Genomic DNA, 62,638 nt, shown 5'->3' with positions numbered 1-62,638 from the left:
AAACATTTCAAATGGTAATGAAAACCATTGGGAGATAATGAAAATCTCTTCATCGGTAATGAAAACCGGTGAAAAAAAGTGGTTATGAAAACCATTCAGGAGAATGGTAATGAAAACCATTCGGGAGGTAAGGAAAACCTCCTCATCGGTAATGAAAACCGATGGGAAAAACATTTCGAATGTTAATGAAAACCATTCGGGAGGTAAGGAAAACCTCTTGATCGATAATGAAAACCTTTCAGGAGGTAAGGAAAACCTCTTAATCGGTATTGAAAAACGAAAAAAAGAATAGAAACATTAATAGAAAAAATTAATGAAAACTATACGGGAGGTAAGGAAACCGGTAATGACACATTTAGAACTGTATAGTGAAAACCATACATGCGGCATTAACTCCTTAATCGGGGACGAAGACCTCCTGAACGGTAATGAAAACCGATGAAAAAATATTTTGTATGGTAATAAAAACTATTTGCAAAATATAGAAAACTTTTTGATCGGTAAAGACAAATCACATACATTGCTATGCTTCTGGTTCCAGCATAAAATACGCGATGTTATTTTGCTATAGGCGAAAATTTCTAATACTTTTTTTACCGAAAATTCAATTTGTTTCACACTGTACCAACAGGGTGGTATTGAAAGATGGTTTGAAGATTGGGAATCAAACATATTGTTGTGCCATGAAATACATAATATATAATATGATAAAAGCAATAAATCCGATCAAAACGCTCTATGTACAATAATTACTTCATCCTAGAAAATAAGACCCGGAATGATGTTAACAAACTTTATGTTGTCAGTGAAGCCCCGGGACGCTGAACCCCAGAGATGTTAGCCAACATGCGTTCCCATTGGAAGGATAGGCGATGCCAGTAGGGTGATACAGCCGGTAAAAATAAAAAAAAATAAAAAAAAGTTTTAGTGAAAACCATTCAAAGAAATTCTCTCAATCGGTGATGAAAATCAATGAATAATTTGTATATACATGCAAAAACAAAATGACGAACAATTAGTGTTTTTGTTCTCCGCCAAATTATTACTACCAAGTGTAGCACCAAGCGAAAATAATCCCTTAAAATATGGTAATGTGTAGTTGAAACCTCTTTTGTTAAATGGTAGGAAGAACTATTTTCATTGGTTATGGAAACCCTAGAGAGAGGTGGCTAATTTGTCTATCCATCATTCATTCAAAATAGCGTCCAATGTTTTTGTTCCTATTTCGATAAATTAATTAATTTATCTGAAGCTTCGAAGGCGTCTTGCTATTATTCGACATAAGATATATAAACACAAAAGGCTCGAACAAAATTAGCTGATTGCATGTTTTTGCCTGGAAATGTTAAATGCCGATAAATTAGCACTTACTACATACGAGCCAATGGCCCAAAATGAGCAGTTGAATTAGGGTATACCACCCAGAAAGCTGGTATCAAAAATGATGTTGAGTAGAATGACATTGTTCCGCGGATGTCAGGCGTTTCACCCTCCTGTGGAAACCATTTGTACTCATTCAACTCAAAATCTTATATAATAAAAATGAGTTATCATTTCCTTTGAGGCAACATAACTCACGAATGAATGGACCGATTTGCAAGATTTCATCACTAATCAATTTGTCTTGGGATCAACTGCGTTTGTACATACTAAGAGTTGATCAATCTGACAAGGAAAGTTGGAAAATTGTCAAAATGCAATTTTGAGGCGATTCAGGAGAAAACCCAACACGATCGCACAAAAATGATCTAGAGTACGGCGCTGCATTAAGCTCAACAATTGACAATTTAATGCCAAATTATACCTGAAACCCCGAGCAAGGTCGGGTACGTTCAACTTGTAGTTAATAAGTCCGTTGTGCGCAGAACATCGAAGCTTCAGATATTGTTGAAATTCACTCGTTAATCTCTTGTTAGTTAGGTGTTCTCTGGTTAAGCCGTACCCAACAAGCAATTTGAGTTGAACAAGCTAGTTTTTTAGCTGAAGAAGACTATTTTTGGCTAAGTAAGTGCTTTAGCCGCTTTTAAAGTTAGCTGGGTAGACCGAATACAAAATACTTTCGGACACAAGTTTGTTTCACATTCCAAACATCAACAGATTTTGTTTTCTCACCGGGCATCACGAAAACTTGGAATTAAAGGGCTGATATAAGAAATTCTAGATTTAGAAGTAAGTGCAGCCGCCATCTTGTTTCCAATCGAAATGTCAAAAACGGTTGCAACCCGGCTTGTTGACATTTTAATGCGCAATAAGTAAACTTAAAGTTCAACAGTTTATCACTTTGTTGTTCTCTGGTTATAGGGTTGCTAGCTGATAATTGTTTAAGAGTTTTATACATAAGTTGGGATGAGATTGTCAATCAATTAATGAAATGTGTCTGTACTTGTCATGTTCAGTCAGAAATAAAGTAAATTGGCGAAACATTGGCATTAGATGCCTGGCTAGCATAAAAAGGAATGATGTCTAGACAAAGAATGCTCTGAAATTCAAGTTCAACACATCGCATGGGTCTGAAATAAGAACAGCAATGGAGAACTACGAAAATAAAACATCGATTTCGTTGATTAAAGATTAATTAATGGGTTGCATGTAGAAACGCAAGAAGATCCTCAATAAGCATTTATACACACAAAAAACAAACATGGTTTCACAGAATATTTTGCACTTTCTTCTTGAAAAGTGCTTGATTTTCTTAAAATTAAAAGTGAAATTAGTCTCGTTAAAAATTACTTTTTTATTTAAGAGTTTTTCTTTCTTCGGTTCCCGACGATAAATAAAAGTTCTTCCATTCAACCTGAAAATTATTAAACTGTCATACACAAAACGATATAATAGATGGGTAAGAAGAGGAAAGAAAACATCATGCTATTTATTTCATCTATCTATTCCTTTTCTTCTCAGTGCAAAAACGACAATAAAAACAAAACAGCAACGATTTAAGTCAGCCGCCACTGCCACCGGCAGAAGTTTTTTTTTTCTAATTTGTGCAGTGGAGTTGTTGATCACATCTACGGAATCAAGAGGTGAGTCCCATTTTTACTTATTTTAAACGATGCAGTTCCGGATAACAATATGTATACTAATTCTTATAGAAACATGGTATCAAATTCCGGTGCGTCAATATTTTGAATGGAGTTGGGCAATATGACGATTTTCATACAAGATTTGCTATTATATCTTACAGATTCGGTTCATGACTGGAAAACTATGGCGCGTTTTAAAATCTACAAGAGGGGCTGGGGTCGCTGGATAAGCCGCGCCGGTAGTCTTGGAAGCTGCAAGTCATAACACGACGATTAACACGAATGAGGACATCCTGTTGCATGAGCGCCTATAAACCTGCTCAGTTTAATGAATTTTAGGTTTAAAATAAATACAATATGGAATAAAATTTAAAAAATGAATAAATTTAATTTATAAAGAAAAACATGAATGGAGGAATGAAAAAAAAAACAAGCTTTTTTGGGGAAATTAAAACTTCGTTTCAGATTAAAAATATTAAACTTTTTTTTCTACAGTGTGACTATTTTGATTTGACAATGTTGTTTTGAATGTTTTGTACTTTTATTTTCAGAGTCGCATGCCACTTTTGGAATATGGGTGTAGAAAAGTTTTCGTACTTTTGTTTTGAAGAAACGGAACTCTCTACGAAAAAGAACCAACGCAACTTTTTATTTTAACCAAAGTTTTTTTTAATTTCATGAATGATTTTTCTTTCTGTGTACATCCTAATATTTAATTAATTAATGATTAAAGAATAAAAGTAGCAAGAGATGAGTAAATATGTACTGCACTTCGCGGGATTTTTTCAAACATTTGATAATAGTGTCACATATGTCCATAAATTGCACCTCGGATATTTTTTTTTATAGGGGAGAAGGGGAATGTGAGGTGCATACCAGTCTTATTACATCAGTTTCCTTACCCATTTGGATACAATACAAACTCAGCTTCATTCTGTTGGTATCACTGACTGTCGCATGTCGATCGCGAGCAAGCCGAGGATAACCATGTCGCCGGCCGGCATCGCCCGACCCGGCATCAGCAGTCAGCCAGTGCAAGTGACGCGTTCCGACCAGTCATAGCAATTCGGAGCGCAAATAACGAACTATAATTTTAGCATATTTACAATATATATATATATATATATATATATATATATATATATATATATATATATATATATATATATATATATATATATATATATATATATATATATATATATATATATATATATATATATATATATATATATATATATTTATATAACATAGTTGGCATTTGTACGACCGCAAATCACTCAAGAATAGATAGCTCAACTTTTGTTAATTCATATTCGTTTTCTTCTTCTATTTACGATGAAACTGGAAAAAAATCAAAATCAAAGTGCAATCTCTTCGACGAAATAGTTTTTCATACATTTTGTATAGGAATTTCAAATCTTGATCTTTGTATATATGACACAAAGTTAGCATTATCAACCGACAATGGAAAGATCGATAAGTGCTAATTTTTGTTTGGGTATTTAACTACAGTCAAACCTCCTACAGTCAAACCTCTATGACTCGATATCGACTCATGGAAGCAAATTATGCCATATTAAAAAATATTTTCTGGGTTTGTGATGGCCCCTTAAAACAGCTTCTTAAAGATTTGCTATTACTTATCGCGGTATTTCCATGAGTCGATGGTCCCTTCAATATCGACTCATGGGGGTTTGTCTGTAGGAAACATGTTATTACAAAACTGTAAAAAAATGAAAATCATTCTGAGGAACCAATTTGTTTTCTAGATAAATTATGTACGCAACAAATTGTATCAAAAAAATGATCAATTTTTGGCGAGACAAAGTTTGCCGGGTCAGCTAGTGATTATATAATGTACCTATATAAAAAAATATTAACATTAACTAATCAAGATTTAAATGAATAAGTGAATATTACTCGTTGAAAATGAGCCTTCAGAAACAAACATGAAAAACTTCAAAATATAAAAGTCGTAAGTCAAAATATAAAGATTGGACAAATCAAGCATCCGAAAGATATTCAATTTGCAAAAAAGAGAGCTAACCGCGGTGGAGGTTGGTACTCGGATTCTGATGGCTTTTCCGCAAACGTGACCTTTAAGTGGTCTTGTTGTGTAGGGGTTATCACGCCTATCTAGAGAGTAGGAGGTTGAGGGTTCGAGTCCCTCCAAGACACGTGGATTCTTTTTCGCAAATTTCATATCAATTTGTCCATTTCGAAACATGTGCTGTGCATATGCACAGCCAAGATATTTAACAAAAAATGGTTTTCGTACGGCCGAGTTGCCGAATAATATGCAATTAATTATAAAAGTCGTGTAAAGCAGCAATCTTAATACTTTTTTTTTTTAACTGTCATTTATTTGGAAGGCTCATTTGCCGTAAAGCGTTATGGAGCCGGAGTCATGTTTTTTTTAATTCAGTTTTTTATGATTGTTATACTCTAATATTAGTTTTGGGGAACCGAAAGACTCGCGGTTTGGCGGAGGTTAGGGAATACAATTATACAATAGGAAAGGTAGGGAATATAGGATGCTTAATTAATTACAAAGCTGATGTTCACACAGTTGAAATCCTTGGCAATGTTTCAAATCTGTAACGAGACAAACATTTTTTGGGGGACAGCAACGAGGGGAAGACATACGAATGGGGTTTAGCGGTAGACAACCAGAGGAAGACATTCTTAAGCGATAACGACAGTAAAAGGGGAGAATGGACGACGATTACAGTCTAACACCAGCAACATTCAAAAATTGGTGGACAAGGGACATGTATTCGAGATCAAGACCCACCAACACTTCCCTAATAGGCTTCGGCTGCTTTCCTCGGACCCGAAGATGTTCAGATAGCGTAGATCTGAGGCCACGATGCTCCTCGCACGCCCACACGACATGGTCAATGTCCTGATAATCTGCACGGCAAACACAGAGATTGCTTTCTTAGAGCCCTACTCGAAAAATATGTACATTTAAAGTATAGTGATTCGACGTTAGACGACACATGGTTCGAATGAAGTTTCGCCCCATATTCAATTTTTTGAACCTTGGACGCTTCAACACCTGCGGGCGAATTGAATATAGCCATCTACCCAGCTAATCAAGGTTTCCTGGCGAACTAATGAGAAAAATTCATCGAAGGTGATTTGTCGATCGTAAATATCACCTTCCATAGCGCCCACCTTAGCCAAAGAGTCCGCTTTCTCATTTCCCGGGACCGAGCAATGAGAAGGGACCCAAGCCATAGTGATTGTGAATGACCGTTTTGATAAAGCACTCAAAGCTTTCCGTATCCCGGTTAAAAGATACGCTGAGTGCTTAACAGGTTTCATTGACCGAACCGCCTCCAGGGAACTTAGACTGTCGGTGAAGATAAAGAAGTGGTCAGGAGGTAGAGATGCTATATGCTCATGTGAATAGTGTAGAGCTGCTAGCTCAGCGGTATACAGGGAACTAGGCTCTTTCAGCTTAAAGCAGGCGCTATGAAAATCGTTAAAAACACCAAAACCAGTGGAGTCATCCATTTTTGACCCGTCTGTGAAAAAGCTTCTCTCCTCGCTGGCGTGCCCGTATTTGCTTGCAAATAATGGAGGTATGACCTTCGCACGAAGAAAATCTGGTATTCCATTAACCTCCTGCTTCATGGACAGATCAAAAGTAACAGAGGAACTGTAAGAGTCTAAGAAGTTAGCACGGATGGTGTCAACCGAAGATGGGTTTACCTCCAGAGTCATATACCAGTGGTAAATACTCATGAATCGAGATTGAAGGTTTTGCTCGAGCAGCTTACGAGATACGGAGACAGCGGTACTTAATCCGTTGAAGCTTCAGCATGTGTGTTTTAGCCGCGGACTGGAAGCAGAAGCTGCCGTATTCGAGAACCGACAGGATGGTTGTTCGGTACAACGTGATAAGATCTTCTGGGTGCGCCTCCCACCATGTTCCCGTTATCGTTCGCATGAAGTTGATTCGTTTCTGGCATTTTTGTGTCAGATACACAATATGCTTCCCAATATGCATTTGGAATCGAACCAGACCCCGAGGTATTTAGAAGACATGCTGTGAGTGATTGTCTTACCCATCAGTTCAAACGGGAAATTTGCCGGCTTATATTTTTTTTTGAAAAGACAACCATCTCAGTTTTCTCCGGAGAGAATTCGATACCCAGCTTTAAAGCCCAAGTAGACAAATTGTCCAAAGTATCTTGCAACGGTCCTTGCAAATGGACTGCGGTTGGCCCCGAAACAGATACAACACAATCATCTGCAAGCTGTCTTAACGAGCAATTTGGCATGAGACATTCATCAATGTCTCTGACGTAAAAGTTGTAAAGGAGGGGGCTCAAACATGAGCCCTAAGGGAGACCCATGTAGCTAATTCGTGAAGTTGCCGAGTCACCATGAGAAAAACTTATACGCTTCCCTGACAACAAATTGTACAAATAGTTGTTCAAAATTGGTGAAAGTCCACACGAGTGGAGTTTGTTGGATAAAACTTCGACGCAAACTGAATCAAAAGCCCCCTTAATGTCCAAAAACACTGAGCCCATTTGCTCTTTTTTAGCGAAAGTAATCTGAATTTCTGAAGAAAGTAACGCAAGACAGTCGTTCGTTCCCTTGCCCCTGCGGAAATCAAATTGTGTATCTGACAAGAAACTATTGGATTCAACCCATTTGTCTAGCCGGAAGAGAATCATCTTCTCCAACAGTTTCCGAGGACAGGACAGCATCGCGATGGTACGATACGAGTTACAATTCGACGCGGGTTTTACGGGTTTCAGGATGGCTATCACCCTCACTTCCCTCCAATCATCCGGAACAATGTTGCACTCCAGTAACAGGTTGAACATGCTCAATAAACGCCTCTTCGCGACGTCTGGGAGGTTTTTAAGCAAATTTAACCTGATTCTATCCATCCCCGGAGCAGAGTTGTTACATGAAAGGAGAGCAAGCGAGAATTCAATCATCGAAAAGGGGCGATCCATATCATCGTGTTTCTATCGACTGAACGCCTTCAATAATAGCTTCCGTATATTTGCCCCAATCGATGTGCTTCGTGAGGTCATATGAGAGGTCGACAGAAACAGATTGCTTATGTCCATTGGAAATTAAAACTTCGATCGGCAAATTATCACTTCCATGGGGATCTTGGACCACCTTCCAAGTACAGTCCAACGAACAAATGGAAAGATCTAGACGGCTATCTCTTGCTTGAGGAGCCACTCGTGTAACTTCTCCTTTATTCAAAATTGACATATTAAAGTCGTCGCAGAGGTCGTATATCATTGTTGAACGGTTGTCGTCGTACAGTTCCCCCCAGCCTGTTCCGTGGGAGTTTAAATCTCCCATGAGCAACCGTGGCTCGGGCATAACCGAGAAGATGTGCGAAAGATCTCTACGAGATATCGCGGTGTTTGAAGGAAGATATATCGAGGCGATACTGAGGTCTTTTCCTCGAATAGTCACCTGACATGCGACAGCTTCGGTGCCAGACATCGGGACAAGATCGACTCTATAGAAGGAGTGCTGTTTTTTGATCCCTGAAAGCACACCTCCATATCGATTGGCCCGATCGCGGCGAATGATGTTAAAATCGGGAAAATGAAGGTTCACATCTGGAGTTAGCCATGTTTCACATAGTGCAAAAACATCACATTGTAATTTGTTAATTAAAAATTTAAAAATATCTAATTTAGGAAAAATGCTTCGACAGTTCCACTGTAGAACCGAAATCATTTGAGCCTTATCGACGAAGTTAGTCATTGAAGGATACGAATGACTCAAGGAGGGGCATTTTTGAAGCCAGTTGCTTCAGGAGAGGAGTTACTAAAGGAAGAACTGTTTTGAAAATGTTCTTCACTGAGTCGGAAGCATCAAAGAAATTGAGGATGCCACGAAAGAAATGAAAAATGCCAGATGCCAGAAAGCGTAAACATTGGAGCGCTCGGAGGATGTTCCGTTCGTTCTCTATGCTCTCTTCCTGGCTAAAAATTCGAAAAACTTGGAACATCTGGGATTTTAGAAGGTCCCGGAAGCGGAGGAAACTCTCGTTCATCCTGATGTGAAACCACAAAAGTTGAACGTTTTTGAGTATTTCCACCCGCTTTGCAATTGGCCATGTTGGATTGAGGCTCACTTTGAGGCAGTTTTCTAGGCTTCTTCGAAGGTCGCTGGCTCTGTTTGCTACGTTTCCTCGTTGAGCCTTTGAAAACAAAGGGAACCCCATTTCCAACTTCAGAGTCAGTACTACCTTGATCGTCCAAACGAAGAGAAGCGTAAATGGTGTCAGCAACAATCGGTAAAGTGGCCTTCCTCAGCATCTTAGCGTAGCTTCGACGAGAACGCTGTTGAAGGGACCACTTCTGATGAATTCGCCGCTGTATGTACGTCGGGCAGGCTTCGAGAACATGCGGAGGGCCTTCGTTGCAATAAACACATTTCGGTGCTGTCTTGCACGCGCCATCCACATGCTTCTCTCCGCACGATGCACAGCGAGGTTTATTGCAGCAGTACTGAGCGGTGTGGCCCAGCTGCTTGCAATTAACACAATTCATCACCTTCGGTACATACAGCCGAACCGGTAGACGAAGTTTGCCAATCACTACATCATCATGCAGTGCGGACCCGGAGAAGATCACACAGAAAAAGTCTGAAGGCGAAAAAACTCGTTTCTCCCCCTCCTGCGACACTGAATGCATTTGTTTGCAGTCCAATATCTCAACAGGAGGCAGAGAAGCATTTTTGAAACGGCCGAAACCTTGTTTCAATTCATCGCATGTCACGCTCCCCTCAGTGACCGCCCCGCGATTTCACACACTGCGGATGGGAGATAAACTTTATATTCAAAGCTCGAAGGTCGCAATCTCGTTGGCCTGTTTGCGATCAGAACAAGTGACGCGCAGCTTACTAGACCCAACCATGTGAATGGTTGTGACAGACGAAAATCGATTTTCCAGATCTTTGCTGATCTAACTAATATTCAATCGTTTGTCTTTGGCTCGAAAGAAAACAACATACGGCTCACTAGAGTCGGGAGGGTAGGCCTTGTGGCGGGGGTTCATAGGGGAGGCAAATGTGTTGATGGAGTCCATTTTGTTTTCTCTCGGTACACCAATAGGCAACGAAGTATCAGACAGGGAATACGATGTACCCCCGACATCATCCCCTTCGCGGATTGCGGAAGTTGATCACACAGGTTTCCCGGTGAAGTGAAAAGGAATGAATAAAAAACACACACACTTTATATAACTAATCGAATAAAGTCAGGTTGAAAAGGGGAATCAACGTGGATGGAAGACAGAATATAGGGACTAGGGAGACGGCAGGTATTTTCGTCTGTTCGTCATAGTCTCGAAAACCAATAAAAGAGACGCTTTTTTGTAAAACTCATACGTACCAAATCGTAAGCTCAGGAGAAACGTTCTGCTATAGTGGAATTCTAGCAAATGTACGTTGCTTTCGTTGGTTTTAGCCCCTATGACGATGGACGGAAATACCTGCCGTGTCCCTACTTATCTCTCAGGCTACTGTGCGCACTGCAGCGCACACCGGGCCGACAAAGGTGGACGCACCGGACAGACGGGCTCGATAGAAGCCAACCACTCTAGACGTGTGCGTTGGCTACTCTCCTATTTCACACAGCAGCTGGATGGTATGGACCGCGGGGGGCGATGGTGCGGCGGCGATTGTTGGTAGGATGATTTATGATGGTGTCTGATGTAGAACGGAGTTCACCACCACGAGGAACCGTCTGCGTGGGGTGAAGAAACTTGTTCACGTGTGTCGATGGACGCCAGAAATCTCTCAGAATCACTCAAAACACGAGTATTTTCACAACTTAGGTGAAGGCTACTTAATAGTTCTCCAATAAGCAACTCTTCCCCTGATCTTCGGTAAAAGTCTCTAAAAAATCAAGGAAAACCCGAAAAGGAATTGAGCGTACGCGGACTATCGACTGTCTCGCACGGTTGCTCGACGTGGAATGGATTAATATTTATTATGCATTACTATTCTGAGTTACTGTGCGCTCAACAAGTTAAAAAAAGTTTTCATCAAAGTTGTTTTGGAAACTATTGGCAAAATCGCTGACCTTGTCAAGCTTAGCCAATTATATGATGTTCTCTATTTCAGCAGTATTGAATTACATTCTCGTAATGACGAACGTATTGAAAAGAAGTTGAATTAAAAATAAACACTGATGCGGATTATTATTTTTACACATATTTCCTATGATTGGCAAATCTAGCTTCACTGTAAGGTACACCGGGGCAAGTTGAAATGCGGGGTAAGTTGAAACGGAAGCTGTAATTCAGAAATGAAAAGGCCGAATGCTCTGATCATTTTTTTCAGCAAACTACTCGCCTAAACGCACCTTCTGACTGCCATTTCCGAAAGATCGCAGCTTTCAAAAGCAATCCCTGCTATTGTTTATTTTTCGCCCTTTGCAAAATCCAAACCAACTATTCGACGTGCCAATGAAACAGGTCTCAAAACGATGTTTGGAAGAGTTTTTTCATCAAATTTGCACGGGAGGTAATCATTCAATGTTGAATAAGCATAATGATTATGAAAAATCGATGAAAGACCCGTTTTAATTTTTGTATTTTGGTTGTTTGATATTGCTCTGCATGTTCACTCATCGGGGCAAATAGAAATGAGTGGTGCGGGGCAAGTTGAAACAACAATTCAAAACGTCACCCTTGCAATTAAAAGTAATTTTTTTCCAGAATTCAGCATGTTTTCAAAAAACATACATTCGAAAAACACAAATTTATAAAAATATGCAAACTTCTGAACATAAATTTAATAAATTTCCGCCCATTCCGTCATGAATGCAACCCTCCTACAATCTCCACCAGAATAAAAAGGGGTCATGTTTAAACTGCAGTTTTGAGATTCCTAATCTACGAGCCCTGACTCTCAGAAAAATAAAACATAGAGTATGTAAACATTTCGTTAACTCCACCTTTCACTTCCCCAGCTGCCTACTTCTCCAATCGAAGAGTTTAAGAGAGATATGATGGCTGGTTAGTTAAGGTGCATTTGTGAAGAAGCCACAATCGAATTAATCAATTGCGCAATATACAAGTGAACCAAATAATGAAGCATCCTGACTAGTAATCCGAGTGGTCACCAGTAGTGCGTTCTCCAGAATTTGCTCTCTGAAAATACGTTTGTGGCTTTGTTGTACACTGCCTTTATTCGCATAAGAGTTTCATGTCATTTTCGCCGACTTGAGTAATTTGCAGTTTAATTTATCAAACTTGTTTTACATGGAGAAATACAAAAAAAAAATTAATACATTGAAAAAAAATTGGTATCTTTCCAAAAAATTGACATAATATTCTTTCTCCGTATTTATTGCTGTGGGACAATTAAATGGACCATAAGTTTATTTTTTTGTGTAAAAGAGTACCTATTAAAATCTTGAATCTGATTTTTATGCGAGTAAATATCAAGATGAGACAACAAAAGTGGGATTTGTTTTCAAATTTATAGAACAAAGCCTACTATTTCATCAGCTTTTCTTAAACAGGAGTAAATTTTCAGCTACTTTCTGAAAGAAAATTAAAATCGTCAAAAATTTACATGGGACTCTTATGCGAATCCTGGCAGTTTTATAGTCACCTTTACAACCTCGTGTTTCTTGAGTGTTACTGAGTACATACATTTTGTTATTAATACGGCAAAATTAGCTTACGTCTGAATATTACACAGTGTTTCAACTTGCCCCGATACGCGGGGCAAGTTGAAACGATGCATATAAAAAAATAATTTAAATATAAAAAATATTTATATAAAAATTTGTTAAGGTTGCTTATTTTTTATGTATAATATTTGGCCCGAACTAGCAAACACCGCAAACGGATTTAAAATATACCACATGGTGATTTTTTTACAGCACTTCGAATTTCAACTTTGAAAAAACCGTTTCAACTTGCCCCGGTGTACCTTATTGTATTTTCTAGGCAGTCATTGTGTTTTGACCTCCTAAAGTTCATGAAATATTTTAAATATTTTCATAACATTTTTCATAATTTATAAGTTATAAATATGAAACATTATCTGTACTCATGAAAATGTCAACATTCTTCCACAATTTAAGGAAATTTTGTTCTTTAGCTGTTAACTTAATATGGAGACACGATTTCTTTCATTGGTTACCTACCGAATATTTAACGGATAAAAGAATTCAATTTGTTATTTTTATGTAGGGAAACCTTTGAAGTACCAAATTGATGTGCGTAATCCTATTTGAATTGTCGTTGCCACATAATCAGCCTGGGCCCGCTTTAATTCTCTCGCTACCGCTGATCGCATTGTGAATGTTTTTCAGACCATAATTCGTCTAAAGAATCCTGAATATCTTCACAACACCATTTTGTCCAAAACAAAATCGACATGTTTACCATAATTCACGAATAAATAGAGAAAATTTGAAAGAAATGTTGTATATGGTCTAACAATTAATCGAAACTACTATGACAAAAAGCCAAAATTAATCTACATAGCCGGAATGATGCCTTCTTGTCTTCTATCTATCTATTCTATCTATATCTTCTTCTATATATATATATATATATATATATATATATATATATATATATATATATATATATAGAATAGCATATTATATATATATATATATATATATATATATATATATATATATATAAAACAAAGTTGGCATCTGTACGACCGCGCATGACTCTAGAATAGACAACTCAATTTACGCTAATTTATATCCTTTTCTTTTTGAAAAAAAAAATGACAATCGAAATAAAATCTCTCCGATGAAATGGTTTGTCGTGCATTTTGTATGAAAATTTAAAATCATGTCATCTAAGTTGACATCATCAGATAACGGAAAGATTGATTTTTGTTAATTTTGGTTTGTCTACTAAATTAATTCGAAAAGTGTCATGATAAAATATTGTCAAAAAAAAAGGAAAAATTATTTTGAAAAACCGGTTTGTTTTATAGATAAATAGATCAGTTTTTGGCGAAACAAAGTTGGCCGGGTCAGCTAGTTTATTATAAAATATATTGAGAAAATTGCATTAAAAAAGTAGAAATAGAACCCCCCCCCCCGTGGCTACGCCACTGCTTGTAGCTAAACGTCAACACGGCACGGAAAATGCTATATAATGCGTACCATTAGTACTTCGCGTACCTAAAGGAATAAAATAGACTCCATCTCGCAATATTTCCCGTAGATCCAACCGGTATACGAGCAACTTTAGGGAAGATCGGGTAACCAACCTCGTTGGGAAACTTTGTGGTATGCTGACAGAGAAGGGAGTTTGCTCCTCTCCGGGGGTGAAAATCTGATCGAGTGTCTGTTTTCCATGTTAAGGAGCAGCTCACAACAGCCGACAGGGGACTTCAAGCAAAATTGTGCACTATGGTCCACCGGAAATTCAGGCGGAATGGTCCTCCGGAACTTCAGGGTGTTGGTATCAAGCCCTGCAAGCCAGCTTTAAAAAAACCCAGATTAATCCACTTAGCCATTCTCATGGATCATAACCCGGCAGCGCAGAAACTAAGGGTCGTGGATGGAATGGTGGTTGTTGTACGCAAAGCCAAAAACATGTTCTTTTTCAAGTGGAAATCTCGAACCGTCTTCGAAGAGCTCCACGATGCGCACTAGCAACTCTATGCGCAACTCCTCCTAATAGTCAAAATTGTGGTTGTTACCTTTGTAAACTCGAATAAGTTGATGACCACACTTAACTGGGAACTGGCGAGCAAGTTTTCAGCAAATATGGGTGCAGTCCTTGCGCTCTCTTTACCAAAGGGTGATTATGTTAAATCATACGATACATCGAAACTGTGGTACCTTTCGTCAATGCCCCGCTATTTCAATAGACAGTTCCGACCTAAAATCAATGTTATTACATTTATCTCAAATTTCCAACTATATCCAACAAAACCCCTCCGCCGATCCAGAAAACTGAGCAGCTAAAACAGTTCAGCGCTAGACTGGCTACGCACGTGGTGAAATATTGGTATGAACGAACTTTCTTCATCGCAGCGATCCCAACCTGCAGGTGAATGTGAAGATTGAGCATCGTAAGCTTCTGCACGTGATACGACGGGTGACGGACGAGTATTGCCAACACTGTGATATACAGACGCCTGAAACGTTCCAGCACAAATTCTGTAGCTGCATTCATGTCGCCCAGGTCTGAACGGTCTTATAGCAGAGGCTAGCCCGCTACACGAATGAATGGAGGAGGCTATCGTTAGAGAAACGAGCCCTTTTTTGCCAGAAATTGGAAGAGCTGCGCGACTGGAGATTCTCCGCTTGCTTGTAAAAAACATTGGCTTTGTTAACGAGTGTAACGGTAGAATTGATGTAGATGCAACTGGATTTAAAATAATTATGAACACTTTTGAATTTCCCTATAAATATTTAACCATCAATTGACTAAATAAAACTGAATTTTAAACCACAAAAAAGCATTACAAAACAGTCACGCGATGTATTGTACAATGTATTGTACCCTACAATCATGTAATTGCCACCAGTTTAGTCAATATAGCTTAGTTTGCAAATAAGTCTGAATGTAATTAAGAAAATTGCCTCCAACGAGTAGTGCCGTTCTTCACACTGAGAATAAACCAGATGTGAAGTAAGTTGTGTAACAAGACGCTAGGATTATAAAACTTCCTTATCCCCAGTTAAATTATCTCAGATTTCCTTCTACATTGTAATACCAATCTGACTTCTACTAGTACTTGCTTGAATCATGGCCAATATGGAATCATATTACGGGATTCGTGCTCCTTTGATTACGATTTCAAAAATCATGGGCACGGAAATTTGGACATCTGATAAATATCTTCAACCCGCTTCTTATTTGCTGATATCTCACATGGTGATTTATAACGTTTGCAATGCCTTTACAATCTACGAGCAAAGCAAGGATCCCATTATGATGATGCAGGTCACCATTATCTTTGGGATTGCATCGCAGTTGATATTCAAATTTTTCTACGCAATTTCCAAAAAGTATGCCGTACGGGAAATGTTCGACACTGCGGAGAAAACCGTCCACCAACGATATTCCAATGGCAATAAGGAAGAATGTTTTATACTTGAAAATACTGTGCGATATCTGGGAATCATTTGGAAGCTGCTGGCGGTTGTCTATTCGTCGACCTTGTTCGTTTTCGGCATGTGGCCAATCTACGTATACTATTCGAAAGGACAACTGGTTCCATTGTTTTCGTACCAAATTCCGTTGATTGATTCAGGAAGCTCCTTCGGATATATGTTGAACTTATTCTTACACATAGATATTTACGTATTAGGAATACTGGGATCGATACTAGCCGATTATTTGTTCATTTTCCTAGTGTTTTATGCAGTGGCGAACATTGATTTATTTAGCTTACATGCAAAATATTTGAGTGATATCTTAGTCGACGATAATCCCGAAAAGGACATGGATTCAATAGACAAAATGTGGAAAAACTGTATGTTGGATCATCAAATAACTACTAAGTACATAAACATATATTTGCCTTTTCACTTTAAGGTCTGAAGGCAGTAAATAATCCTTTTTTTTTGTTTTCAAACACCTTGATAATTATTTTTATGTTTTTTGATATTTGAGAATTGATTTTGAACAACTCTTTAGAATTTTTGTTTATTATTTTAAAAAAAATCTCTAATTCAAATTTAATCTCAGCTTATTAAAATGTTTTCTAGGTATCTAAATGACTTGGAAGACATAACCAGTACGATGTGTTTGGTACAGGTTTTCTCGTGTGTTTACACCATCTGTGATGCTATGATATTGGTCGCTGTTGTAATTACAAAATGTGCTTCAAACTATAGAGCTGGAAGGAATTAACCCCCTACTCTTTTTCAGACTGATTGGTATGCAGCTGTATGTTTCTTGGTGGTAGTTTTCGGAGAGATTACGATTTATTTTCTCATTGGAAATCTGGTCGAGTTGAAGGTTGGTATCGATCGGATGCATCAATCAATATGCTGTTTTCAAGAACCTTCTGATTTTAGATTGATCAACTTTACGCGTCTGTAATCGGTTTGCCCTGGAATTTGCTCAATAACGTTCAGAAGAAAGAATATGGCTACTTACTTGCTCGGTCCCAAAGGCCGCTTATTCTAACGTTATATGGGTTCGCTCCGTTGAACTTTGAAAGCTACATGTCGGTAATAATATAATGACGGAAATATATTTCAACAGATATAATTCTCAGAAACATTTTTTGTAGGTATTGAAAGCGTTGTACCAATTTTTCGTAATGATTATGCAATATGTGGAATAATTTGGAGACCAACAGTTAAAGTGTATTCGCTACACTGGGTCATTGATGACATGATTGACATTTTTAAAGTTAATTCAACAGAGCACCGGTCTTAAATTTGTAATTAACGGCATATCTAACGATTTTTTTTTCAAATTATAAAGTATTTTAAGTATTTTAAGTCTGATGAAAATTTCAATATATGTATTCATAACTAGCTCGGTGGTCTGATGGCTACCGCTTCTTTCTTATAAGCAGGAGGTCGTGGGTTCAATTCCAGGTTCATCTCTTTCCTACTTTATATTTCTATCTTTGTTCATTCTGTGTTTCACGTTCTACTGAAAACCAGGGATCTTGTATTCACCTTGCTAAAAACGATTACTACTGTTATAACCTTCCATACTAACAATTCCAAAACCTTCCGTGGCACGTATATGAGGTCTTAGAGTTCATCTAACTATCCATCCCTATCCTCAGTATTCGCAAGTACGTGGCTAGGACGAATCTCGACTATTGGAGATTGTAAAAGAGATTGTGATTAGTCCCAGTTCAATATATGTGGTAACGGTGATGCTACTTTCATACAATAGTCTAGGTTTATACCATCTACGAATTTGTGCAATTTGCTCAATGCTAATGCTAATACTCAGGAATGTATCCAAAAAAAAATTAAAAAATCTCTCACTTATTGTCCTTGTATACATCTACGATCTGAACCATACCGTGAGAGACTTTTTTTGCAAGGTGTCATGATAAAGAACTGATTCTGGGGCTATACCCCATTAAAAGTTCCAAACGTGGGGGCACTGGTTCTGCTGATGTATTTCAACTTGTTCCACACAACTGTGCTACAAAAATGCTCCCCAACACAAAGTGAGCGTTTTATAATCACTTCTCGGTGGGGGCTGCCTATTCGATTCTGTTTTTTTTGCACTTGTATACAAGTTTTATAAACTTTCATCCTGGCTTGTTAAAACTCGAAACATTTTTTTTATTGTCTTTATTAATGAGGTTTTCGGCCCTTGACCGGTTCACCTCAAAACTCGAAACAGTTTTTGCCTCTCTTTCATCGTTATTCGTTTCCAATGAGAGCGATTCCTGCAAACCCTGCATAGATTCACATAGATTCACTCCGTTAGTTTAACCCTTTCGGGACGATCCGTAGTAGCTTGTATGAATAATGATTGAAGTCTTATCAACTCAATGGACTTACTGGGATAAGTTGGTTCATTGGATAGATCACATGATCCGAGCTACAAAAAGGGTCTATACAGTCGATCCTCTATGAATCGCTAATGGACCATTGCCTCAAGCATACATCGAGATATGGAATAGAAGTTCCTTGGAAAGTTGTTCGAAAGAACCATCAGAATAACCGAGGAAATATTTTTAGTATGGCATCATTTGCTTCTATGAGTCGATATCGAGTCGTAGAACATCGAATCATGGAGGCCATGTTTTAGCTTGTGAAAATTGTGAATGAAATAGTATTAGCTCAATGAATCTGCTGTAATGTTTAATGCTAAACGGATACATCGTTCAGGACATGGTTGATCGGGTAGATCGCATGTTTTGAGCTCCATGACGTTTTGGAGAACAAAAAAGGCCTGTAGTAGTTTGTAAAAGTAATGAGTGAAATCTTATCGGCTCAATAGACCTGCTAGGCGCTGCCCGAATACATTCTCTTTTAGAAAAAAAAACTATGTACTTGTACATAGATTGATTCACTTAGCGTTGGTGTTGCCTTTCTCGCCCATCGTAAAAAGAGAAAATCATATGAGATAGGTCAAATGATTACTTCAGGGGGATAGGTCTTACTATTTCCAACAATTTATATCGATTTGCGGTCATTTTAATGCATTGTAGCAGTTTTTGGATTTTTTTTCCATACATTGCCGCATTAGCAGACTTATTTCTTTTTCTGGTTGCCATGGACAAATGCATCCTCAAGAATATCTACAGCTTCATGTACGCGGACTACATCTTGCTTGTGGTCATCGGAGACACTCTGACGCGAACGCGTGTCCGAACTCAATCAGCAGTGGTTTATCGCTGGGCCTCGTAGGTCGGTCGGAAATCTGTCTATGACTCTATGGGAATGTGTGCAACAGGCGGCATCGTCTTTCCAATCCTAGTATCAAGAATAATGGGCAGCCGATCCCGAAACGGAATCGTCAATATCCTCCCTGAGTAGTGCAATTTAGACAGCAACCTAAACACTAGATATGATTCGGTCGAACATAAGTCACAAAAACTCATCAACAACAAGTGTATTGCTTAGGTCGTAGTCACCTTATCCACAGTCACCTACATCCACACGATCTTATCAAGGTTGCTTGAGATATACAATAGGACCACTCGGTATCGTATCGGTCAATCTATGATTGACTACAGACTGCTGTATGGACTGGAGCAGAGTTGTCAAGCACGTCGGATGTTTATTAGCATACACATTAGCCTGCGCCGAAGCAGGTGTCCTCTTATTTTGCCACCTTGTGTAGGCTGCCGAAAATCTGTGACATACGCCACATCTGTAGAACACAGGATCCTATCCCTTGTTCAGGGGGATCGGATTCTACACACGTTAGCAGAAGTCCACTGGCCCGGAGCACATAACATAAGTGTAACTTCGAAGAGAAGTCGTAGCAAAAAGTTGGCCCCCTTTTGCTTCTCGCCAAAGTTGTATAACTGGTACGGGGAACATCGTTCTGTCATCTGAGAAAAGCGACACGGAACTAAAAAGTGGTATAAAAGTTAGGCCCTGCACGGTCTAATAAATTAACCCAAAATTTCAATCACATTAATTGCATATTATTCGGCGATTCGGTCGCACGAAAAAAAAGTCTGTTATTTCACTTTGTATGCAGTACGTAGCCGTGTTTCGTTTTATTTTCTCATTGAATTCAATGAATTATGAGATAAAATATATGGTATTTTTAAGGTATCAAAAATGATTAATTTCACCACATTAGGCATCCATTAGGCAACATAAATGTTGTTGTTGAACGCTTTTGAGATTTATTCAGATCAAGGGCCTATTAAGTTAGTTTATGTTGATAGAAATACAATCTGACCTTGACCTTGACCTGTGCTCTTGAGATTGAGTGAGCATTACGAACACTGGTGAAGTATACAATTTTAATACCAACATTTGAAAAGGATTTTAAAAATAAATTTTTCAAATGAACGAGGATGAACTACACTCTTAAGCGATCACGTATCCAAATAATCAATTGAAATAACTATAATGTTTGATTTGAAAGCACCCGCCACAGTCTGACTAAGCACCTGCCACTAAGTCAGACTGAGCCCTGGTGACTCATTACATTACAGTCCATCGTGGCAGCTGGGCTGTCAACGACGTTTGGTGGTCATCCTATGGAGGAAGTCAGAGTAGACGCGACAAAGAAGTTTGACAGTTTATTGATAATAATTATTATTCCTTTACGTGAGTTCCAGTTGCAACCACAGAAATGCTAATAGATTACTAATTTCCAGTTGGAATAGGTATAGTGATATAAAAGAAGAAGCTTGCGATGCACTTACGAGATCGACGAATTTACCGAAACCGTCTGCTAAACTATTAGCAATTGTTCAATAGCAAATATTATCATACATCAATATTGTATGTAACAGTAGACTGATTCAAATTTCGACTTTTTCGCTCCCCTGTGCTTAAACGATTACATTTGCTATTTTAATAATCATCCTAAATTTTTAGCTGATTGGGTTGTAATTTGAGTGAGCACGCGCAATATGAGGTTTGTATAAAAATCGATATGAAAACAGTAACTTTTGGGTAAACCGTTCCACGACACTTCCCATTAAGCTTCAAAAACGTATGAATACATCGACTACATAGCAAATTTAGCAAGGAAGCAGCTCGTCTTTGTTGCGAATCAATTTGACGCTTACAAGAAAAGTTATTAAGGAAACACTGAATCGTGGGAAATTTAATTTAACACGTAAAAGAATAACATCAATATCAATAATGAGCATTTTTGTTTTCTATATAACTTTGCTTACAAAAGTCAAATCGCTTCGCAACAACAACTGTATTTCAGCTTAGGAACTGTTTAATGCAGTCAACGCGTTTATTATATTCAAATAGTTCATGGGCCACCTCACGGAACGATCTTTTACATCAATAGAGATTTCCATAGTAATTTTCATACAAACTTCAAATGACGCGTGCACAATCAAATTACATCCAAATTAGCTAAAAATTTAGGAGGTTTGATTAAATAGCAAATGCAATCGTTTAAGCATCGGGGTGCAAAAAAGTCAAAATTTGAATCACTCTAGTAACACACTGAAATCGGTTTTAACGCGGAGGATATGGGCCGTGTAAATTAAAACAACGTAAAATCCGCGTAAATCCCAAAATATGTCTGATTCTGGGACGGGACTTGCAAAGAGGAAAAAATATAACTTCAGCTGCGGCCAGTCAACTGCTGTCACGAACTGTCAGGTGCAGCCAGCAGCTTTTTGTTTTACGAAGACTTTTTCACTGCAACGAGTATTCCAAATCATCCGTTTAACTTATTAATACCCGCATAGATCTGGACCATATTTGGAACTTCACTTATATGGTTTACAACCATTTGTAACTGTTTATGTACATCTACACAAAACGTGTATCGAAACCATAAATGGACATTACCTTGAATAGTTTTAACATTATGAGATAATGTTATTCGTCAATTAACAATATGGGTAAAGGGTTGTTAAGTTAGGTTACCATAAAAAACCGGCAATTTTCTCGAACAAATTTTTCGTCCCATTTTATATCAAAAGGTTAAAATACGTTCCACGTTTGGCGAGGTAGAACCTTATGACTTAATGCTAAGTGATAGTTGGAGGATACATCGCGTACGATCGAATGCACCCCGGTAATGAATAAAGAAAATAAAAACAAAAAAAGGAAAAAAAACATCTCAATTCTAGTAGACAACAACATTAAAGCTCTGATAAAATATTGTATTAGCCAAATAAATCACATCAAATAAAAAAATATCACATCGTCTGGCCATCACGTCTGTGGTTAAGAACGGCAAAGTTTTCAATGGTTATAGCCCGTATCAGATTACAGAAAAGCACGGACTCCACCAGTAGATTTCCTGTTCGGATGTACATCATGTGCACCCAGATATACATCATGTGAGAACTCGAATCTGTAGGCAAAACAAACAAATTACTGAATGTTTGGTATCAATACATATTAGCTATACCATAATACTTACTGTGATTCTTAATATTTGCGCATCATGTTTGCTTAACTATTTCGATGTAGATCTAAAATGATAAAATCATTATTTAATTAGTAAGTAAATACATTAAAATGGATATAATCAGTGCTAATTACCTCTAAATCGACAGAAAGATGAACTGTTAATCGCACTTGAAGCAGTTTCCTTTCATCAGTATGACAAATCCTTCTGCAGAACATGTTTACACATCTACAAAAGCACCATTACGGCAGAACTTTAATAGATAATGTGTCTTTAAATTTAAACTATAAATTTATTTGAATGTTTGTGTGATATTGTTTTGATTTCGCTTTCGCTGTCAACAGTACGCAATCATGAATGGAACGTATAACATAACTTTAACATCATGAGAAATGTTCATTAAATATTTTGATACGATCTAACACCAAAATTCAATTTGATTGAAAACATATGGAAAAGTTTAATAACTTTATGTGGTACATTCAATATATAAGATGAACTTAGATAGTTGTTATATAGAGTACATGATGGGAAGGCATGAATAGTTCAATAATAAAATAACAATTACAGAAACATTGACCGTTTCATATGAATTTTTTCAAAGGTTATAACAGAACAACAAACAGTTTTTTACTATGCGGGGTTTCCTTTCATCAGTATGACAAATCCTTCTGCAGAACATGTTTACACATCTACAAAAGCACCATTACGGCAGAACTTTAATAGATAATGTGTCTTTAAATTTAAACTATAAATTTATTTGAATGTTTGTGTGATATTGTTTTGATTTCGCTTTCGCTGTCAACAGTACGCAATCATGAATGGAACGTATAACATAACTTTAACATCATGAGAAATGTTCATTAAATATTTTGATACGATCTAACACCAAAATTCAATTTGATTGAAAACATATGGAAAAGTTTAATAACTTTATGTGGTACATTCAATATATAAGATGAACTTAGATAGTTGTTATATAGAGTACATGATGGGAAGGCATGAATAGTTCAATAATAAAATAACAATTACAGAAACATTGACCGTTTCATATGAATTTTTTCAAAGGTTATAACAGAACAACAAACAGTTTTTTACTATGCGGGTAATCAGTTATAAACGTGTGTTTTGTTCCCGGTATGAAAATCCTTATGAAAATGATTTTACTAATTCGTGAATATGTTACACTTTTATTGTGCTCAGAAGAGTCCACCCGGGGCTTAGGTGAATCAGTCAAGGAAACAGTTGAAACTCGATGGTCAACTGTGATGAAAAGAAGAACAAGTGTCAAAACAAAAGAAGTTGTCTTTGCCGGTCTCGTCTCAGGTCTGAGTGACCAGCGGAAATCCCAAAATTTTAGTGAAAAAAATCCCATAAAATACGATTCGTGTAGAAAAAGCCAATATAGAAAAGACAGACGTAGTTCTAAGTCAAAAGAGTGACTTTTTCACGGTAGGAATAATATTAACTTAAATACAGTACCCATTAATGGGTTAAGTCATCTCATCGTGTAAAATTTGATTGTGTTTACTATATTTTTTTCCGTGTTTCGAAAGTGAACTGGTATAATGCCTTTGACATTACGATGTTCTCTATACCACCTCTGAATCTGTGCTTGGGTACAACTTTTTGAACCCGAGTTACACATATGTTATGTGCCCGGAGCGTGGAGCTGGCATTCCTTCACGGTTGGCTAAAATAAAAGGCTCTATTGTGAGGCGCTTTTAAGGAGGGATAACAAAGAAGCTCAACGAAGATTGGTCACTGAGGTGCTAAACACTGAGTTTAGTTGCTACGCTGCTACGCTAACGGTTTCCTTTCGAGCAGGGTTTGCAGAAATGGCTCTCAATAGATAACAAACAACGATAAAAGAGAGGCAAAAACTGTTCCGAATCATAACAAGCCATGATAATAAATTTATCAAACTTGTATTCATTTCATTCATTTATTTAGTCTACATCTAAACAGATAACACTGAATCAACAATTTGACGCCACAATACACGGTTCGAGGCCGCATCTCTCCATACTCGAATACGCCCCACGCTCGCCAAGTCGTTCTGCACCTGGTCTGCCCATCTCGCTCGCTGCGCTCCACGTCGTCTCGTCCCTGCCGGATCGGAAGCGAACACCATCTTTGCATGGTTGCTGTCCGGCATTCTCGCAACATGCCCTGCCCATCGTACCCTTCCGGCTTTAGCTACCTTCTGGATACTGGGTTCGCCGTAGAGCTGGGCGAGCTCATGGTTCATTCTTCGCCGCCACACATCGTCTTCTTGCACACCGCCAAAGATGGTCCTAAGCACCCGTCTCTGGAATACTCCGAGTGCTTGCAAGTCCTCCTCGAGCATTGTCCATGTTTCATGTCCGTAGAGGACTACCGGTCTTATTAACGTTTTGTACATGACACATTTGGTGCGGTGGCGAATCTTTTTTGACCGCAGTTTCTTCTGGAGCCCATAGTAGGCCCGACTTCCACAGATGATGCGCCTTCGTATTTCACGACTGACATTGCTATCAGCCGTTAGCAAGGATCCGAGGTAGACAAATTCCTCGACCACCTCGAAGGTATCCCCGTCTATCGTAACACTGCTTCCCAGGCGGGCCCTGTCGCGCTCGGTTCCGCCCACAAGCATGTACTTTGTCTTTGACGCATTCACCATCAGTCCAACTTCTGCTGCTTCACGTTTCAGGCGGGTGTACAGTTCTGCCACCTTTGCAAATGTTCGGCCGACAATGTCCATGTCATCCGCGAAACAAATAAATTGACTGGATCTGTTGAAAATCGTACCCCGGCTGTTACATCCGGCTCTCCGCATGACACCTTATAGCGCAATGTTGAACAACAGGCACGAAAGTCCATCACCTTGCCTTAGTCCCCGGCGCGATTCGAACGAACTGGAGTGCTCGGCAGAAATCTTCACACAGTTTTGCACACCATCCACCGTTGCTTTGATCAGTCTGGTAAGCTTCCCAGGGAAGCTGTTCTCGTCCATAATTTTCCATAGCTCTACGCGGTCTGTAGTGTCGTATGCCGCCTTGAAATCAACGAACAGATGCGTTGGGACCTGGTATTCACGGCATTTTTAAAGGATTTGCCGTACAGTAAAGATCTGGTCCGTTGTCGAGCGGCCGTCAACGAAGCCGGCTTGATAACTTCCCACGAACTCATTCACTAATGGTGACAGACGACGGAAGATGATCTGGGATATCACTTTGTAGGCGGCATTAAGGATGGTGATCGATCGAAAGTGGAGCCTTTGCGGGATGCGTTGAGCTTCTGGTAGAACTTGCGTGTTTCTTGAGAACGGCACAGCTGTTCCATCTCCTCGCACTCCGCTTCTTCTAGGCGGCGTTTCTTCTTCTGAAAAGGCGAGTCTGCTGTCTCCGCTTCCGTCTATAACGTTCCACGTTCTGCCGGGTACCTTGCTGCAGCGCGACCGCCCGCGCTGCGTCCTTCTCCTCCAGAATCTGTCTGCACTCTTCGTCGAACCAATCATTCCGTCGACTTCGTCCCACATACCCGACGTTGTTCTCCGCTGCGTCGTTAAGGGCTGCTTTAACTGTATTCCAGCAGTCCTCAATAGGGGCCCCAGCGAGCTCACCCTCTTCCGGCAACGCTGCCTCGAGATGCTGCGCGTATGCAGTGGCGACATCAGGTTGCTTCAGTCGCTCTAGGTCGTACCGCGGCGGTCGTCGGTACCGAACATTGTTGATGACGGATAGTTTTGGGCGCAGTTTAACCATCACCAGATAGTGGTCAGAGTCGATGTTAGCGCCATGTCCTGACGTCGATAATGTCGGAGAAGTGCCGTCCATAAATCAGGACGTGGTCGATTTGTGATTCTGTCTGCAGTGGTGATCTCCAGGTGTACCGATACGGAAGGCTGTGTTGGAAGTAGGTGCTGCGAATGGCCATATTCTTGGAGGCGGCGAAATCAATTAGTCGTAGGCCGTTTTCGTTCGTCAGCCGGTGAGCGCTGATCTTCCCAATAGTCGGTCTAAACTCCTCCTCTTGGCCAACCTGAGCGTTCAAATCTCCTATGATGATTTTGACGTCGTGGCTTGGGCAGCTGTCGTACTCACGTTCCAGCTGCGCGTAGAATGCGTCCTTATCATCATCAGTGCTTCCGGAGTGTGGGCTATGGACGTTGATTATGCTGAAGTTGAAGAACCGGCCTTTGATCCTCAACCTGCACATTCTATCGATGATCGGCCACCACCCAATCACGCGCCTTTGCATATCCCCCATCACTATGAAAGCTGTTCCCAGCTCATGTGTGTTGCCGCAGCTCTGGTAGATGGTATGATTACCTCTAAACGTTCGCACCATTGATCCCTTCCAACAAACCTCCTGCAGCGCTACGCCGAATCCACGATCCTTGAGCACATCGGCGAGTATGCGTGTGCTCCCGATGAAGTTGAGAGATTTGCAGTTCCACGAACCGAGTTTCCAATCGCTAGTCCATTTTCGTCGCAGTGGTCTTCGCCGATGGTTCCGGTCCGTACTCTCTTGTTGATTGTTCATTGCGTGAGTTTTTTTTTGGTTGGCTTACAGGGCCTGACACCAAACCCCCTAAATTTCCGGAGGACCATTCCTCCTTATTTCCGGTGGACCATGGTGCACAGTTTCACTTAGAGTCCCTCGCTGGCACTCGGACGATGATCAGCCGCCCCTAACATGGAGAACAGACGCTGTTGTGAGCCGATCCTGACATGGAGAACAGACGCTCAATAAGATTTGCACCTCCGGAGAGGAGCAAACCCCCCCCCCTTCCCTGTCAGCATACGACCATAGTTCCCACCGGGGTTGGTTACCCGATCTTCCCTAAGGTTGCTCGTATCCCGGCCAGCACCGCGGGGAGGTAGGGATAGGAGTTGCTGGGGAAGAGGCTAAGGACCGCGAGATGGGGTTTATTTTATTTCTTCAGGTACGCGAAGTAACCAATGGTACGCTTTACCCAGCATTTGCCGTGCCAAACTTGTATACAAGTGCGAAAAAACAGAATCGGATAGGCAGGCCCTACAAAAAATGGTGATTCTTGCTTTGTTTTCGCTCCTTTCGTGTTGGTTACTGTATACAGAGATGATATGTGAGAGACTTGTTCTTTCTCTTTATAATTCAATCCCTGCTTTCGAGAGAAGGGCATTACAGCGAAAAGACTAACGGTGTCGGATTGTCGGATTCTAAACAACGCAGTACACGTTTTCTCGGCGGAATCCATAGTTCGGTTTATTGCCGTCACCACTCCCTCCGACAAACCGGTCCTAGTTCTGACTGATTCAGCCAGTGCCAGCAACTGTTCAAACGGTGTAGAAGTACCTGGGAAATATGGGCATTGTGATGCAGAAGTATCAGGGGGAACAGACTATGTTGGAACCTGGTAGTAATTTTATTTGAGAAATCTCCGATTTTTGAGGAGAGAAAGTTTTTTTTAGTGTAATATCTATATATTCGGTTTTATTAATGTATTCCGGGGCCTTCCGTGTATGTCGGTAATACTCGTAACTACCAAGCGGATCCTGCTAAAGTTTTCTGTGGTTAGTAAATGTATATTAATAAATTTTAAAGTTCTTTTAGTGGAATGTGTTCACCTGTCATAAGATGAGTTTAGTACTATTCCATTTAATTCCAACACGTTGTAACCTTTACAGATACGTATTTCAAACTAAGCAAGGCTGTCTGTAGTGTATCGTTCTAAGTCCCGTCAAGTACTAGATACTGAAGACAACATTACAGAGGTGGTTGAAATACGTATCAGTCAAGAATACAACGTTGTTACATTAAATGGAAAAGTACAAAACTTGTCTTATGACACGTGAATTCTACGGAAATATTTTCCCCAAATTTCCCAAGTATAGCTGACCAATATAAGTATGGAGAGTGTGCACTAATTCTTCTTTTTGTTCTTCTTCTTCTTCTTCAATGGCTCTACATTCCAACTGGAGCTTGGCCTGCTTTTCAACGTAGTATCCTATTAGCAATTCCTCAGTGATTATATGAATGCTTTTCTATGACTGCCATTGCAAAAGGATGTATCTTGTGTGGCAAGTACAAAGGATACACTATGCCCAGGATGTCGAAAAAGTTTCACACCCGAAAACATTCTAGACCGGACCGAGAATCGAACTCTCCATCTCCAGATTGGCAATCCGATTGGCGACCAAAATCCCATATGTGTACTAAATATTGAGACTATAATATATGTTCTAAACTGATTCATTCATGTTGGAGTTTTTTACGCTTTATTCTAAGCAAAAATTTAATGATTAATGTAATCTTAAAAATTCAATGCAATGTAATGAAATTAAATTTGTATAGAAATGACATACAATTTTAAAAAGGCAAACAAATGTACTGAAATTTCGGATCACAATGAATATATGGATTGAATCTTTAGACTGCATAAGCCAATGAACATCATATCAAGATAGTAAACTCCAACTATCCAAATTGGTTACGAGAGATAGTTAATATATTCTAATTTTATTCTCTGTCGGCCTTCTTTCTCATTGAACAACCACTGATTCTAGGGATACGACTGCGACATCAAAACTATTTTGCAGACATTTTCTATGTAATTCTTGTAAGGATTTATTTTTAGAAGCTTTACCAGAGAAATAGACATTTGTAGTGATTTACTTACTTTCCAATTTGTGCCACAAGTGGTAGGGGACACTAAATGAGCTCTTGTAGTGCTACCTAACCGTAGCAGCAAACACTAATTAAATTATATTCGCTTCACAAGGCTAGACATCGCACGCAGACGTTCAGTTCTTGATTCGAACCGTTGTCGAGAGGTGTTCAAATTCGTGAAGTTGTGGTTCAGAAAAATAAAAAAAATCGATGAAAATGGAGATGACTGTTGTTAACAAAAATAGTTATGAATTCAATGGGGCTAAGAGTCCAGAGCATGTGCTAGATGCAGTGAATTCAATTCCATCTGAAATCCAATCTAATAACCAACGTATTCGAAATTCAAAGGCTGAACCCTCGCACTTACGACCATTATTATTTATTAAACCAAGCGACTCCCTGGAGAAAAATAGCAATGGGAATGGGTTTGTGGAAGACAGTGGACGATGCAGCGAAGAACAACACGTAGAGGCAGTGGTTATTCTGAAAAAAGATATCACAGCGGATGATCCAGATTGTATTGATTCCCTTTTCAAGAGCGACGGCAAGCTCAAATTCAATTTGACCCCGGATCAGTTTGATAGCATTGCCGGAAGTGGTGCGTCCATCGAAAATAAAAGCATTCCGCGAAAGTCCAGTTTGCGGCGAAATTCGGTGTTCAGTAATCAATCGGACCTCGAGAAGCAGCTGATAATGGGGAAGCCAAAACCTCTTCCGGAGCCCGCTGGAATTTTCGACGTTCCGAAGAGGATTCTGCTGCCGGTGTTTTGTGAAGACCAGGACATCAAGGATATGAATGGTTTTTATGACCGGAAAATGCAGCCGAAATACGACGAGATTCTGTAGGTCCAGTGCAAGTATGGTTGGTCAAATGCGAATTGTAAAGTGAGCATTGTTCTGTCGTTTTATTAGCACCGTGTATGACCAGTTTCCGATGGATTTCCTGCCGAGCAAGTACAAATGTGGCGCCTGTAAAAAATTGTGCCACGATCCGTGCGTACTGGATTGCCTGCACACCTTCTGTAAGCGCTGTTTGATAGAGCTGCAGGCAAACTCGCACAGCGGAAGCAACCTATTCTGGCGACGGATCAACGAGTGTGCCAACTTTGACTGGGATAGTAAGGCTCAGAGTGGTGATTTGGAAGGTAACGTTCGTTTTATGTGTTGGCTAGAGAAGAATGCTATTTAGTAGTTGGGTCATTCCATACCAAGTGACCGAACCACTTGTAATCGACTTTCACCGATTTCAATCAAACTTCGTGGATTTGTTTATCTATCGATTATATGTAAAAATCCAAATTTATTTGATGATTGGACAACCCCTCGGAAAATGTGAGCACCCCCCGTTTTTGACGATTTGTAAAAACCATATTTTTGAACAACTCATATCTCGGACAGTTTTTAAGCTACAAATAACTTCTTTTTATGCATTTTGAAGAGAATTCTTCAAACTTTTTGAGAAAAATATCGATTTTGAGTAGAAGTGTTGCCAACTCTATTGTTTTTACGTTTTAAGTATAAAATCATATTTTTCTGCCAATGAGTATATTTTTATTTAAAAAATAACACCAGCATCGTGCTCTCCAGAAAATTTTGTTTAAGAAACACTCGAAACCCCAAGGTACTATGAGCCGTTCTCGAGTTATGGAGTTCTGAATATTATATGATTCATATGGAACTTATCAATCACATAAGATTTTGTTATGCATACTAAACCTTTACCTTTTATGGAATTGCCAAGAATTCGAAGATATTGTTTTCTTCAAATAAATTGTAAAACATGTTACTTGAGCCTTTGAATAGAAAATAATGTACTTGGCAACGTAGTCACTTTGGAAGGAATAGCTTTTCTGTATTGTTGTAGAGCGTACTATAAAACTATTACTCACATAGATACTATATTATTTCACCTGCTATGGAAAGTTTTTATTTTATTTTATAAAACATTTATTAATTTCGAAAGCTCTCGGCTCATATGCCGTTGAGCATTACGGATCCGAAATCTTTAAACTATTTTATTCTTACAAAATAACGTTAGATTAAGTGAACCGAAAGACTCGTGTTTCAATCTAGATTACAGTATCACTGTAGGGAAAGAGGAAACGAATAATACTAAATTTATGGCGATGATGAAAACATTGATGAAGTTCTTGTTTCATTACTGTAACGGGACATAGAAATGAAACAAGAATTTCATCACCGCTAAACAAACATTTTCTTAAAAACAACAAAGGAAAAACAGACGAGAGGCAATTACGACAAAAGAAACGATATGGTTGTCTAAAAAACCATGATTAATTTACCTAGCGGTAATGGTGCCTTTCTCGTGCATTATGGAAATAGTATTTTGACCATAACTTTCGAGCCCATAATTCCAACCAGTAAAATTATAATAGGAAACAATGAGCCAAGATTTCCTGTAAAATGCAACATGATGCGAACAAATCGGTTAAGGACAAGCCCCTAAATAGTGGATGAGACTTTTTTACGCACACATACACACACAGACATCACCTCAATTCGTTGAGCTGAGTCGATTGGTATACAACACTATGGGTCTCCCGCCTTCTATAAAAAGATTGTTTTTGGAGCGAACATAAAACATTTCGGTACACTTAGTGTACGAGAAAGGTAAAAATAAATTAGCTCATATGGAAGTAGACTTTCACTATGTTATTGTGGAAAAATAATGTATGAAAAGGCAAATCATTATGTAAATGGTATTTGTACGTACAGAAGGAGAGGATTAGTGATTTGTGACAGGTGGGAGGTAAGAGGGTTGAAAATGGCGAAAAATGTTGGATGCAATTTTTAAACGTATTTTGTAGCTATATAAAAGGGAGAAGAAGACCTTAATGTCAATATTAGTCCACTAGAGCAGAATTACCCACGAAAAGTTTTTATCTTACTACTACTTTATCAAACCCACACTTCACAGCACGCAAATGTGATTTGACGATAGCCATGAGCTCTCTCTCACTCACCATGTAATCAAAAATTGTCAACTGTGTGTGTATATTATCAAAGTATGAAAATAGTAGACCAATAACAAACATCATAAAAATGGTCTTCTTTGAGATAATGATTTTATTTGCTGTATTTTGAAAATAAATGGATAATATTTGCTGTTTAACGGCCAATATACTTTCGCTATATTTTTTGCATTTTATACTCCTAGAGAATTCAGATTTTTGTAAACCATGTGACATATTGTTTTAATTTTTAATAGTTGACCCTAAGGATGCCGAAAATCTTTGCAGAAGAAGAAGCCTTGCTGGAACGACGACTAGAAATGTTTATTCTACCAGAACTGCCAAACTACGTGTACCAATAATTCAACTGAGTGTTATTTCAAAAATTTTAATCTTTTAGTGCTGAGGAACAAATTGTAGTTATTCAGATCAATTTTTAATGGAAAATTCCTGAAAGAGAAATGGTTTTTCCGTCTAACAAGGACAGTGGGATCAAAGCCCGCCGAAGCGGCGGTTACACTCTAATACCTTTTCCGAACTAAATCTATCACATGTTGTACATATGCATAATCGAGTTTCAGACATAGTAAGGACAGTTGACCAGATAGTGCTGGCAGAAACATTGATTTCTTGCATATGATTTCAACAATCAATCTCCAAAGCGTTGTACTATTTCCAGCAATGCTTATTCTTCAGCAAACTCGTTCAGCATCTCTCAGTATTGAGTCAGATGATTGAATTAACGATAAAATAAAGCCGCTAGGAGCAAAAATGCAAAAAATACATTTTTCCATAATAATCTTCATATAAATTTCAAACGCGATGCTGTAAGTGGAGAAGCAACCAATCGAGCTGTGTATGTGTCAATGCGTATATGTGTGTATGTTCGGAAATCAATAAAAAATCTACAATGTTCACAGTGAAAAAAGGACTTTTCATTTTGAAAATCCTGTATCTCAAAATCGGAACATAGTACCTCGGGGTTTTGAGCGTTTCCAATGTAAAAATGGTCAAAGAACACGTTGGTGAGGTTATTTCCTGAATATAAATATACTCATTGGGTAAAAAATGCATTTTTCAAACAAAAACTTAAAAATTGTTCATTTGGCAACACTGCACATCAACAAATTATTTTTTAATAATTTCCTTGAAAAATCTTCTTTCGAATGGTTACCTTAGATTCATTATAGTCCTCACAGTTCCAGAGATATGTACAAAACAATATGATGAGTTTCAAACATTTGTCCGAAAAGGGGGATGGTCTAATTAATCGTGGGGAGGTTCAATCACCACGAAATTTTGGTTTTTGGGGTATAACCCATACATAAACAATTGGTCAAAATTTCATTCAATTCTAAGAAAGTCGATTGCACGTTTGCATTTTTTCTCGGTCACTTCATATGGAATGACCCAGTTACATGTTGGGCGCAAAATTTAAATTCTTTTTAAATGGGCAAAACTTTCAGCATTGACAAGATATAAAAAGGCTTTTCTTAGCTTAGCGGAAAGATGCGCAGCCTGAAAGCAAGAGTATTCTGAAGTTGGCTGGTCTATTTTAAGAATTTTCCGGGTTGAAACTTTTCTTGACTTCTGTGGATATAGAGTATCATCGAGTTGGTCTCATGATATGACCGAGATTTTACTAAATCGCACCAAGCACCACTAAAAAATACCCTTTTCGCGGAAATTTCGGTAATCTTCTCGTCCGTTGCGTACCCCGTTGTTTTTATATGGCAGATTTAATTGATCACAAATCGTATCGGATATCGCTCAGCTCCATAACTAAGGATATACTACAATATAATAATTGTATGCATGAATTGATTTGACTTAATTTTTATTCTACTTTTTCGAACAAAATATTGTAGTATTAGTCAAAAAGCCGCTTAGTGGGGTTTCACAGAACGGTGGAAGAGTTGCAAGAAGAAGCAGATAATGAGGATGAAAATGGCGAATTCTTTTCATTGTTTATCAGGGTTTGCAGAAATTGCTCTCAAAGATAACGAACAACGATAAAAGATAGGCAAAATCTATTCGAATCATAACAAGCCATGAAAACAAAACTATCGCAATTGTATACAAGTTGAAAAAAACTGATTCGGATTGGCGCGGCCCCTACCCATGGGGTATGATAAAACGCTTTGTTCTCGCTCATTTTTTGTTGGGGACTATATTTTTTTCTCACAGCTGTGTAAAACAAGATGAAATGCATCATCAGAACCGGTGCCCCCGCAATTGGGGCTTATTTAAAGAAATTTATCATGGGTTTTAGCCCCACGAATCAGTTCATTATCGTAACAGCTACCGAAAAACGTCTCTCACGGAATGCTACCTACCGCGAGTGTATCTGTATACAGACATGATAAATGAGAAATTTTCTCATTCTCCTTCGAATTCAAACCCTGTTGTTTATATAACAGAAATTACATATATTTATATACCAATGGAAAGCTAGACTAACAATCTTACTACAAGCGAAGAAATTAGTTTGATCTGGCCGATTTGAAAAATTTTATTGACTGTTCCGAAAATTCGACATATTTGGACATTTCCATTATGTGATTCGGTTGTGGGTACCCTTGAATATTCGGCTGAAAACCTAGAATAAAATAAAAATAAAAATTATTCAGATTTAAAAAAATAATAATTTACTCATTCTAATTGCCACGAGCACTAAAATAACCCAGATTAATCCACCTAGCAGAAATTATGCCATAATAACAATAAAGAAAATAATCACATGAAAAGGTCTTAATAGCACTTAAGTTGAATGAGTTTTCATTATTTTCATTACTTGTATTGCATTCACAGTGAAAAAATATTAAAAAACTTTTCCCAAAAGGTTCTACTTAGTTCCAAAACGTATGTAAAAAATGGCTAGACATGCCTACACGGTGAAAAATCAACACGCTCAATTTAACTGTTCCATCTATTGAATGATTAACTTTACAATCACTATTATTGAAAATGATATTCCTTTGATTTTGAAGTGGTGTCACACCATTCACAAGTGTGTTTAATGCAGACAATTCCATAACATCAACACTGTTGATCAAAGTGCTACTCACTGGATGTTGAAATGATTAGCACTTCGATCAGCACCAATAATGTCTCCACTAAAATTGAAAGTGCTATGCTATTGAATTCACAGGTTCAAGGCTATTGATTTAAGAGTGGAGCGATATTGGTGTTATTCTAAAAATAGATGACAGTTCTTTCATCTGTTCTGATTAATTCAAGAGGTATTTCGAAGTGTGAGATGGAGTCATGGTAAGACGAAGGACTTTCAAGCAAAGGTATGTTATTCAAATCTGAGCTGAGGTAATTATATTTTTTATTTTGTTGTTTTATATTTAAAACATTGTGCACGTCAAATGGAAGTGGTGGTCTTTGAATGCGACGAGCTCAGCTATTCTGCCCATGATCGCATATTTGTAACATTTGCATTTTTGTCGATTTTGAGATAAGCTCATGAATCATCTCCAAATTGCTAGTTCTTCCAGCTAACCAGGTGAAATAAGAAAGTTTGTTCCAAAAAACTCGAAAAAACTACCAAGTTGTTTTGTAACATTGCGCAAAGTGACCGCATAACCGTAACACTAGAAATCTTTATTGCGGGTACGCCATGCGCTGTGTACAAAAAATTTCAAACATAGATGGCATTCAAATACCAAGTAATGGAAATGTTTCTACCAAAGATTCCAACTAGATAAAGTTTTTGTTCAATTTTTGGGAATTTTCAGAAAATCATTGAGATTTGCATACTTATGCATATTACAAACTTCATCGTTCCATTTCTCCCATGCCTACTTTTGTCGATTGTTACAAATATGCGATCATAGGCAGTATTGATATTGATTTAATTCCAAAGTAGTGCATATTCAAATGCAGAACAGTTCGCATGGACGTGTATATTTTTTACCGTGTATAAAACAAACAAAACCCAGATTAATCCACCTAGCGGTGATGGTTCCTTTCTCGCACAGAAAGGTAATAAATGTAGCCTTTACGCTTACACCTTGATAATGTACAAGAAAGGCAAAACAATAGAGGTATTAAACTATAGAGGACGATTGTCGCTGCGGTTCCCTTTGTTATCGTTCCCAAACATGTTGGGTACCTCTGTCAAAACGTTCTGATTTTTCCTTCGTTGACATTTAGTCACCGACGAACCGACGTGTCACTTAATGGAAGCCCACGACGCCATGATGAAAAATCATCGAACACTACCGCCACCCCCATAACGGCTCGCGAAGTTTTCATAGCTCAGCCTTCACTCAACGTGTATTAACATTGCAGCGGAGTTGTGTCTTAGCTCATTTGACAGAAGCGATCGCCCGCAAAAGCAAATGACCGTTAAAAAGCGTGAGACAGTCAGAGAGCGCCAGTGACACGTCGGTTCGTCGGTGATTTAGTGCCATATCCTCGCCAGCAAAAGATGTTTCGCCAGTACCGACAGCGACAACACAGACAAACAGACATAACACATTGAACATTCACTCATCAAATCCATCGTCGTACACACACTAACGACATCTGTTGTTTTCACTAAGTTGGGCAAATCACACACCAGATGGCGGTAGTGAGCAAACGCCAAACTCGAGCAAATCCGATGCGCGCGCCACGAGTGATCAATTGGCCAACTGATGATTATTTAAATTGACCAGTTAATCAGTAAACGATAAGAATTTCACGAGTGTTATGTCTACTTGTCTGTGGCGATAATCTTCCTCTATAGTTTATTACCTCTATTGGCAAAACAGTTACACCGTCTAATGTTATGATAGAATATTTACACTAATAGAAGACAGATGGCGCTGTCAAAAGTTTCTCGAATTTCCTATGTCCGAATTTTGACTTTCGGACAATTTCATAGTACTATGAAACTGCACGATGAGCATACTTACGCCTAAATGCGTGCAACACGAGCATCTCCATAATACGATAAAACTGTTGTTGGGAGCAAGCCACGGAAAAACTTTGAAAATATACATAGATGCAAGGCATTTTTATAACACATTATTGTTGTATGTGACTATGTCTCACATCACTATTTTAATATTATCTTTATTTTTGCGATTCGCAATTATTATGAAATTCAATAGTGATCAACAGCGTTTTAGTCTCTATCGGATGCACCTTGTTGCAAAAAAATCAGTTAGGAGTAACTATGTGAAAAATTGGCTAATGTTTTTTTTAGCATTTTGTGCACACACATACACACACACACACACACACGGTGGCAGTAGGGACTTTGTCCAAGGGCTTGACGACCCCTCCCCATGGCCACTGCGAGTTAGACCGGGACCATCGTCCCTAACCCCTAATCCCAAGGCGTCAAGCGACCCGTGCCGAGGGGATGCATGGCCAGGGGGGTGAAATAATAAGCTAGGCCTTTAACGGAGCCTGTGGGGTACCTGGGCACCCTCCACAGTAATTGTCCCTTACCGCGTCATGCTGGGCTCTGGCGTGGTGGACCTCTTTTCCCGAGCAACTCGTGGGGCCAAAATGGAAAACCAAGTCAATTCTTCAATTAGTGGTAGTAGTGTAGGCGACAACCCCTTCGCAAGAGGTGGGTTGTTCAGGTCTCCGCCTAGGAGGCCAGAGGCAATAGTCGGCAGCTCAGTGCGCAGCGCCAGCGTGGGTCACTCAACCTTCCTCTCGGCTATAAAAACGCCGGTAGGGGTTATTGACGGCCCATGGCTTGTGGAGGCGATGAACCGCAAACGCGATGGGCTTTCGGCCTTCGAGGTGGCGACGGAACAGCTGGACGCCATCATCGACTTTGCGTCATCGAAGCATAATATCAGCAAGGACCTCAAGAGGAGCTTGCAGAAACTTCGAAAGTCGATGCTGGACGCCAAGCTGGAGAGGGCGGTCAGGACGGCCAAGTGTAAACCCGTGAAATCGGTGGAGTCGAGGTCTACCCAGACTGAGGCCCAAGGATTCGTGGACTCGGGCAAGGTCGAATCGACCGAAGGCGTGCCAGCGAAGACGGTGGTGCCAAAGTCTACCCAGACTGAGGCTCAAGTATTTGCAGGTACGTCAGGGGTGACTGCTCCAACGGAGCAGACACAAAAACAGGGAGACAGTCTCCAGGGGATGAGCTCCTGGGGCCGCTCCAAAACGCGGAGGGTTACTACCCCGAACAAGGGTAGTGGGGCTGGGAAGCTGAACCCCGGTCAGGTACCTCCAAAACCGGGGGAGGAAGGACCTGGAAAGGTCCGTCCACTCAGGAAAGACGGTGATAAGGGGTTACGGCAGGCTGAAAGTTCTCAGCCGCATCAGACCAGGGAAATAGAGGGGGGTGACGCCTCCTGGACCCTGGTCAAGAACAAGAGGAAACCGAAGACGCCAAGGGCCGAAAAGAAGGCCCAGGCGAATGAGGGTAGCAAGAAGTCTAGGGTAGGCGCCAATCGCTCCAGGGGCGATGCCCTAGTCATCACGGCGGACGAGGCTAAGTACTCGGATGTTTTGAAGGCGATGAGGAGTGACGTCAAGCTCGGTGAACTCGGCGCCGACGTACGTCGAATAAGACGTACCCGGATGGGCGAGATGATACTCGAGCTGAAGCGGGGCGTCTCGCAAAAGGGCGCCGCCTACAAGAAGTTGGCGGAGGAGGTTCTAGGCGAGACGGTCAAGGTGAGGGCACTCACGACGGAGGTGAATCTAAGGGTTAAAGACCTGGACGAGATCACTGAAGTCGAAGAGCTCGTCACGGCACTGCGGCGACAGTGTGAAGTGGAGACGACCACCGCAGCCGTTCGGCTACGGAATGGTCCGGCAGGGACGCAGGTAGCATTGGTTCGGCTATCTGCAGCGGACGCCTCCAAGGTAGTCAAGTTAGGGAGCGTCAAGGTGGGATGGTCGGTATGCCCTGTGCGCATATACGAGCAACCCGAAGTTTGCTTCAAGTGCCTGGAACCGGGGCACAAGCAATGGGACTGCAAAGGCAGAAGCAATCTCTGCCGACACTGCGGATTGGAGGGACATAAGGCACAATGCTGCACGAACCCTCCCAATTGTTTGATTTGTTCCAGCAAAGCTGTGAACAGCAAGCACCCCATGGGGGGTTCGATGTGCCCGGCGTTTAAGCGTGCTGCAAAATCAAAGTGCAGGTAACGCAGCTGGCTTGCTCGGCCTCGCCCGAGTGTTTGGTGTGCGCAGGTTTAGAGGAAACGGCGGAACACGTGTTGTTCGTGTGCTCACGTTTTCGCGCAATGCGTGACCACATGCTTGCCACATGTGGTCTGGACACTACCCCGGACAACCTAGTTCGGAGGATGTGTAAAGATGAAGTTGGCTGGAACGCCGTTTTATCGGCTATCGCCCAAATCGTCTCGGAGCTACACAGAAGGTGGCGCGTGGACTCAAGGATGGCTAGTTCAGGCGCAAATAAGAGGTGGTCCAAGGGATCGGAGTCGGCTTCATGGGTCATACCGGTGGTCATGCTCTGTGGTCGAACTCGATCCTTTTATCGAACAAGTGGCCGTGCGAAGAACAACATGGTATCGTCTCTTTCGCGGCGTCGGTCAACCGGGCGGGTTCCGAGCCCGAGGACGGAAAGGGGTCCTCGTCAAGGCTGGGGCAGGCGTAGGCCTCGCGTCGGCAAGTCCCTCTGTGTGCTGGCGAATAGGCCCTATCGCAGAAAGGTCAATTTGGGGTGCACGCGGCATCATCATTCTTGATACCAGTCGTGCAGAGGGAAGCAGGCGCGAAGTCGACCCTTCCCACCTTCCGAGGACATAGGGCGTGGTAAGGCCACCTGGAAAGCCGGCAACGCGCTGGCACGATACCATGGTGTTCTTCTAGAAAAGCGAGTTACGATGTTCGGTGCTGCAAGGACACGCAGCTAACTTCGAGGGTGCGTTGTGCACTGGCCCCCCTTTGAAGCATTACTTTCTGGTTGTACCGAAGGGACTATGGGCTTGGCGGCAATGGAAACGGTTTAGCGGGTCGGGAATGTAGTCCTGCCTCCCTCGGTGATCCCTAACCCCGCACTTCCTGGTCAACCCAGGATATCTGTTGAGCAGATTCCCCCTCCATTGTTTAGGAAGAAAAAAAACACACACACACACACACACACACACACACACACACACACACACACACACACACACACACACACACACACACACACACACACACACACACACACACACACACACACACACACACACACACACACACACACACACACACACACACACACACACACACACACACACACACACACACACACACACACACGGACACAGACATTTGTTCAGCTCGTCGAGCTGAATCGATTGGTATATAACACTATGGATCTCCGGAACTCGTTTTCGGAGTGAAATGATAGCCTTTTGGTACAACTTTGTTGTACGAGAAAGGCAAACATAAGCCTAATTATTTCAATCGATTACTTACATGATATAGGCTATATCTTTATAATTCTAAAAAACTGCAAAAACCTCAATAAAATAAGATAGGCGATAATCATGGCGATATTGAACGATTTGTTGACGAAACAAGGTTGCCTATAACCAAGACAATAAGGGTGCGCACAAAAAAAAATTGTAGCATTTTTGGAATGTGATGAAAAAAAAATGGTGCTTATATTTTGATGACAATCGACATTGGAGATCAACATAGATTAAATTTACTGTATAATGTATATACGTAATACTGTTCAATGTATATAATGCGCATGAAGCTAACTTATTCAATAAAATCTATCCAAATCAAATCTAACAAGTGGGGCTCTCCTTAGCCGTGCGGTAAGACGCGCGGCTACAAAGCAAGACCATGCTGAGGATGGCTGGGATCGATTCCGGATTTTCGGATTGGAAATTGTCTCGACTTCCCTGGGCATAAAAGTATCATCGTGCTAGCCTCATGATATACGAATGCAAAAATGGTAACTTGGCTTAGAAACCTCGCAGTTAATAACTGTGGAAGTGCTTAATGAACACTAAGCTGCGATGCGGCTCTGTCCCAGTGTGAGGATGTAATGCCAATAAGAAGAAGAAACAAGTAGAGATGAGCTTCATATCAAGTTTTGTTTTACAGCACAAACATTGTGTTTTTGTTGCAAACAAATTACAGTTGTCAAAATGCCAACATCTGCTTTCTATCAAAAGGGGGTGATGGGGTGCCCACAACCGAGCCTACTATGCAAAAAGCTAGGACAAGGAATGAGCAAGGAACGATTCCGCTACTTAAATTCGTTGAGCAGTACTTAGCAAATTTTATAACGCAAATTATGTAAATGAAGCTGTTACTTTTTCTTGCAGAAAATATTCCTTCTCATCAATCCGCAAGGAAAAGTGACATTTCTCCCATACTTGATCGGCTGTCAAATTTACTTCGGTAAATTGATCAAATTTTTCTTGGCCTCTATCCTCATGAGTAGCGTACATATATCGGAATATGCCGGTTGGGGGGAAAAGGAATTCAAGATTGTTGAACTATAATGATGTTTTCATTAGTGTATTTACGCAAAAACAAAATTTATTATAAAGTGTTCATGATACAGGACCGCCGTGTTTTAGTAAAGAATACAATTAAACCAAACATCAGAAAACAAATAGAAAAGTTCTCGTTTCTCACTTCTCTTCTCTCGCGTCTCGCTTCTCACTTCACTCTCTTCACTTCTAGCTTCACATGTCATTTTTCATTTTCCGCATCTAGCTTCTTTTTCTTCACCTCTCACTTTTTGTTTCTTCACATTTTCCTTCGTGCGTTCCACTTTTCAGCCCTCGTTTCTCACATCTCTTTTGGCGTCTCGAATCTCTTTTCTGAATTCGCTCATATAGCTTCTTGATTCTCACTTTCAACATCTTCTTTATCACTTCTCGCGTCTCGTTTCTCACGTCATGATTCTCGCACTTCACTTTTCTGTTCTCGCCTGTTACTCTTCACTTCTCTTTTCACATAGCTCAATTATCCAATTTGGCTAATCGCTTCTCACCTTGCACTTCTCACGTCTCGCTTCTTACTTCCCATATTTTATTTACATATTCTCACATTCAGGGTTTTCAGAAATCGCTCTCAATAGATAACGAACAACGATAAAAGAGAGGCAAAAACTGTTCCGAATCATAACAAGCCATGATAACAAATTTATCAAACTTATATACAAGTTCGAAGATCGGAGAATCGGATAGGCAGCCCCCCCAGAAAAATGGTGATTCTCGCTTTGTTTTCGCTCCTTTCGTGTTGGTTACTGCACAGCTGTGTAGAACAAGTTGAAATGCATCATCAGAGCCAGTCCTTCCCACATTTGGAGCTTTATAAAAGAAATTTATCATGGGGAATACCATCTAGACCTGTGCGCCGATCCACTTTGGACCGGCGGCGGCGTGAACGCAATTTTTTATCGGCGGCGGCGGCTTAGCCGGCGCCACGCCGCGATGGTTCTCGGCGGCGGCGGCGGCGGCTCGGATCGGCGCGATTCAAAATTTCTTCGGTATTGAAGAGCAATTGTTTTTTGTAATATTATTTGCATGTCTCGTGCATTAATGGCAATAAGCATAATTTATATTGTACGCTGTTAAAGAATCCTTCAGGAATATAATGAGAAAATGCACCTGAGATTCCTTTAAAAAATTCTTTAGGAATTTCATTACTTTCTCTCCAGAAATTCTTCTTGAAACCTCTTCATAAATCTTAATTCCTAGTGAAAATACTATCAAAAATCTTTAGTTCTTTAGCCTGGCGGCCACAAGTCAAGACCACAAGGTGACTGGATCCATTTCATGGTATAGTGTAAGTTTTTTTGTTCTTCCGTATACCTATGTGCATCCTCGTGTTAGTGTTGAAACAAAGGAATGCAAAAAAAAGTGAATCTACTTAGAAACCTTGCAGTAAGAAACTGTAGAAGTGCTTGATGAACACCAAGCTGCGATACAAAAATTTTCAAATGGAGGATGTAATGTAAACAAAAAAGATTAGATGAGAAAATTTCTGAAGGTCAGAAAACCCTACAAAAATATACATGGAAATGGAAATTTTCCATGAGTTCCCCATACATAAATTCTGGGACACGTATTATTCATCCCTAGGAACTTCTGGACAAGGAAATCCCTAAAACTCATAGATATGGAATTTTTGGAGTGAATTAAAAACTGGGAGTATAAACCACTCCCCCTCCCACAATTTCACAGGAATTCTTGAAGAAGAAACATTTTAGAAGTTCTATCGAAAGAATTCCCCAGAATACAAGGAGAAGAAATTTCCTATAAAACATAGGAGAAGATATCCTCATAATTCGAGAGGAAGGAATTCCCTAGAGTTAGGATGAGGTGAATAATTCGCCGGGGTTCTCGGAGGATAAATTCCTCCAAATTCCTTAAGGAGGAATTCATTTTAATTTTTGGGGGAGGGATTCTACAAAATTCGTGCGAGAGAAATTGCCCTAACCTTTGGAGGGGCAAAAACCCTAAATGAGATTTAGGAAAATTTCTGTAGAAGGAATTATTGAAGGAAAAATATTTATTTATTGAGAGATGAGAAAACAGAACTGTGCAATAAAAATCCTATTCGACTAAATGCTGATGTCATATTAGAAATTTGGAGACAGTACTCGTCGATAGCAAATCCTTCCGCACGCGATGGCATATGAGCAAGTCAAACCACCTTCCTTTTGCCAGTGGAGATATACATATCAGCTTCCACACTGATATTCTTCCCTCCCCCTTCATACGGGAGCTTGGCAGAAGGAAGGTCGTGTGATATGTGCCATCACAAATATTGCCCTCCGCTCGCTTTCAAATCGACTTCTATAAAAACATTCTTCATGCCTGCCGTATCCTAACGGAACTATCAATTCTATACTTTCGCCTCTAATGCTATCATGAACATGTACGTCCAAGTTTGGAAGATGATATTAGCATTTCCATATCATTTATTTATTTATTTATTTTTATTTAATTCTTATGTTTCAATGACTATAAGGATAAAAATGTACCCCAAATCTAATTATTATATGTACAAACAAATATGTTCATAATACAGCAATCAGAATTCATAAGAAACACGTCAATACAATTAAACAGGACATATCAATCTTCAATTTTTGTGTTAATTTGTGCCTCGAAAGTGTGCTGCAAAAATTCGTTGTAGAATAGCTGGCAATGAATTAAAATCAAAGAGATGGAACACTGCGTTAGAATTGGAATATCCCAGAGCTTCTGAAAAAGGATTTCTCCAAAAATAATAATCTTAGAGTTCCTTAGAGTTCTTTATTTCCTAGAATTCCTAGAGGAGAATTTCTCCAAAATAGCTGGGAAGATTTTCAGTGAGAGAAAAGAATACCTGCGTTGCTGGAAGGGAGGCGATGGTGCTGCATTTATTTATATTTTTGGGGTGGATTTATTACCCATAATTCCTGAATGGGCAAGTTCTAAGACCACCTGAGATGGTAAGAATGATTGGTAAATCAGTTTCCCAGAATTCATGGAGCAGGAATTTCCTAGAGTCATAGAGAAATTGTTAAAAATTAAAGAAAAATAACGGGGAAGGGTTGTTTGGCCGAAACACATTCGGCCGAAAGCCATTTGGCCGAATGCCACTAGGCCGAACAAACCATTAGGCTGAAACCCATCTGGCCGAAAGGGTCGCTTGACCGAAAGGGTCGTTTGGCCGAAAGGGTCGTTTGGCCGGAAGGGTCGTTTGGCCGAAAGGGTCGTTTGGCCGGAAGGGTCATTTGACAAAAAGGGTCATTTGGCCGAAAAGGTCGTTTGGCCGAAAGGGTCACTTGGCCGAATAGGTCATTTGAAAAGTGAGAAATTAGGAATAAGAAAAGTGACGTCTCACTTCTCAGTCTTAATTTTTCTCTTCTCACTGTAAAAAGTGAGAAGCGCAAAATGAGTGAGGAGCGTAAAGTAAGTAGTGAGACGTCTCACTACTCACTTCGCGCTCCTCTTTTTTTTACAGTGTGTAGAGAGAAATGAGGAGTAAGAAGATAGACGTCTCAATTCTCATTCCTTGTTTATAACGTCTCACTGTAAAAAAAATTAGGAGCGTGAAGTGAGTAGTGAGACGTCTAACTACTCACTTCGCACTTCTCATTTTTTTACAGTGAGATGTAAGAAATGAGGAATAAGAGTTGAGACGTCTATCTCCTTACTCCTAATTTCTCACTTTTCAAATGACCTATTCGGCTAATTTTTTTTTCTGCCAATTGTCCTATTTGGCCAAATGACCCTTTCGACCAAATGACCCTTTCGGCCAAATGACCTTTTCGACCCAACGACCCTTTCTGTCAAGTGACCTATTCGGCAAAACGACCCTTTCGGCCTAATGACCTTTTCAGCCTGATGGTATTCGGCCAAATGGCTTTCGGCTAGATAAGTTTCAGCAAAACGACCCTTCCCCTTCAAGATAACAGTCTGCAGGGGCCAAAGTCCCGAAATTCTTGGAAGTAGAATTATTTCTGAAGCAATAAATGATCAGAACTCCTGGGTAGGAATTCTCAAGAACTTCTACAGAAGGTATAACCCTGTATTCTTGAAATACCAGTTTCCCAGAATTGCTGAAGAAAGAATCTTGAAAATTTTCTGGGAAAAGAATTTGTCTGATTTAAATAATCCAAAATTTTCAACAGAGCAATTCCTCAAAACTCTTAGTGTGGGAACTCCCGACTTCTTGGAGGAGTCTTGAATCTCCAGAACTTCTGCAGAAAGAATCGCTGGTGGCGGAGTTCCCGAAATTTCAGAACCCCAGAATTGAATTTTCCAGAGTTCCGGGAGAAGAAATTTCCTAGGAAGGGTTAGCTAAAAATGTACCTGGATTACCAGTTATGTTAAAAACACGAGCATGATGGCCATGCATTTCGTAGTTGCTACTCCGTGTTTGACCAGTTGGTATATTTTAATTGGATGCCGAAACGAGCTTTTTTTACTCATTTCGAATTTTAACAGTTAACTACTAGAACTAATCAAGTTGTAGGTATAGGGCTAGAAGATGGAAACGGTATGAAAGTCCATTTCCAGTTCTAGAGATTGCTAGAGCATGAGAAATATATGAAAAGATACAAAGTAGGAAGAATGGAACAGGCCTGGGACTGAACCCACGACCTTCTGCGTATAAGGAAGAAGTGGTAGCCATATGACCACCAGGGGCGTTATATGACTAGTTATGTAAAAAAGTAGCTCAAAAATATTTCTAGCTCTCTTATGTACGAAATGGCTCAACGATGATTATGTCATTGTCAGAAATGCTATGCTGTTCACCGTATCGAACCAATTGATGGCACATTACATCATGTCTGTCATCAGTTACAAAATCATATTTACTAAAATTTCGTTCGATTAAGCAACTAGGAATTATGTTTCTGCCCGACTTTGGGCCCCACGTCTTCTCTTTAGCAAATACAATTTTAAGCGCAACGGATCGTTTTCCAATTTTTATAATAATTAGAAAAGACTCATCCCTACCGATAAAGAAAAAATATACATCCCAGTCCATACAATAATTGCCTGAAGTATAGGCCTTGAGCTCCTTGAGGGCTGCAAGTTTTATTTTTATTCGTTTATGCTGACTGTTGTCCATAAAATTAAATTTGATGAGAGTTTTCCATCCCAGTTCATCCAAGAATTCTCTGGAGTTTAGGCATGAAGATCTCCTCGCGTACCCAAAAGGCTATTATCTCTTAGGGGAAGCCTTGAAAATTTGTGCGCTTTTTAATCCATACATCCAAATTGGATATCCGCTCAAAAATTATTTTAATGCAGGTCTTCCGAGAATTTCCTTGAGTTTACGCCTTATTGGATCTTAGATATGTCTAAAAACGGTTCATGTTCTATGTGATCCAAATAACCAAATTGGATAACCCTTAAACAAGAAGTCAAATTTCAAGAAGGAGCTAATAGATCTTTCATTACCCGTATAGACCTTCCCGGGCAGAAGCTATGAACAGAATAACAAAAAATGATATGGACTTGATTGATAAAAGAGATAAAAGAACAGGCCACAATATCAAAAATTTGCACCGAAATATCATTTAAATATCAAGATATGCTATGGATAAGAAAAAACTAATGGCACTTGATATCGATCACTTATTACAAATCACATATCTTGATATTCTCATGATATTTTAGTGCAAAATATTGATATTGTCGCCTGATCTTTTATCTCTTATATCAATCATGTCCATATCTTAGCGGGCTTGGTAGTCATATGGCTACTGCTTCTGCCTCATACGCAGGAGGTCGTGGGTTCAATCCCAGGTCCGTTCCATTCTCCTACTTTGTATCTTTCTCTATATTTCTCATGTTCTAGCAATCGCTAGAACTAGAAATGGACTTGCATACCGTTTCCATTACTATTCCTACACTTTCAACTTGAGTATTCTAACAGTAATCTGCTAGAATTGGAAATGAACTATCCTGAACGTTTCCTACACTATTTGAACTATTTGAACGTTTCCTACATCCAATTAGAAATTCCATCAATTGCCTTCTCTTATCTATCACATTGGCAGCTCGTTAACCAAGATGGACCTCTGCCTTTCGAACCTAACCCAAAAATTCCAACAAATTCCGCATGATCTCGTGGCAAGTGCAGAGGTATATTCGGCTTGCAGTGGGCGAGTGATTGCATCATCATTTCCTCCCCATTCCCAACATTGACTTGCATTCTGACGTGGCAGGCGCCAGTATGACCTAACAAATGAGATCACCAGTACTTGTACATTGAAGATGTGTGCTAGTCCCAAGCAAACATCGGTTGGTTCCCTGTGCAAGAACAGCTGATCTGGTCATAATGGAGTAGCAACTACGAGCAGTCAATCAAGCTCAAGCTCAAAGCTATATCAATCATGTCCATATCTCATTTTGCTATTTTATCAACATTTGATATTATTGAACTATTTTCGTCTACTCGGGTTAAGATCGCGGAATTCTTGGGTTACCTGAAATGGAACACATGTTGAATGTATATCCAATTTGATTCTGAGAGACGAATACCCTCTGTTGGGTAAAGTCTCGTTAAAAAGAAAAAAAAAAATGATTCATAAATCACTAGGAATATTGATATATAAGACGCGTAAGCGTTGAGATCTCTCTAGGAAATTATTGGAAGACCTGAAACGAACCGGGCGATAACATAGTTAGTTAATCGATTTATTTGCGCAGATTGCCATGTATCATATTTAAAAGAATTCGAAGATCAATTAAATGAAAAACAAGTAATCTTAACAAAAAATCTATTTGCATCCTAACATCAAAGTAACATGAAAAGACGGTTGAGCGTAAATGTTCTTTTCAGCGGCGCAGCCGAAATTTTTCAAATGTATAAGGGTAAACGGAATTTTTCTTCTAACAAATTGGAGAGGAGGATAAATTCCCAAAACTACCCCCAGGCTACAGAACTTAAATTATTTCAACGGCTCGCTCAAAATTCACCGGCGGCGCGGTCAAAAAATTACAGCGGCGCGCCGGTCAAAAACGGTGGCGGCGGCGGCGCATAAAAATCGTCGGCGGCCGCGGCGCGGCGCGGCGGCGCACAGCTCTAATACCATCCCGAATCAACTCTCTATCATGACAGCTTGCGAAAAAAGTTTCTCGCGGTGTGCTACATGTCGTATATGTATACAGAGATGATAAGTGAGAGACTTGCTCTTTCTCTTTAGGATTTAATCCCTGCTCACATTTCATCTCTTGCTTCCCAGTTTTAACCTCTGGTTTCCTCTCAACCTCTCATTTCTCACTCCTTGCGTTTCGCTTTTCATTTTTCATCATTAATCTTTTTCGCACTCAATCTGATTTCACATTTTTCTCTTCTCGCAACCCATTTCTCACTCCTTAATGCTCGCGTCTCACTTCTTTTTTTTAATTCCACCTGAAACTTGGCCTGTTTTCCACTTAGTATTTTATTAACATTTCCTCAGTTATTAATTGAACGCTTTCCTTTGCCCGCCATTGCATGATTATGTTTCTTTATGTGACAAGTAGGGGAGATAATATGAAATGCACCGGTAGGGTTGGCCACCAAGTTTTCTTGGTTTTTAACCCAAATTTCGACTCAAAATCGTGAGTGACGGAAGCCAAAAAACATTTACAGACAAAAGACATTACACTAAAAAAATTAGTCAAAAACTTTGTATTTTTTTTTTTAAATAAAGTGTTTGTTTGGCCCTTTACGATTCAATTTCGTTATTTTCGACAGAAATGCATTTTCTTTAGATACAAAAATAAACACTTTCTCCTTATTACCATCAGTCTAAAACATTGACTACCTTAAAATATAAGACTGATACTAATCTTATGCAAAAGAGTGTGACTATTTCAATTAAAAATATTGATATATTATGATTATCATTTTTGGTGGCGCATACTGCCTAGCGTCTTTCATTTTAAATAAAAATACACTATTTTGGAATTAAATCATCAAGTTCTTGGACCATATAAGGACTAATATATTAAATTACAAACACTTCGAAACAACATAGTTTCGGATGAAATCACCATCAAATTAAAAGATTTGCTTAGGGGGCGCATATTGACCATCCTTCCCTTACAATGGATATACGATGCCCAGAGTGTCGAGAAAGCTTCCAACACGAAAACATCCTAGACCGGATCAAGGATCGAACTCGTCATCTCCGGATTGGAAATCCTACGTCTTTGCTCGAAAGGCTACTGGAGGCATGTCTCACTTCTTACTATTCAATTATCATTCTTACTTCTCAATTTCCTTGTCCCGATTGAAAATAAATTGGGAATATAGCTATCGATTCTATTTTTTCAATACTCACTCCCCATCACTCACAACTTCTCACTCATATTATTCCCAAGATTACTTTTCTCACTATTTACATCTCACTATTTTCGATTTTAATTTTTTATTTTTTGGGGAAAGGCCGTTTGGTCGAACACCGTTCGGCCGAAGGATTCTAGGCCAAAAGTTGTTTTGCCGAATAGGTCATTTGGCTGAATAAGTCATTTGGCCGAACAGGACATTTGGCTGAATAGGTCAGTTGAAAAATGAGAAATGAGGAGTGAGAAGTGAGATGTTTCACTTCTAACTGTGAAAAGTGAGTGGTGTGAAGTGGGTAGTGGGACGTCTCACTACTCACTTCGCACTTTTCACTTTTCACAGTGAGCAGTGAGAAATGAGGAGTGAGATGTGAGATATCTCACTTCTCACCCCTCATTTCTCACTTGTCACTGTGAAAAGGGAGAAGCGCAAAGTGAGTAGTGAGACATCTCACTACTCACTTCGTGTTTCTCTCTTTTTTACAGTGAGACGTGAGAAATAAGGAGTGAAAAGTAAGAAGTGAGTGGTGGGGCGTCTCACTTCTCACTACGCACTACTCAATTTTCACAGTGAGAAGTGAGGCGTCTTTCTTTTTATACCCCATTTCGCAATTTTCAAATGACCTATTTGGCCAAATTACATGATCGGTCAAACGACCTGTTCAGCCACATTGTAGCACACGCAACATCTTCTTAAAAGCACCTTGTTTCTATTCAGTTTAATTGAAGGCATTGGAAAAACATGATAGCACGAAAAAGTTGCATCAAGATGTCAAAAACGTTCGAATTGTGTTTCATTAAAATTGCAATGCAGTACGTGTTTGACATTTGGAAACAAACAAACAAAGAATACGAAACAGAATCATTAAGTTGCATATTTTTTACAATGTAACTTCAATGCGTCTTTCAAAATTTAATTGTTTGTTTAAATTAAGTTGCAGATAAGTTGAATGTGTCTTCATGTTTAATTTAGCATCGTTCAACGTTTTGACAACTTACAATTTTTTCCTGTGATGGTGCAATCAAGTATGGTTTTTATGGTGAGTCAACATGCAGTCTCTTCGAAGTGTTGAATGGTGCGTTGGTAGAGTGAAGGACATCAATCACAAGATCCATAAATCGAATCCAGTGTTATATTTTTATTTAATTTTTTACGCTGTAGTATTTTGCAACAATATTGCAATTTTACTGCAATCGAAGGATGTTTCCGTAGGCTCCACCTCTTGTGCTTTTTAGAATGCAAAAGAATTATATTTGATGGCACATACGCAAAGATTGTTTCATTCCGAATAGTTGCAACACAGTGAAATGTTCAGTAGTGAAACAATTTGTGCTGCTTGGGCTATTCGGCCAATGGGTTTCGGCCAATCGACCCTTCCTCTTATTTGTTACACGAACACCCTCATGTATCAATCAATGGTTCCCACAGTCAAGCATAGTTGATAGGCCTACGTTTTGGCCGCAGGCAAAGGTGACATAAAATCGTTTTTAATAACTTGACACAATCCTTACTAAGTCCCACCGGCAGCCGAATCTTTTTTTCGCAATATCTCATAAAAACACCTTATGGCAAACTTAGCTATGTGTATCAAAATTTAACATCGTTTTCCAAAAATGTAAAAAATAATCTGACTTCACAACTTATTCAAGAAAAATCCTTACTAATGTGTTGTTTTAGACATATGTTAAGATTGTTATGGAAATGTTTTACATAAAGGATGAGGCCCCAAAATGCCCCCCCTCCCCCAAGGGAAAACGACTTTCTCACATATATTTACCATAGCATTAACAAAACTAGACGTAAAATTATGCAGGTCAGGTGAAAAGAGTGTCAAAATAATAGATAGGAATGTTGGTAAATCAAAATTTTTCCACATTTCGATGAAACATCTAACATTTAGGCGAGACAAAACGCTCTAGTGGAACTAGCCTACAATGTACTACGCGTCTCCACGCACTGTTCATACCAGAATGCTAATTCGCCGACGAGCAGTGCATTGTTCCCTAAGTGCTGCCGGCTAAAAGGCGTTTTGCCTCATGAGTTTTCCGGCAACGAAATATCAACACTTTTTTGAAATGTGAACATTATCTTTATCAATATGATTGAGATTTTTCCTAATTTTAATGCGGCATCAGCTACCTATATTGTTTAACTGTTACATTGCATGAGGTAAAAATATCCATGAAAATCATTATGGCTAATTCTGGAAAGCAGTATATTCTTAGCTAGGGCATATTCCCCCTCCTTCGCCTACCTGGACACCTGGTTGGTAACAGCTTCGGCCTTGGGCGATGTTCCTCCAGTTTCTCCGAATTTTTAGGATCCTCAGCTTCAATTCCTCCGCGTGCGGCCAGCGTGTTCGGGGCCTTCCACGAGGTCGCTGGCCTCTATCCTGTCCCATCCTGTTGAATTATTTTCGCTATTTTTTCTTCCGGCATTTGCAATAAGTGGCCAGCTCACTGAGTTCTGTCGTATTTTATACGATTCACAACATTTGTTTGCCGGTCCACCTCTTTTAACGTCCACGCTTTATGCCCGTAAAGAGCCACTGGTAGAATCAGTGTTTCATACAGAGCAAATTACGTTCCTGTCTGCATGTTGTGGGCCCTAAACGGATGCGTAGTCCGCGAAAAGCCCTATTCGCAGCAGTAATACGTCTTTTCACTCCACGTAAACGTCGTTGTCACATGTTACAAGTCTTCAGAGGCAAACAAATTCTTCAACAACTTCAAAAACATCCCCATCAAGCACTATCTCAGCACCCACACCATTAGGTCTTCCACATCTATGTACTACATCTTGCTAGATTTGATGGTAGGATACAAGCCTCCACTGCTTCTCTACGACCAATTCCAATGAGGTCGATCTCTTTTGCAAGCACCAGGCGCATATGAGACCGTGTGATGATAGTGTGCTGTTCCCCTGCACGCCAGATCTTCTAATCGCGCCCTGGAGTTTAATGTTGAACAATAAGTTCGCTTCAATCCGAATACTTTATTTTGAAAAATCAAACGTTGCACAATAGGGGCAAGAGGTTTCATTAAAGAGGTTTTTAGGCACTGGATGGCCTGGGGCCCTCCATAGCCGTGCGGTAAGACGCGCGGCTACAAAGCAAGACCATGTTGAGGGTGGCTGGGTTCGATTCCCGGTGCCGGTCTAGGCAATTTTCGGATTGGAAATTGTCTCGACTTCCTGGGCATAAAAGTATCATCGTGTTGGCCTCATGATATACGAATGCTAAAATGGTAACCTGGCTTAGAAACCTCGCAGTTAATAACTGTGGAAGTGCTTAATAAACACTAAGCTGCGAGGTGGCTCTGTCCCAGTATGGGGATGTAATGCCAATAAGAAGAAGAAGAAGGCACTGGATGGCGGAATAAGTTTCAGAATATCTCTACATTAGCACTGTCCACGAGATAATGTCCCCTAGCAACACAATTCAAGTTGATTTGGTTGCAATAACTAATATATGACCAAATTTGGTCATATATGAGTATCATAAACAGATTTACAACATGTTTGTTGCTCGAGTCTACACCAAGTGGATTTTACGCGTAGTGAATCCAGACAAGTACACATCCCAACAGTAAAAATTTTGTCTGTTATGCCCTATTCCATGATACCGACTGTCCAGGACTCCGTTGCGTTTCCACCGACTACCCACTTCCACTTTCTGAATGCGTCAATGTAGGCAACTCTCGTTATACGCAACACCATAGCAAGGTACTGCTGCACTGCTATGTTGTGCCTACAGTTTACGTGGAACAAATAACATATACAGCTCACACCTTATTTACCCTTTTCCGATCCAACTGTATCCCCAATTGGTGCGAGGTTATGTTATATAGGGTGGGGTTGTAGCATTATTGGGGGAGCACTACAATCCACCGTTATTTTGGTTCAGCACTGCTAACCTACAGCCAGTAGGTGGACTACAGGAAGGTGTAAGAAGCAAGGCAATGTTCGAACTCTGCTGTCTGTGCACGTTCGATGCTCACAGATTTATGAGTCCGCATGTGGAACACGTGCTTTCCGGGTGGTCCCAGCCTGCTGGTGCAACACGATGACTTTTATTGGCTTCCCATTCTCACCCCGCCGCATCGTTTCAACGCGGATAGCGTAACAGTCGCGTTGGTATCCCAACTATCGTGGCATCATCGGTAAAGCTAGGACTTTTTTCTGGTGGGGATTAAGGGGTTTATTTCAGGAACAGTAATTATTATAATCACACTTGTTTCTGTGAGCGCTCTGTGATAATGATAAAACATTTAGGGACTACTACATATTCTTTTCCATTTACCCTCACTTTACAAATCCTTTTATACCAACATATACGTTATCATATTCTTCTCATTGCGCATACTTATGTTCATCTTATCGCAGAAAATAATAATACAGCTTCAATCTCATTGTTTCTTTTTGCTAATATGTGCGCGAATATAAGAGAGAAGATACAAATAAAAAAAATCACTGCTTTTTTATAGGATGGAACTTCTATAGTTATGAGATGAAGTCCTCTTTTCGTTTTCGTTATTCAAATAGTACCGGCTAAGTAATGGCTTATATTTGGATTAGTGTAAGATTTGTAGGAAGATTTGTCATCTTGTTATTGTTGCATTCCACTTATTGTTGTTGAACTGCTCACAGTTTTTTACAAAGTGTACAAAAGTAGAGGCACCCTGTCCCGAATACAGCCATGGTCATCATATCGACCTGCCTTCCTGTTTCGTGGAACCGATCTGATTCTTTTCACTTACCGCAAATACTTCCCACATTACGGCGTTTCGATGCAATTCCGCTGTTGATTTATGGGAGTTTTTGTTTTGTTCTATCAACTTCCTGTTTTTTCACCTTTCTGATAGTTTTGTTATTGTAGTTGATGCCGTTACTGTTGAAACGGATTAGCTAGAGCTATCGATGACCAGTTTTATGAAGACTAAAATTATAACGTGTTGATAAAACTATTTTGTAAGATGATAAAAGGTAAATAAAGAAATCCTGGTGGAAGCAAAAACCAAATTAAAATTTCCACAGTAGAATGAATATTTTGACAAAGATTTCATAAGATAGGTACACTCAACCGGTGGATTTTTCTTCTCACAATTAGGTATATTTGTTAAGAAAATTATTTTGAGCTTTTTAGTGGAATGTTTTCACCTGTCATAAGACGAGTTTAAACAATCCCATTGAATTCCACCACTTAATTGTATCTTGACAGATACGTATTTCGACCTCAACAGTAAGGCCGTCTTCAGTGTCTCGTAAGTCGAGTCAAGTACGAGACACTGAAGACGGCCTTACTGTTGAGGTCGAAATACGTATCTGTCAAGATACAATTAAGTGGTGGAATTCAATGGGATTGTTTAAACTCGTCTTATGACAGGTGAGGTATATTTGTGTTTTGGGTGTATTAGAATTTTTCACTTCTCAAGAAGTAATTAAAAGTTTAAACAATAGTTTTACATTGGAAGAGCTTATCTAGTTTTGGTCTTGGGATAATTTTTATATAGTTTTGGATAGTTTTCAAATTTTATTCTGCTGTCGTTTTGTAAATGGGAGTAAGCAGATAAAACCAAGTTCATCAGTTTTTATGTTGACTTTTTTGTTTTATTAATGCAGCGTTTACTGCATCAGCAGCGTTGCACAAAGGACGCAGATCGTTGAGCACTACATACAGTACGATTGAGCGTTTGATTTTCCACTTTTTTGCTTTCTTTCTTAGCCAACGATGAATGCGGAGAAAATGAAAAGCTTCCAGCTGTGATCGCTTCAGCACATGAGCCCTCACGTGCCATCAATTGTGCTGCTAATCATGATGCTTTCAGCGGGGAATCACGTTTTGATCAGATTAGGGCGTCTTTTCAGAACTTCAAGGAGAAAAACTGTTTGAAGTCGCCGTCTAAAGAGCGGGTAAGTACACGGAGTAAGCATAGAGTATGGTCAGTTAGCTCCAGTTGATTGGAGAGTGGAATTTCATTTTACCGGTCACCGATGCACTGATTGAATCGAGCTCATTGTGGCCATTCTTTTTATCTCGATAACGATTTAGCTGAACGGGATTATTACCAATTTCAGGCGAAAGGAAAAGCGAAGCTCAGTACAAAAATGGCGTACTCCGACCAAGAAAAGGATTTGATTTGTCCCGACTGTGGGATGGCCACGGAGCTGCCACTGGGAGGAGTGAACCGTTTACCGCCGCATTTTGTGATGGCACGAAAGATTGAGGACATTGTTTCTGCGTGCGGGAATCCACCGCCGAATGTTTTCTGCGAATTGTGCTCCAGTGAGGTAACGGTAGGTATTTTTGTGATTATATGTGAATGCCCATTTTTCTTTAGCTTTTATAAAAATTACCTAATTTTCAATCTAGTCATCGTTTTGGAATTCCAGTTATTCAAAAATCAAATGTTCTTTTGTTCAGTAATTCAGCATTGACCCGTATTTGTCACTCCCCGATTTAATAACGTTTTTTTTGACCCGATTGCATGATGGTTTAGACTCGATTGTGCCACCCAGAAAAAAAAAATCTAGAATGTTAGTCCTCCTTTTTATTTCCGTAAATATTATTGCAAACGGTCCACAACAATCCACATAAAAATTTAAATACTTTATACACAAATTGAATAAAACTGATGAATTTTTGCGTAGCTTGATTTGAGCGACCATCATATAACTGTTTTAATCAATTTAAAGTCACATTGCCACTACGTCTGCTATCTTTTGATAGAAGGCTCAGAAACCCAAAGTGTTATATACCAATCAACCCAGCTCGACGAATTTAGGTGATGTCTGTATGTGTGTAAGTGTACAAAAATGTGAGACGTAATTTCTGATACTTATCATGATTAATTCTCTAGTTATGAAGAAATTGGTGTTTTATTTGTATGGGAGCCCCCCTTTCTGAAGCAGGGGTCTCGAACCATCTCATAACAATTATAACTTCAAAATCTAGCCGTTGTGATTGTCCTCAGACTTAGAAAGCTACATTCATTTTTATGTATATAGATTTGTTAATTTTTATTGATAACGGTATTATTGGTAAAACTTGCACCCTGCATTCTAACAATGTTTTAAATTTCGATTCATCATTGAGGTACATTACATGCCTAATCTTTGTGTGTACACATACGTTTCTTCTCCCTCTCTCTCTCATCGACAGGCAACATCTTCGTGCTCCACGTGCTCGCTCAAGCTGTGCAACTTCTGCAAGGAAGCCCACCAGCGGCAGCGCAACACGTCCACCCACATGGTTCGGTCGCTTGGGGAGCTGTTGAAAAAATCCCGCCGCAACGAACCGGAGGCACGTTCGATTAAGTGTCCCATGCATCCGGACCATCAATTAAAATTATTCTGCACCACTTGCCACCAAGTGATTTGCAACGAGTGCACCGCGTTCATCCACCGGGACCATAAATACACGTCCGCGTCGAAAGCGGGCAAGGTGTACGGCAGGTTCGTGAAAAATGCCATCGAGCAGACGAAACCGCTCGAGGACTACGCGATGCAATCGATTGGACGGCTCAATGACATGTCGATACGGATCAACAGCAAGTGTGAAGCAGTGCAGCGGGACGTTGAAGGTTACATCGACGAGTATATCGCGGCACTGGAGGACCACCGGAAGACACTGCTAAAGCAGATCGGCGAGGTGCGGGAGGCTAAGCTGGCAATGATTATGGCACAGAAGGTGGATTTGGGTAAGCGTGAAAAGAAATAAGAGAAGTTGCAAACATCGCTTTCATTTATCTGTCGTAGTTTTTGGTTGCGTAGATGCTTTTTCAAATATGTTAAATGTTGCCGATTATAATTATCGATTCAGAAAAGGCCGAACAAATAATAACAAGAAGTATTTTGATCTAAAAAGAGTTTAAGAAATCGTTGGGAAAATAGTTGGAAGACTTGATTTTACAATTTCAAATATGTAATTGTCTTAAGTTCTAATCTAATTTCAAATAAAGTACAGCTTGTTGCATTTCTGTTGAATGATTTTGTGCGGCCATGCGCCTGTATTGACATTAACCTAAACACCATACTTCTCCATGTTTCATTCACCAATTTATTTAAAACATTAAAATCTAAAAAGTTGCGATAGTAATTCGTTTTCATTACGGTACAATGCTTCGCTTTCCCCTATGTATGTATTAGTCTTTATTCTTTTCAAAGTGTATTCAGCTACAAGGTTAACCACATCACATAAGATTATACCGAAAAATTATATTCATATTATCAACTTTTATGTTTCATCTTTTCGGCACGCTATTTCACAACCGCTCTGTCTTCGTTAGAACAACGCTCGCTAAACGCACGCACAGCGATTGACTTCGCCGAGGAAATCATCAACGAGGGCAATGAGATAGAGAATTTAATTTTCGTCAGCATCCTGCTGAAGCGATTCGAGCAATGCCTCCGCTCCAACCGAGCGCTTGACTTCAAGGTGACGGATACGTTGGTTTTTCTGCCAGAAGAGATGACGCCCTGCTCCAGGGTGCAAAATCGGATCCCGCTCTATGGGATCATTACGACGCAGAAGGCGGATTCGAGAAAGTGTTCGCTGGAGAATTGTGCCGAGCTTGGTGGACTCAAAGTGCGCCGAAAGGTTGAGCTGTCACTTGTCACCAAAGATTATGAAGGTAGGCCTATGAATCACGGCGGAATCACTGTGGAAACCGACCTTCGCTATCGGGACGATGACTCTCGGCCAGTCTCCCTCAACGTGGTAGATAATCGCAACGGAACGTACGGTCTGTCCTTTGTGCCGGAGCGTGCAGGTGTGATGAGCCTGATGGTTTCTGTTGATGGCAAACTTATTGAGGTGAGGGTTCTTTTTTCGGCAGGATGTTGTAAAATGTCTTGTTTATGATGGAACTGCTTGTTTTCGTTTTTCTCTGCCTTTGTTCAGGGTTGCCCATATGTGCTGCGAATTCACAACTTACGGCCGCACTACGGTGTTTATCATTGCTGTTCCTTCTGCTCCAGCAACGGATCCAAGTATAGTACGTGCGCGTGTGGGAGCGTCATGCCAGGTGGCTACAGGGGTTGCGGACACGGACACGAGGGACATCCCGGCCAGCGTCACTGGTCCTGCTGTGCAAGCCTGCAGGAATATTCGGACTGCGTGGTGAAGAAAGTGAAGTAAACACGCGTAGCATATGTGTTTGCCATCAGTAGATGTTATTTTACGATAACCGTAAGCAAGATGAAAACAGTATACTAAATTGAGACAGGTTTCATGATAGAGAAATGAGCTGGAGGCAAAAAAGGGAGTTTTCGATGGTTTGTGAAACATGTGGTGCAAGATTGAGTGTTTCGTTATTTGGCATATGGAAGCTTCCGAGAATCAAATATATTAAGTTTAAAATCCCAATGGGATGTATTGCCATTTTCCTTGCATATAATAGTTTAGTCAGGATGTTTTAAGATTGATTCGAAATCGAATTGTATTATGAAGTCTATGACACATTGAATATGAAATGTCAATGGTTTGTGGAAAAAAATAAATGCTCTTTCCTCGATATTGTAATTCTTTTTTCGGGAACTTTATTAAAATTTATGGAAGATGATGATGATGGTCCCGCCACATTCCCCTACACAGTTATTGAACACTGGATGACGTGGATAAATTGGAAATGCTATCAAATCCAATAGATATTAATAATGAAATCGATCATATTTATCGTGTCTTTACTCATTCTGGTTTGAGGTTTGAGTTGGGCGAGTTATCGTAAAGATATTTAATAAAGATCAATTTAATTATATTTACAAAAAAAATGATCCGTTTGTTTCACAGACATAAATTTCTTTAAAAAATCTATTACTGTATAGTAAAGAACTTCCATCTTTTGTGGGAAGGTTTGAGACGAATCCTTCATGATTTACTTGGCATTATTTGCAGTAAGATGCACTGCTACAAACCAAGACCATGCTAAGGGTGGCTGGGTTCGGGCCGGTCTAGGAAATTTTCGGATTGGAAATTGTCTCGACTTCCCAGGGCATAAAAGTATCATCGTGTTAGCCTCATGATATACGAATGCAAAAATGGTAACTTGGCTTAGAAACCACGCAGTTAATAACTGTGGAAGTGCTAAATGAATAAAGCTGCGAGCCGGCAATGTCTTAGTGGGGGATGTAATGCCAATAAAGAAGAAGAAGAAGAAGAAGAAGAAGCAGAAGAAGAACTATAAGAAAGTGAAACTGTCTTCAAGCTCAAAGAACTAACTATCGCTCACACCCCGAAAATAAAAAAAAAACAAGTCTCAACAAAGAAGCATCTGAAACTGCTTTTTCTTTTTTATTTTAGGCATTCAACCTAAAGTGTAAAATAGACCTAAATGTTACCCCAAACATACGCGATGCGACTGTCGCCATTGATATGGGACCGTAAATGGAACATTGAAGTTTGGAAGAGTATGGGAGTCGTACACTAATTACCTAAGCACCTATTGGGGGAGGGCGGTCTCTCATTTTCTTTCGCTTTCATGTGTATGTGTGTGTTTTGTGTATTCGAATGTGTTTTCGAAAAACCTGGGGAATAAGTGCTTACGGAATTAGTGTCCGACCCCGTTAGCGTTTCCATAACAATGTAAAATGTCCTCACTTGTCATAAGACGAGTTTATATTATTCCATTTAATTCCACTACTTTGTTGTACCTTTGACTGATACTTATTTCGACTTCAACAGTAAGGCCGTCTTCAGTGTCTCGTACTTGACTCAACAGAATGAGTAAAGACACGATAAATATGATCGATTTCATTATTAATATCTATTGGATTTGATAGCATTTCCAATTTATCCACGTCGTCCAGTGTTCAATAACTGTGTAAAGAGTCATCCAGCGAACCCAATGCTATTCTGTTTTATAAGTAGCCTTCGGTAAAAGCCCCATCATTTATTTTAGTGTCACCTTGTTTTCCAGGTCCATTCAAATGAAGTCAAAACATAAACACTGTTTCATCGAAAGTGCTCTCTATCGGCAACGATTCCATTCTGTTTTTGTTCACAAAATAAAATGGCTCCAAGTGTAGCGCCAAACGTTTACCCCGGTTCTCCTGCAGCTCCCAACTCAACCCAATAACGGGGTAGCATCACCATCTGACATGCATGCAGAAAGAAGCCTTTGTCCCACCGTTAAACATTCCCATGTTACTTTTGCTGGATGCGCAATGTTGTATGTACACACAAATTCACCGCAAAACAAACATATCTCCGGGTCCTACCGGTTTGACCGAGAAATGGCAACAATGCTATTATTTATTTTTAGTCCCAGGTTCTCATTGCCGTTGTCCTACTCGGGGACATTGCACTATGGTCCAGGATTCAGATTTACGCGGAAAGATGCATTTTACGCCAAAACTATATTTTTTAGAAAAAACTGTTGTTCTACAAAATTGTTCGAAATAGTAAGGCCATCATTATGGTTCTACCAAAAAATAGGGTGGCCCATCATATAAAAAAATTAGAAAATATTTTTTTTATTTCTCAGAATATTGACATGTTATGTTCTACAATGTTGTAGCGTAGCTTATTCCAATCAATTTTGCTAAAAAAACTTTTTCTGTAGCTCTTAAGTTGGCTGATTTAGATCAATTTTACCTAATTGGATTAGGGTGTACCTCAAAAAACTGTATTTTGATCTACTTTTTTATTTTAAATTTCTCGAAAAAGTCGTCTTCAGGTGACTTTTAGAGCTCAAAAAAATGCAACTTTTGATGGGTGAATATGCTCAATATCTATTTCCGATCAAAAGTTATAATCGTTTTTCTGTCAAAATTACATTTTTTCATAAGTTGATATCTCCGGTTAGGGCAGACCAAAAAAATATATTTACACAGCATTTGAAAGAGAAATTAATATTCTTTATTATGTCAAAAAATTGGGGATATGTTATTTTTTTATCTCAAGTTATATCAATTTTACTAAAATCATGTTTTTTCAAATAAATTGATATAACTCGACAACGGAAGAAGATACAGACGATATTCTTATAGCAAAACACGCGTTTTAAAACGCCCCAAAAGTCTTCAGAAGATGACATTCGTGAGAAATGAAAAATGAAAAATCTACAGCTTAAACACTTTTTATAAATTTTATCATTATCATCGTATTGCAAGATTTGCGAGAAAAGATGCATTTTCGGTCTGAAGCATACTTTTAAGAAACAAAATTTGTTCTACAAAGTTGTTCTGAATACTTGGGCCCTTATTATAGAGTTACCGAAAAACAGGGTGGGCCATTTTATAAAAATGTGATTTTTTTTTTAATTTGCGGAAAATTGACATAAAATGTTCTACAAAGTTATAGCGTTGCTTTTTCCAATCAACTTTGCTGTATACATTTTTTATGTAGCTCTTAAGCTCACTTGTTTAGAGTAATTTTACTTACCAGGATTAAAAAGAATAGGAAAAAAGAATATTTATAATCTGCTCATTTCATTTTTTATTTTTCACGGATGTCACCTTCTGAAAACTTTTGAGGCTTTTTAAAACGCGTGTTTTGCTATAAGAATATAGTCTGTATCTTCTTCCGTTTTCGAGTTATATCAATTTATTTGAAAAAACATGACTTTAGTAAAATTGGTGAAACTTGAGATATAAAAATAACATATCCTAAATTTTTGACATAATAAAGAATATTAATTTCTCTTTCAGATGCTGTGTGAACATATTTTTTTGTCTGCCCTAACCGGAGATATCAACTAATGAAAAAAATATAATTTTGACAGAAAAACGATTATAACTTTTGATCGGTAGGAAA

The 62,638-nt window shown here is 39.5% G+C and overlaps 1 protein-coding gene and 1 long non-coding RNA gene across 2 annotated transcripts; both read left to right on the top strand.

Moving 5' to 3' along the window:
* Positions 1-2,877: 2,877 nt before the first annotated feature.
* Positions 2,878-3,433, top strand: LOC134217589 (uncharacterized). The gene is made up of 2 exons (XR_009981105.1): positions 2,878-3,023; positions 3,185-3,433. It is a non-coding gene; the product is annotated as an uncharacterized LOC134217589 (long non-coding RNA).
* A 25,896-nt stretch (positions 3,434-29,329) lies between these two features.
* LOC134213334 (E3 ubiquitin-protein ligase TRIM45) lies at positions 29,330-59,449 on the top strand. Its single transcript, XM_062692318.1, has 7 exons — positions 29,330-30,012; positions 30,083-30,315; positions 55,610-55,797; positions 55,963-56,181; positions 57,047-57,584; positions 58,173-58,699; positions 58,787-59,449. Exons 1-7 carry the CDS (start codon positions 29,381-29,383, stop codon positions 59,021-59,023), a joined length of 2,574 nt encoding a protein of 857 aa, XP_062548302.1. The 5' UTR covers positions 29,330-29,380; the 3' UTR covers positions 59,024-59,449.
* The last annotated feature ends 3,189 nt before the right edge of the window (positions 59,450-62,638 follow it).

This window comes from Armigeres subalbatus, chromosome 2, assembly GCF_024139115.2.
Source record: "Armigeres subalbatus isolate Guangzhou_Male chromosome 2, GZ_Asu_2, whole genome shotgun sequence".
Classification (NCBI taxonomy): Eukaryota; Metazoa; Arthropoda; class Insecta; order Diptera; family Culicidae; genus Armigeres; species Armigeres subalbatus.
Note: the sequence above shows the minus strand (reverse complement) of the source record. Positions and strands in the feature narration are given on the sequence as shown.

Coding starts and splice junctions, on each gene's coding strand:
- LOC134213334 (XM_062692318.1), top strand. CDS start 29,381: ATGAAAATGGAGATGACTGTTGTTAACAAAAATAGTTATGAATTCAAT. Junction 30,013..30,082: donor CCGAAATACGACGAGATTCT/GTAGGTCCAGTG, acceptor TCGTTTTATTAG/CACCGTGTATGACCAGTTTC. Junction 56,182..57,046: donor TGTGCTCCAGTGAGGTAACG/GTAGGTATTTTT, acceptor TCTCATCGACAG/GCAACATCTTCGTGCTCCAC.